General features: G+C 36.1%; 5 protein-coding genes across 5 annotated transcripts; 2 read left to right on the top strand and 3 right to left on the bottom strand.

Annotated features, from left to right (window-relative positions):
- Positions 1-6,191: 6,191 nt before the first annotated feature.
- On the bottom strand, positions 6,192-7,904 carry ascl1b (achaete-scute family bHLH transcription factor 1b). Its single transcript, XM_065289576.1, has 2 exons — positions 6,825-7,904; positions 6,192-6,722 (listed from the first exon to the last, which is right to left on the bottom strand). The coding sequence occupies exon 1, from the start codon at positions 7,408-7,410 to the stop codon at positions 6,829-6,831; it is 582 nt and encodes a 193-aa protein (XP_065145648.1). The 5' UTR covers positions 7,411-7,904; the 3' UTR covers positions 6,192-6,722; positions 6,825-6,828.
- Positions 7,905-8,519: 615 nt separating this feature from the next.
- On the bottom strand, positions 8,520-18,012 carry LOC135778705 (malignant fibrous histiocytoma-amplified sequence 1). Its single transcript, XM_065289213.1, has 10 exons — positions 17,855-18,012; positions 16,709-17,576; positions 14,097-14,394; positions 13,823-14,009; positions 13,552-13,736; positions 10,680-11,173; positions 10,352-10,503; positions 9,301-9,487; positions 9,068-9,135; positions 8,520-8,982 (listed from the first exon to the last, which is right to left on the bottom strand). Exons 1-10 carry the CDS (start codon positions 17,868-17,870, stop codon positions 8,933-8,935), a joined length of 2,505 nt encoding a protein of 834 aa, XP_065145285.1. The 5' UTR covers positions 17,871-18,012; the 3' UTR covers positions 8,520-8,932.
- A 2,444-nt stretch (positions 18,013-20,456) lies between these two features.
- Positions 20,457-34,012, bottom strand: rassf7b (Ras association domain family member 7b). The gene is made up of 6 exons (XM_065289214.2): positions 33,788-34,012; positions 26,230-26,383; positions 25,280-26,151; positions 22,558-22,714; positions 22,326-22,433; positions 20,457-20,742 (listed from the first exon to the last, which is right to left on the bottom strand). The coding sequence occupies exons 2-6, from the start codon at positions 26,330-26,332 to the stop codon at positions 20,711-20,713; spliced, it is 1,272 nt and encodes a 423-aa protein (XP_065145286.1). The 5' UTR covers positions 26,333-26,383; positions 33,788-34,012; the 3' UTR covers positions 20,457-20,710.
- A 3,242-nt stretch (positions 34,013-37,254) lies between these two features.
- Positions 37,255-42,250, top strand: hrasb (HRas proto-oncogene, GTPase b). Its single transcript, XM_065289215.2, has 6 exons — positions 37,255-37,530; positions 39,059-39,192; positions 40,689-40,867; positions 40,955-41,114; positions 41,368-41,491; positions 41,811-42,250. The coding sequence occupies exons 2-5, from the start codon at positions 39,082-39,084 to the stop codon at positions 41,485-41,487; spliced, it is 570 nt and encodes a 189-aa protein (XP_065145287.1). The 5' UTR covers positions 37,255-37,530; positions 39,059-39,081; the 3' UTR covers positions 41,488-41,491; positions 41,811-42,250.
- A 2,327-nt stretch (positions 42,251-44,577) lies between these two features.
- tsg101b (tumor susceptibility 101b) lies at positions 44,578-49,661 on the top strand. The gene is made up of 10 exons (XM_065289216.2): positions 44,578-44,779; positions 44,861-44,948; positions 45,228-45,293; positions 45,714-45,877; positions 46,007-46,130; positions 46,218-46,278; positions 46,876-46,973; positions 47,089-47,291; positions 48,202-48,441; positions 48,562-49,661. The coding sequence occupies exons 1-10, from the start codon at positions 44,735-44,737 to the stop codon at positions 48,649-48,651; spliced, it is 1,179 nt and encodes a 392-aa protein (XP_065145288.1). The 5' UTR covers positions 44,578-44,734; the 3' UTR covers positions 48,652-49,661.
- Positions 49,662-60,948: the final 11,287 nt, after the last annotated feature.

The following is a 60,948-nucleotide window of genomic DNA, read 5'->3' as shown; positions in this document are numbered from 1 at the left end:
AAGAGAGAGAAAGAATGGTCACTAAAAGAAAAGCTAACCCCGAAACAGTGCTCTGTTGACCTTGAAAACAGGATGGAGAAAAATATATGTGATGCATTTAAGCGAGCATTAACATCAACCAGCTTAACTAATGAATAGTGACTCTGTTGAAAAATGGCATATTTGTTTTAGAACTGGTACCTTTTGGGGGGACAGAGGGAACGTCCCAAACCAGCAATCTTATTCAATGTCTAGAGCAGAAGAGAGCTGTGAATAGAATTAGGGAAAATCTGCATAGTACAAGAGCTATCCGACAAAGACTTAATGGTACGTTTGGCTCTTTTGAAGAGGCAGCGACAACCCAAAACCTTTGGTCCTCGGACCCCTTCGACAAACCCCAGCCCCCCTCGTGAACCCATTCAGAGTCCCCTCCACCATAACCCCCCCATTCCTTTCCTCCACTCACAGAGGGCGGTTAGGGAAGGCTAGAAGATGAGTATTGATATAATGAGTGAAAGAGAAAGCGTACAAAAACACCGCATAAAGCGTAGATGTGATTAGAGCCTGAATTCCATTATGGCTTTCTGCGATGATGGACAAATACACCAAATAAGAAAAGCATGGGGTGAGGCATCGGGCGTACAAAAGCTCCTCACAGAGATGTATTTGAATGTTCAAAAGAGAATAGATCTGCATGGTTAAATATTTAAAAATACACTGAACCGTACACAGACATTGCAAAGCAAATAAAGAGGTAAACTTTGGTTTTGGTATGCATCCGAGTTCCTGTTGTCTTGAGGAATGAGAAGAAATGCAAAACGAGTGGCAAAAATACTTGGATTGGCAGATTTGTGTGTGTCGTGCTTCATTCACATGTAAACAGCACGTACTTCACGTAATTGCATTAGGAGGTTTGACAATGAGTTTGTTTAGGGGGTGTCATCAAATGTAAATAATTTTCTTTGGGAAGAAAGACTTGAATTTACACTAGTTGGTGAGGTGCACTGCTGGTTTTTAAATGGACCAATGTAAACACATTGTATTTGCAATGGTTATAGTGCACTGCCTGAGTCCAGACCAGATCAGCTAAGCAGATTGGTTTGGTCAAGCATGACCAGTTTCTTGAGAAAGACACAATAAGATGGATCATGGAACTCATCTGGAATTCAGATATAATATTTTGGTTGAACTAGATGCAATTTTTGACTGAATCTGTTTTGTAATATCCCGGGAAGAGCCCAAGATGACTCTTCCACTACTGGAAAACTTTTATAGTTTACACACTGTAATAATTTGTTGGATTTCCTGCGACGAAAATATGCCTCAAAGGGTCAAAGCTTACACAAGAACATTTTACAACAAATCCTTTCATAGTCGTGACTTCCAGCACCTGCTCAGTTATTGACATAAAACTGTTTGGCGCATGTATCTTATCATCAGGTCTTGATAAATGAGTTTAGATCTCACATCCATGCCTTTTCTCTGGCCCTAGTGTCACACTAAGCATACAGATTGTTAAACAGAGAGTGATAAGGAGAGACGAGCACACCAGGCAAATTATTAAACTTGGATATTATAGAGTTCATGTACCCATCCAAAACTGATGTGACACTAAGAGATGTATACTAATATATGGACTAATGTTGAAAAAGATGCCCTAACCTTATTTTGACGCATTAGGGTACCACAGCCATCCATCTTTTAAAGCTTATCAGGAGAAGAACCTTATCATTATGTGTCAGCTGGTGAAGCATGGTGGCCTGGAGGGAAAACTGCAGAATGGCATATAATGGGCAGGCCTATGGCAGGGATGGAATCTGGTGTGACACTTTAGCTTTTGCATGACCTTTTGCAGAGGGTCATCAGTGTGTGCTGTCACTCTGTGTTGCCTTCAAACTAACTGTACCTGTGGTCAAAAGAACTAGAGTAGATTTAAGGTAACTAAACATAAGAGACAAACACAGAAAATGTGTCATTAAATTTTATCAAATTACATGTGATGGTAAAAATAATGTTTCTGTACTTGGTGGAGCAAAGGTTTGCATCCTGGAGCAGGGGTTCATACAAATTGTTGGGGGCCAGGGACCCCTTACATGGGAGGGAAAGTCCCAATGACCCATTTATAATTATAAGAGTTAATACAACATGATCTCATGGTAAGTTGTGTTATATTCTGGAAAAATTTGATTCATTTATTCATTTATTTTCTAATTTTTTCCCTATTTTTAAATAAGTGTCGCTTAGGGTTGTGGTTGGATTTGGGTTAGGATGTAATTTTATCTATTGGTTTCTACATCTTTTTCTTCCGCTTTTTAAACTATTCTCGCCTGGAGTTGGGGTTTGGGTTAGGATGTTTAAAAAATAGGGCTGTCAAAAGATTAATCGTGATTAATCACATCTAAAATAAAAGTTTGTGTTTACATAACATATGTGTGTGTAGTGTGTATAATTAATATTTATATATAAAAACACACACAGTCATGTATATATTTAAGAAAAATTGGTTATATTTCTATATAAAATGTTTATATTTCTATATAATATAAATTATATAAATGTTTATACAGTATATAAATGCAAATATTTCTTAAATATACACATGAATGTGTGTGTATTTATATATACATAATAATTATACACATTACACACACATATGTTATGTAAACACAAACTTTTATTTTAGATGTGATTAATCACGATTAATCTTTTGACAGCCCTACTAAAAATGTAACAGAAAGTTATTCTAACCCCAACCCCAAGGGACAATGATAAGAAAATAGGAAAAAACAATGAGAAAACAATACATAAAATGCCACAAAAAAGAAAATCGTGCCAACGACACGAAAAACTATTTATAGAAATTTGTGCTAAAGGCATGAAAAAAAGCTGAATTTCGTGCCATGGACACGAATAAATCAATCACATTTTTTGTGACTATAACACGACTTTCCATGAAATCAGTCTGGTTAATAAGCACTCTTAAAATAAAGGTGCTTCACAATGTCATAGATTTGACTTTTCGACTGCATGATTCCATAAAGGACATTTAACATCCAACACCCTTTAAAAGGGTACAATTTTGTACTTAAAGAGTGCATATTAGTACCTCACATCTACCAAATGTATACATAAATGGTATTAGGCCCATTTTTGGAAGGTATCCAGTAACAGCTTAGTGGTATTATATTGTATAGAAATATACAATTTAATATACTTAATATACTTTATTGTCCATTGTATAGACTTTATGTCCAAATGTGTTATTTAACAATACAGCACAATTTTATATTTTATAGCAAATCATTTCTGACTCCCTGGCTATGGATTGCAGATCACCAGGGGTCCCCGGACCCCACATTGAGCACCCCTGTCCTACAGAAAATGTAAGCACTGTACTGTGAGTTGCTTTGGAGTGTCTGGCAAATGCATTAATGTAAATATAAACAAACTCTCATAAATTAATAAAGCATATCCAGCAAATTGTAATACATTTTTCAGAGAAAGTATTTATTAGCAATATATTGAACCATGTGTTTATTTCCTAAACCCCTGATGACAGAGTCCAGCCATCATAAAAATATCTATGCTCTTTTTTTTATTAGATAAGGGCAATATTCTTGTCACAAAAAAGGAGACAACATACTTTGTAATTTTGTGAATTTAAATGCAAAATGGACCTTAAAACTAATAAAGAAGGGATTTCTCTTCAAAACACAAATAATATTTATTTTATGTGCACATTTATAAGGAAAAAAAATTCGTTTTTGCATGCATTTGGCAGAATAGAGTACACTTTACTTTTGCATCATCAGTATGTGTGTTTCCTGGGAATCGAACACATGACCTATTACGCTGCTATCACAATGCTGTATTATTTCTAGTTTAGAAATATCTCTCGGTCATTCATATCTTTCACATTTTGGGCCTTTCAAAATAATGCTTTTGCCCTAATGCCATTTTTTTAAGTTTTATTAAAACCAGCCATACATCACTAAAGGCAGTGGACAGTTCAAAATGAAGCCAAGTGATGGGGTCACAACCACACATTTCAATTACAATCATCGTAAGACAACACAGCTGATCAGTAGGAAACAAACACGGGAACACAAACATCTAATCTGCTATTGCACCCAGCCTACGTCCCAGTTGATCATTTAGATTACATTGGGAGGCCTGAATAAATCCAGAAAGCCACCCACAAAGCAGGCCTCTATCAGACCAGCTTCTCAAACAAGCAGAAGCCATGGAGATATGAGACACCTTACAACAATGGAAGTGTGGCTGAGAGATAGGAACTTGAGGAACATATTTGCTTACAAGGCCCCTGGCCAGCACCACCACACAGACGGTCCTCACTGGCCACACACACGTTTGCAAATTCACTGCTTGTTTAATAATCAGGAGTACAGAAATAATCTTATCTGTCTTATCTTCCGTTTTTAAACATCAATAATACAATTGTTTCCAACGTAATGAAAACGTCAACTTAAAACACCACACATACTTTTTTAAATGTCAGAGACTGGGTAGTACAGTGCTGAAAACACGGCTTGTTTTGGGTTTGTGTGATGAAGTTTGGGGGGGTGTAGGCTTGGTCCTCAGCCGAGACGGATGACTATTGTGTGTGCATGAAGGAGTGTGTGCGGAGGGTGCAGGGCAATTTAAGACAGTGTTTAGCATGCAGAGCCAGACAGAGTAAATCAACCTGACTGCACACAATTATGAGCCGAGCGAGAAAGAGGGGGAAAGAAAAGAGAAAAGACAATTTTTATAAGATTAAAGAAAACGCAGAAAATAATTCAATTTGAGGCGTTTAATCAAATCAACCTACCTCAGTGTTAGACGGTGCTGTAGTAAAAAATCGAGGCTGTTGTATAACAAACAGCTTTTACAAATAACATCGCCCTTTACTGATTCCTTGTTTATTAAAAGCAATTTATCAGCAACTATCTGACATTTCACAACTATCAGGTGCGTGTCTGTTGAAAAAAGGCAGGGAGGAAAGTAGAATAGAACAAAAAAAGAAAGAGATGGAGTTTGGATAGAAAAAACCAGAGCGGAGATTAAAATTTTGTCTGAATGAGGCCCACACGCTGCCCCCTTTATTTGTCACTGGACCTAAATCAGCCTTTTGTGTGAGGAGGCTCTGTAAAGTAGGCACTCATTCTGCTGGATTTTTATTGATGGGTAAATTTATGAATTTACTCTTTCACATATTAAAAGGACCTCCTGCTATAAATGCTGTAAATAGGCTGTACAGACTGAAGTTAGACATCACAATGCCACTTGTACACTGAAGCAACATCAAAGTAACCAAGACATCCAATCAGATTTATGTTGAAGGCACTATGTGATGAATATGGTGTAGCCCTCACACAAAAGTGCTTTTGTGTCACTTAAATCAGAGGCCATTCAAAATCAGCACGGGTCTGTCTGATTGGATGATGGCGAAAGGCCTTACAGCGCATCCAAACTTCAGACGCACAATAGCAAATGCAAATTTTCATGCACTTAGAACCCTAGTGGTTGGTTGGCTCACAGTTGAAGCACTTTGAAGGATGTAATTTGTAGCAATAGCTTTTAGCATGCTTTCCTGTTTAGTATTGAATGTTATTTTCAAAAGCCTAAAAAAAGTCTGTTGATAACACAATGGCATATAAGACTCTGCTGTATATATAAGAAAAAAAGCAGACAAGTGGGTTACCGGTATGAAATTTTACCTGTAAAGCCCATTTGGATGTCTTCCAAATCATTTTGTTTATAACCATTAATCTTCTACTGACTTGTAATTCACCGCTTCTATAGGTTGGGACGGACACATTGGTTACACCACACGGGTTTTATAAATTGCTTTGCACCTAAACTTTTTTTTTTTTTGCTTAAATATTAACTGTTCACATACTGTATCCCAAGGTTGTTCATCCCCTCTACAGCTGGCTGTCACTCTCCGGTGGGGTTATAAATGGCTCCCATTAATTAAACCACCACATTGACACAACTCAAAAGCTCCAAGCTCCTTCTTTTATGATGTCAAACAATTGACACCAAGATAAATTATATTTAGTGATGGCCATTGAGGGGGTTAAATCAGTGTACAGTCAAAATAATTGCTTGTGATGTAGTTCTGTGCAGTACATTTGTGTAACCGAAAGACTTTATGGACCTGCACTGTACCACGATAAAACATAAAGACATACACAAATCAATTATATGAATAAATAAAATCTTTATTTTACATAAAATAGGGTTTCTCTTAATAAAAAATTGCATATACACAAGTTTGTACAACAACACACAAGTGCACACTTTGATACAAAAGTTATTCAACCAGTACAAAATCACTTCCGCACATCTAGCACAAAAATATTAAGACATACAGTTTGCCTGTGAGCTGCCTAGTGTAACGTTAGTTTATTCCCTAACAGACTCCATATATGGGACTATTTTCCTCACTACAACTGCCCATTTAATCACGCTTACAAATTATTGCATTAACAGATCGAATTTGTTGAATGCATATTTGATGACTGGGTGAACAAACACAAGCCCGTGGATATCCCAGATATCCAGGCAGTTATCACATGTTGCAAGTGTTGCATATGTGTTGACGAGCACACGACTGGAAAATGTCATTTTTGTGGCCAGTGCTTCATCCATAACCTCGGTTTCTTCGAGCGCACCAGTGCGCATCACTGTCCATGTGCTGTCCTTTCAGCACCAATGTATACCAGTCAATGAAACACCTGCAAAAGTAACAATGACAGTCGTGAGTGATGCGTCAAAATGTAAGTAATCTCAATAAAGTCGTGTTGAATGAAAACTGATGATTTTCTAACAGTTCATACCTGGTTAATATCTGTCGAACCATGTGGTGAAGTCGAGCAGCTCTTGCTCTTCTGAGCTGAGATGCTCGTAACTGCCCTCATCAGAGGAGTAAGTTGAATGAGGAGACTCCGGGCCCGCCGAGTACGCATTGGATGCGGATGGAGACGGGACGCCGCACTGAAACACAGCCGACACAGCGTCGTGCTCGTCCAGGAGCTGCTGGAGCGCGCGGATGTACTCCACCGCTGAGCGCAGCGTCTCCACTTTGCTCATCTTTTTGTTGGCCGCTCCGTTGGGCACGTGCTGGCGAAGCGTCTGGAAGCCCATGTTGACTTGCTTGACTCGGTTTCTTTCGCGTTCATTTCGCCTGGCCACAGCCACGGGCTGCTGCTGAGGAATTGAATAGCTGAGTCCGTTAAAGGTCAGTCTCCTCTTGCATCTCAGCAGCTCTGGACTGCTTGAGCGCTGTCTCTTCAGCACTTTGGGTTCTGCGCGTGGAGAGCAACGCTCCCTGTCCTGTTTCTGATGGGATGTAAAGTTCTCCGAAAACTGATGATAAAATGACTCCTGGGTCAGTTGGGTTGTCGCGATGACAGCTGTCTCCATCTCTTAAACGCGTAAATGTGTAATAAAAAGATGAGGTGGTGCGCAATGCTACAGCAGTAGGTAATTTGAGAGTAAAGCTCCGCTCTCGTGCCTTTCGCGTGGCTCCAACAAGCGTATCGTAGTATGTTGATATCACCTGTTCGGATACTGATTTGGGGGTGAAGGAACTTGCTCGGCCTTTTCTACACGTGCACCGCACCTCCACCCCCATTCGGGCCGCACGCTCCCGGAGGAAAACCCCGCCCCCTGCATGAATCCCCTGCTCGGGCTTCGCGCGCCGGGCGCGTGGCTTTGACGAACTCTAAAAAGAAACTATTCTGTGCGCGCACTGCGCCACGCGTGCCTGTGTATGTGAAATAATGGTCAGTGCACATTTATGTTCCCTGTTAAGGAACGTAAATCTTCGTTAATATTAATAATCTATTAACTGTAAATCTCGCAGTGTAAAACTCGTCTGCCAAATACTGTAGTAGGGTAATAGTTAACTGTACAAGTCACCCTCAACTAACACAGTTTTGTTAAAGTTAAAATTTTGACTAACAATTATTGTGGAGGCATGTGCTTGCTATTTACTTTCTAAATATTAACCGGATGGCATTAAACACTGCATATTTTATCAGAGAACATTGTATAAAAGCTCTCACTGGGATGATACCATTTATAAAAGTCCCAATGCAGTATGCAAGATTTGGGTACAGAGATGTATACATTTGGTACCAATGTAATTCTGAGGTACTATTATGTACTCTTTAGGTAGGCTAAAAAGTTTTTTTAATGGGATCATCTTAGTGACAGCTTTTGTAACTTTATTTCTGAGGGTATTTCTGTATAGATGTACATTTTTAGACAACAAAGATCTATTTTGGAAACCATTTTAACCAAAATATTAAAACGGTCATTACAAGCATCGTTAAAGTATTGATGATAAACATGATCAAACATGAACCTATTCAAGTTTTATATTAAATCATTGATCTGCTGTGATTTATTGTAAAAGATAAATAGTATAGTATATATATATATATATATATATATATATATATATATATATATATATATATATTTTATAAATTAAAAGGATTGGAAAAATGACAAAGCGCCATGCACACTGGTATCTGGATAACTTTACTGGGACAATTTTTATATAACCAAAGAGATCAACAGCATGTAGCTTCCTAAAAGCCTTTGAAACGGTATGTGAAGTGTAATAAATAAAGATCACCACCTAGCGGCTAAAATATGTAGCTACCAGACATCGTAACCACTGAGCAATTTTCCAATAGTAAACCTGTGAATTATCCCACAAACACTCCCACATTTTTATATTGTACTTCCATTGTAAACTACATTACAGTGCAAATAAATGACATAAATTAACTACAATTTAAGATACTTATCTAACAGTATTTCAACATGTTTAACTTATAGCATGGAAAACATTACAATTTTATAGTGTCTATACAGTTTAAGTGAATCAAATCACAGAAATGAAGTGAATCAAAATCTTTTTTTGTTTCGGTGTTCATTCAAAGTCGGAGTCGCCATTTGTTCTCTTTTCAGTGACTTCAGGGGCTGCAGAAAAAATTTATTTGTAAATTATAAAAGGCAGAAACATAAGTGTGCATTGTTGTATTGCATTGTAAATAAATGCATTTACTTCTAGGGAACAGCAACTCCGTATTTCGACAGTGTCCATTACGGCAAGTCTGTTTCTTCTCTAGTCCCCTATAAGGCAAACACAGTATTCAGTCACATTAGTTTGTTTGATGATTTTATTTTAATATGGAAACAAATAATATAAGATACCATGTATATTAAAAAGCATAGTCTCTGCTATGGACTCTGTTACAGTATGAACACCTGAAAAGCAGAATTCAAATGACAACTTACTCATTATATTTGTTTGTACCAGATTCATCTAACCATTCATTCCAGTCATTCCATTCAAAGAAGTCATCACAGCTAGGATCCCTACAGGGACTGTGGACTTTCAAGCACAGCCCTTGCCACTGTTCAGTGAGCTTGTCCAGTCGTTGCATGATCCTTCTAATCACTTCCCATACTTTCTGAATTTCTTCTGAAATTGGAACAACAATAGGAAATGAATAAAGAGAATTAATTTCACAATGAGATGCAAATAAAACAACAAAATACAAGTGCTGTTTTCGAATGATAACAACAGAAGCACAACATCTTATTATATTTACCTTATTGTACTATATAACCAACTATGCTTGTGCATCCTTGATGTAAAAGTCCAGCTAAAGGCTTTTTTGTAATTCACTGTTTCTACATAAAATCATCCTACAAAAATCATTCTGTAAAAATATAACATTAACTGAATGGAAAGTTTGAACAGTTTTGGCTCATGACAGCTCTTCCGAGGAACACAAATTCAAAATATGTGTTCGGAGTGTCATGTGTGTTGCTCGTGTTTTCAAAATATGTGTTTGTTGCGTCATGTGAACCATGTGCATCACGTGTTTTGTCAAAATAAGTGCCTGCTGGACATGCATCAAAACCGTTTATGATAAAAGAGACGCTCAGGTTCACAAAAGACGAGATTATACGAGTATCTGGCAAACGCGAGCGTGAATCTTTTATCATAAACCCCTTTACATGCGTCTGTAGCAGGCACTTATTTTGACAAGACACGTGATGCACGTAGGTTCACTCGACGCGGCAAACACATATTTTGAAATGACAAACCACACACATGACGGGCTACATGCATGTTGTGGCGAACCTCGCATCATGCGCCCTCGAAAAAAGAAGTCACGGGCCGCCACTGAAGTGGAATCAAACTTTGATGCTCATAATCTCATTATTTGGTTACAAGATTTTAAGCAGGGTCACATTTTTTAGGAATTGCTGTTTGTTTTAATATTTTCTTAAAACATACGATTCTAAGATGTACTACGATAAGAAAAGCAAGACTTACTATAAATATCTTTGCCACGTATCTCAATGAACTGATCACTTGATTCATCGCGATGTTCTCTGAGCAGAACACGTTTATTGCAAGAGGAAAGCAAACACTGGTCTTTTCCCATCCAGTATGGAGAAAACCAGGAACATAACCTGATGACAAGTCTGTAAAGCAAGCTTAAGTGTTACATGTCATAGACTTCAAAGCCATTGCCCTAAATATTACTTTTCAATCAGTCTGCATTAGCTTTTTCATGCAAATCAATCAGTTACAGTATGTGAGTTTTAGGCGTGTTTCCATAAAATATAATGCATCTTTTGTCTTCAAGGCTTATATTTACCTGTGGAAGAAACCATCTGGTATTTCAGGTAGGAAGTAAACATGGATGTTTAGGTCCTCTGTACTGTCTGTTCCCCACATTTTTTCTACCTGCCTATTGTCTGTCAGGTAACTTGGAAACAGACAAGCTTCTGGTTCATATATAATTGGGCTTGAGGCCACCCATTGTTTCTTTGGTTCAAATTCATTTGCATTTGGATTGAGTGTACTGCTATTTCTGGATAACAAACAAACATCGAAATGTTCCAATAGTAAAAGGACATGTCCTGTTGACTTTTGGCATCCAACCACATCCTTAATTATTTCTTTATTGCTAATGTCTAACTTCTGAATCTCAGTGCGCACCAGGATCCTAATGGCCACTTTGCTTAATGTTGCTCTGTCTTTATAGTCCTTGATCCATCTTTCCTTGTATTTCTGAAGTGCATTTTCTGACTTCAGCATTGCTGGGGAAATACCATCTAGTACCTTGTCCAGATCATGTCTCACAATTGCCTATTAAGAGATAAGAAAATGTTACATGTGTAATACTTTAACCCTTATGTGTTGTTGGGGATGTTTTCATCCACTAGAGGGGTTTTTTACTCTTAATTTGGCCACAACTTTTTCTCGTTTTTTTTTTTTCAAATTGAATGATTTTTGGTGACAAATCTTATTTACATATATTTTAAGAAAATGCTTTGAAATTTTTTAAAAACTCAACGATATACCGTGGGCAAATTTACTACCCTTTCGTGTTGTTAGTGGATGAAAACATCCACTAAATTCAACGGCTGTAAAAATTCATCAGATGAATATTTTTTCCAATTTTTTTTCATAAATCTGTTAATCAACCTCAGTACTGATCAAAACTACCAAATCTTCACAAAAAAATCCACGATTTTAACCCTTTAATTGTCAAGTTTATAAGGTGTGTCACTGATTTGGAGAAAAAACAAACACAAAATGACCGATTTTCAATATAAAAAGTGATTGTAAACTGGATTTTTGTTTACCTTTTTTACAGTCTTGGACATGAATAAGATCGGTAAAAACATTGGCTTTGAAACATTTTTAGTTTTTGTGTAGCATCAGTTTTTATTTTTTTCTCCCTCATTTATTGTTAGTGGCTGTTTTTGCCCCATTGACTTCCATTATAACCACATTTTTTGATTTCAGAGCTATGACACCTTTTTATCATGCATTTTTGAATGTTGGTGTTTTTTCCTTTTGCTAAGAGGTCAAATTTGTAATTTTTACAGTTTATCACCATGTGGTACTATTAACCCTTTAGTAGCCCTGTGCAAAAACAAAGCTTAATTTCTGACTTGTACATTGTGTTTTATGGAGTATAACTCCATAATAAAAGCATATTTGTGTGTGTGTGTGTGCGTGTGTGCGTGCGTGCGTGCGTGCGTGCGTGCGTGCGTGTGTGTGTGTGTGTGTGTGTAAAAAAAAAATTCTGTAAAAATCTTCTCTGCATCGGATTTATGAACATCATTTATTATGAACACAAAAACAACTTCAAATAAATTGAACAATGAAGCAAGAGTAGAGGATGGATGGAGAACTAAACAATCAAACTAACTTTTAGTGTGTATGTGTGCAGGTGTGTGTGTTCAGTATTTCCAGCAGGACTTGCAGCGTATCACTTGGTGCTCTCTGCAAGTGTGTCCACCACAACAGATGCAAGTGCTGACATGTTTGTTCTTTGCACCAATTGCATGTTCCCCTCTTCACTCCTGAGCTGCTGGTTCCTGCTGGTGTCTGTGGATTTGTGTCTAGAGAGACAGCTGCAGGAGACTGAATCTCTCTCACCAGTGCAGTAGCAAGTGGTGTGCGAGGGTGATGCTCTCTCCTCAATATTGCTGCAGAGATTTTCCCAGGTCTTCTAGGAAAGCCTTCTCCTAAACAGCTTTTTAGCTCCCTCGTGCATGAGTTGCTGTCCCTCCAGACAAACTTGCAGAGAGCACCACCAAGTGATATGCTGCAAGTCCTGTTGGAATGACTAAACACTTATGTGTTCATAATAATGATGTTCATAAATCTAATGTCTAATGCAGAGAAGATTTTTACAGAATATCTTTTATTCATGCACATACACACACACACATACGCACGCACACACACGCACGCACGCACGCACGCACGCACGCACGCACACACACACACACACACGCAAATATGCTTTTATTATGTAGTTATACTCCATAAAACACAATGTACAAGTCAGAAATTAAGCTTTGTTTTTGCACAGGGCTACTAAAGGGTTAATTGTGCCAGATGGTGATCAACAGTAAAAATGACTAATTTGACCTCTTAGCAAAAGGAAAAAACACCAACATTCAAAAATGCATGATAAAAAGGTTTCATAGCTCTGCAATCAAAAAATGTGGTTATAATGGAAGTCAATGGGGCAAAAACAGCCACTAACAATAAATGAGGGAGAAAAAAATAAAAACTGATGCTACACAAAAACTAAAAATGCTTCAAAGCCAATGTTTTTACCAATCTTTGGCATGCCCAAGACTTTGAAAAAGGTTTAAAAAAGTCCAGTTTACAATCACTTTTAATATTGAAAATCTGTGATTTTTGTGTGTTTTTTCCCCAAATCAGTGACACCACTTATAAACTTGGCAACTAAAGAGTTAAAATCATAGAATTTTTGTGAAGATTTGGTAGTTTTGATCAGTACTGAGGTTGATTAACAGATTTATGTAAAAAAAATTGGAAAAAATATTCATCTGATAAATTTTTATAGCCGTTGAATTTAGTGGATGTTTTCGTCCACTAACAACACGAAAGGTAGTAAATTTGAACAATGCACAAGGGTTAATTATAAATGCACTGAAGGTTTTAGAGGTCATTCTGTAATTGCATTGTACTGTACGAACCTTGAACAACGTGATGAGGAAGGATGGTTTTACAAACAAACAATCTTTCAGTTCTGTGATTTCCCTGTACCACATAATGACCCCGATCCGGTGAAGATACTGAAGGATTAACTTTAATTTGTCATGGTCCAATGTGTCATGTCTGTTCTTTAGTTCATCCAAAAGGTCATCTTGATTAACAATACCTATTAATAGGTGCAAATACCAAATGTAATAAACAACTTATGGTACACACTGTATAACTTAAAAGGAAATACATAAATATACAGACCATGCTCGGGAATGTCACCATTTTTGAGAAATTCTTGAATGTCATTTTCCACCTCATGGTAGCATCTAGGTAATGTCTGTTCCATATTAGGGAATGTATCTTTGTTCAAGACTTTTTCTCTGATGTGAGCATGCAACTTTTCAATGTCCTCAGGTTTTGTGCAATCTATCGGTACAAGGTCAAGAACCTGATAACAAATGGAGATAAGTGGGTCATATTTGCATGTAGTCTTGGATGTATGTTTTATGTAACAGTTAATGCAAAACCAGATTACCTTTAGTTTGTACTCGGTCAGTCTTTGGATCTGGTTAATCTGGTCAGAGTACAGTGATGGGTTTTCCATATTCTGGAGGTTCTCTCTCTGTTGATCTAAATTAGACTTGTGCATTTCAAGCATTTTAGTCACCTTCTCCTCGATCTCTTTTTTCTTTTCTTTTACTTCAGTTTCATCGGTGCACTGGTCAACATGTGTTCCTACAAGCAGGACCACTGACTCTGGTATCTTAAGCTGAATGTTTTTGATCCAAAAGCCTACTTTTTCATTGAAAGACTTGGAATTCTCAATTTGGTAACTGTAACACAAATATCAGCATTAAATATAACAAAATGAAAATGTGTGATCTTGTACAGGATTTATTGCCTGTTTATTTGTTTTTCAAGCAGATAATCGAAAAGATAAAGTTTAACGGTTAATCCATATGAGGCGGTATACCGGATAGGTTTTATCCTAGACTTAGTTATATTAGGACATTTAAGCAGTTTTTACAAACATGGCTTACAAAAAAACAACATTACTGGTGTGCATCTTGAGACAAATCAATGGCACTGATATATATTCCGATATGTCAGTGCAAGATGTTTTTAAAGCAACACTATGTAGTTTCCATGTAAAAATGACTTACAGCTCCCCCGTGTGGTTGAAAAGCGCAACAGTGCCTGGTATCAGACACTCTTCTGCAGGCAGGGGGAGGGGCGGGGCTGTGTGCTCTACCCTCCACCGCCACTTTCAGAGTGTGCTTGTAGCAGCTAGGAGGTTGCTCAGGTTGCAGCAACAGTACAATTTGTCCAGTTAAAAGTTGTTCTATCACTGAAATAATTTTAGAGACATTATTTAAAGGTTAAAAAACTACATAGTGTTGCTTTAAATAAAGACAGCTCAAATGTGCATTTTGGATCTGGGACTAGGAGAACCCTAGTTATCTTACATTAGTTCCAAACTAAATTGCATGTTTTAGGTACCTTAATTTGAAAATGTCTTGCACTTACATATTGCATTAACATACACTCACCTAAAGGATTATTAGGAACACCATACTAATAATGTGTTTGACCCCCTTTCGCCTTCAGAACTGCCATAATTCTATGTGGCATTGATTCAGCAAGGTACTGAAAGCATTCTTTAGAAATGCTGGCCCATATTGATAGGATAGCATCTTGCAGTTGTTGGAGATTTGTGGGATGCACATCCAGTGCACGAAGCTCCCGTTCCACCACATCCCAAAGATGCTCTATTGGGTTGAGATTTGGTTACTGTGGGGGCCACTTTAGTACAGTGAACTCATTGTCATGTTCCAGAAACCAATTTAAAATGATTCAAGCTTTGTGACATTGTGCATTATCCTGCTGGAAGTAGCCACCAGAGGATGGGTACATGGTGGTCATAAAGGGATGGCCATGGTCAGAAACAATGCTCAGGTAGGCCGTGGCATTTAAACGATGCCCAATTGGCACTAAGGGACCTAAAGTGTGCCAAGAAAAATTCCCCCACACAATTACACCACCACTACCAGCCTGCACAGTGGTAACAAGGCCTGATGGATCCATGTTCTCATTCTGTTTATGCCAAATTCTGACTCTACCATCTGAATGTCTCAACAGAAATCGAGACTCATCAGACCAGGCAACATTTTTCCAGTCTTCAACGGTCCAGTTTTGGTAAGCTCGTGCAAATTGTGGCCTCTTTTTCCTATTTGTAGTGGAGATGAGTGGTACCCGGGGGGTTCTTCTGCTGTTGTAGCCCATCCGCCTCAAAATTGTGCGTGCTGTGGCTTCACAAATGCTTTGTTGCATACCTCTGTTGTAAAGAGTGCCCATCTGGCACCAACAACCATGCCACGCTCAAAAATTGCTTAAATCACCTTTCTTTCCCATTCTGACATTCAGTTTGAAGTTCAGCAGATTGTCTTGACCAGGACTACAACACTAAATGCATTGAAGCAACTGCAATGTGATTGGTTGATTAGATAAATGCATTAATGAGAAATTGGTGTTCCTCATAATCCTTTAGGTGAGTGTATATCTGTGCCATTTTTATCTCAAGTTGCACACCGGTATTGTTTTTATAAGGTATGTTTGTAAAAACTACTTAAATATTTTAATATAACTAAGGCCTAGTTCTAAATTAATCGGGAAGCCTGGGAAGTCTGGGAAGCCCCTATATGTTTTAAGGAATCACTTGTGTCTGTGTGCATATATTTTTTAACCTCTAATCCTAAGTATGACCAATACTAATAGTGATTGCCTTTGCAAATACACCACAAACAGGAATATATTCCACTTTACCAAATGCCCAAAAGATTTTTTAATAGTCAAGTGGAGGGGTCTCCAAAGTTTTGTGAGCAAGGGCTACCACAATACATAAAACAGTACTACTTTTTAGTGTATTCAGAACTTGATTTTATTTTATTTAACTTGTTTTTTTATTATTGTTGAAAATGTTAACATAAATAAAAGAAGCCAAGCTAATGTAAACATATGTTGGAAACCACTGGTCTAGTGAATTTAGTGGGTATTGCACATGCAATGTCTACTATACGGTGATCAGGCAACACAAAACATCCCTGATGTTGAACTGCCTTTAAAAAAATGCAAGTATTCACTACATACCTGGCAAGATCGATGGTGAGTATGACAAACGCTTGAGCTGTTATGAATACATGATGAGTGATGTAGTACTCTTCTTGTCCGGCAAAGTCCCAAAAAAAGAACCGAACACCATCACTGTCAACTTCACTTATTTCAATCCCTACAGTACGATCAGCCTCAGCCACATTTACTGGATGTCCTTGCTTTAGGCTGCGGCACAGAGTGGATTTTCCTGCCATGGTGGTCCCCAGAAACATGGTCTTTACAGTGTAAACACTCGGGGAGTTGGCATCTAGCATTGAAAAGTAACTCTGGATATCTTTCAATCCCCCAGCACAGACCTCCTCAGGGGGTTTTCTGAGAGGGTTTCTATTAGCTTTGAACTGAGTCAAGCTGTTTTTTTCAAAGAGCGAACACGGTAGCTCGGTCAACCGGTTCCCCTCAACATAGAGCTCTCTTAAGAAATGAAGTCCCACGAGGGGTTCCAGATCTGTCAGGTTATTGTGAGACAGGTTAAGGTAGTAGAGATTTCGGCACTTGTTGATGTCTTTAGGGAGTTTTACAAGCCGATTAGTGCTCAATTTCAGAAACTGAAGTTTCTCCAGAAATGGGAGAACATTTTCTGGAATGGTTTTTATATTGTTTTGATTCAAGTAAAGTCTCTCCAAATGGCATAACTTAGTTATGTCCATGGGAAATTCAGTAATCTCATTCCTAGACAGGTTAAGTTCGGTCAGGTTTGACAGGTGAGAGATACCAATGACATGTTTGAGCCTGTTTCGTTGTAGATCCACCTTGAGTACATCTTGACCCCTTTGGAGCAGCTCATTGGGAAGTGTCTTGAGTTTCTTTCCAGCATAATCTTTTTCCCTTTTGATATTTCTATTGCCTGTGGGAACAATATTTTATTGTAAAGTTGTTGTTTTTTAAGATGAACAGGATACATTTAATTGAAATCTCTATTAAATACACACATTGTCTTGACACAGTTTTAACCATTTAACAGATTGATAAGAAATGCAAAAGATAACTATAACCACAACCGGGTGTTTTCCTATCAACAACGAGTCAAAGCTCGTTGAGAGTCTCACTTATATAGCATTCAATATATTGATATACAACAAATCCTGAAAAACCTGGCATTGAACATAAAGAGTAAAAACATACCATTTAAATGTGACATGTTGAAAAGTAGCTGCTACGTAGACTTTGTTCCCACTTTTTGTGACAAGTAGGTAACCTACTTCCTTATGTGTCATCAAGACAGACGGAAACATTTGTTTAAGAGCACCAAGCTAGCTTTACTTTCATTTTCTGGAAACTGAAGCCAGCATCCCGTTCGGTTTCTGTCACGTGACTCATTCTAAAAATAATGTGCCACTGCCATCGTGTGGCCAAAATGCAACATTTGCGAAACCACTCTAAGGTACATTTTGTGGCAAAAATTCATCAAACAGACTCTTCTTTTTAAAAAAAATAGTTTGTGTTTTTTCCCTCTTTAATGCAAAAAAATATTTTATATATCTTTTACATTATATTCATAACAAATAAAAACAAAGAGAAAATTTAAGAAAGTGTTAAAATATCCTGTAGCTGAAGGTCTTTTGCCAGATGAAAACTGAGGCAGCCTGTGGAATATTTGAAATAAAAATACATTCAAACTGGGCTTTTTGTTGTAAAGTTTAAAATGTAGTAAATAGAGCAAGCCAAAAAGCATGGGGTACATGTGTTGTATTAAGCTTATTATAGCAAACAGGATTATAAACAGAGCAAACATCGCCCATGTCACGTGACAGCAAAAACTGAAAAGAAAATAACATTTGTGTAACTTCAACAAATGCTTTGATTGGCATACAGTATTTATATGGACAATATGTATTGCATTAAAATGTCCACTTACTAGTGTTATATGTTTTATTTCACTTGTGTAGGCCTATTTCCCTGATGTTGAAAAAATGTTTGAATCCAGATAATATATTTTTAATGTAAAATATTGATTTGTTGCGTACAAGACCCACCCTACGTTCTGTTATCATATGCTCATCCCTATCCCCTAATCCAGTGGTCCCCAACCTTTTCCCTTCAAGGCCCCCTAGTGTCCCACAACAATATTTGAAGGCCCCCACTCACTCATTTTTCCCCCAAATAAAATTAACTAGAGCTTGGAATGACTAGACAGATGTATTAAAATTGCCAATTTTTAATAATTTTCATCTTGAGGCCTCCTTAAAAATCTGCCCCCTGGTTGAGAAACACTGCCTAATCCCTTCTAAGGGTTTATCCTCCAAAGTGAAAGTGAAACATTTATGCCCATTAGGAGGCGCCATCACCACAAAAAATAATCTGTGCAAAGAATTATGGGTTCAAATGTCTATTAGCTTAACCCTTGTCATTTATTCATCCCAAAGGGCCCTTAAGCAACTATGTAAAGTAGAGGGCTGGAGTCCAAACCGTTTGCTGTAGGCTTTGAAAGGCGAATTCTGTTAAAGAAAATATATCGCCTGGCAGTGAACTTTGAGTTTGATCATTTTGCAGGTATTATTTATGCTCTAACAGCAACATTACACACTAACTAAAGTTTGATAAATGGGATCAGGGAGAATGTGACCTTTTACTAAACCTATTCTGGGTTTTTCTAGCAATACTGGATTGTTACAATCATAGTTAACTTAACAACAACCTAATAACAAGCATAGGCTTATTCACTTTATAACCCAACATGTGTTCTGTCCAATATTTGCCCAGCATTGGGTTAAAAAATAACACAGCAGAATTTCGAGTGTTAATAATACCTGCTAAAACGACTCAATACATAGTCTAAAAAATGCAGGGTTATTTTTAACCCAGCGTTTGGTCAAAAAGCAACGAGCCCAGCAGCTAATTAACCCAAAAAAATGTTTATATTTGAACCAGCATTTTGGGTTGAAACAACCCAGTATGGGTTCAATTACAACAGGCTGAGCTCGTCCCTTTTCGACCCAACGCTGGGTTGAAATAACCCAGAATTTTTTAGGATGTAGGCTACATGCTGCCTGCTAACCCCAGTTTTTCCAGTAACCTGATACCAGTAATTATTAATATCATTTCATGAAATAATACTTTCTAAGTCATGCAAGTTCTTCAGTTACCATGCATGAGTGCAGCACAAGTTTAAATAGGGTAAAAAGCATAATCCGCGTAATGATGCAGTTTGCCCAGCAAAGGTGCCTGCTGAGATGTTGGATTAGGCCAAATTACAGGTATGATAAAATGTTCATACTGTTTAAATGATCAGTCATGGGGGTCCCCTCAAAATCTGGGGCCCCAGGCCATTGCCTGCCACATTGCTTTGGGTAGGCCTATTTAAATCATATTCAGATTATGTTATTGTATATTTTAACACTAGTTGTGGTCTTGATCTTCATGGTGCCTTAGGCATGCAATTTTTCGTTCTTGTAAGAGAAGACTTTTGTAAAGAGGCTATTTGGAGATTGGTACTGCTATGCATAAGTGACAGAGTTGAAGTGAGTGAGCCACACTTGGTGACATCACCTGGTCAATGCGTACAGTAAGAGAACAAAACGCTTGATTTGGATTCACAAGTTAATTATTATAAATGAAAATTAATATTTAAAAAATTATTAAAAATAAATGTTTTATTATACTTAAAATAAAAAGAATAAATATATAATATTAAAAAATGTTACTGTAATATAACAGTATCTCTGTATCTTGATTCTTGACCCAGACTTTTTGACCAGTTTTTACTGTGGTAAATCATTAAACCAACTTGCAATAAATTCTGTTTATTTTTGTAGGTTTTTAGTAAAAGAAATATATTGTTAAAATACATGTACAAATCTTCATCTGCTTAATAATTACAAAGACAACAATCTATTTACATAAACATATTCTTAAGTTTTCACACAATAATTTCATAGAATATCATACAAAAGAAAATACATGTAACATATTCAGACAGAATTATGCAAATATATTAATAAAGTGAACAGTTAATAATTCCTTGAGGTTGTACTCCAGACTTTAGTGCCATGATGTTTCTCTTGATGACAGGACTGCAAGAGACACACAAAATGGAATGAGGTTCTGTCTTTCCTTAAAGATGAAAAGTTTCTTTATTTTTAGTGGTTCTCAAACTGAGGGGCGTGAGTTGACAGGGGGTCCCCAGTTAAAAAAATAATAATAAAATACATTAATTTATCATCAATTCTATGCAGTTAAACTTCAGAAAAATAAGACTGCTAACTAACAGCACTACATTTTTAAATTGTAAGTTTAAGATTATTGTATGTCATGAATGTTTTTTGGAGGGGCTGCTTTCAAAAAGTTTGAGAACCACTGCTTTATACTCCATAACTATGAGGACAATATTTTATATGACTTATAATAAATACAGCAGGAGTGAGAATGGTGTAAAAGGGTGTGGGAAGAAAAGTCTTGTTGCCTAAATAAACAGATTCCACACCAACATGCATTTACACAGGACTCAACAATAAGAATGGCCCAAGGTGAAGTTGCTAAAGTTAATGAAATTTTTGCGTCATTATTACGCGATTACAGTACACTGTACAACCTAACAGTTTACTTTACTCAAACCATTTAAGTAAAGCGGTTGCATTAGACCATTTAGGTTTTAAAACACATAAATTTAAGTACTGTGAACTTGAGTCATGTGCAATTATGCACTTATATTTAAGTAGTATGAACTTAAATATAAGTGCATAACTGCATATGACTCAATTTGTTTAAGTTCACAGTACTGAAATGTATGTGTTTTAAAACTAATGCAACCGCTTTACTTAAATGGTTTGAGTTGAGTTAACTTTTAGGTTTTACAGTGTACATCATTTTGTTATTGGTTTTTAAGTTTTGGATTCGTAAACATTGGTGCAATGGTGAAATTAACTGAAATTAACTGACTAATAGCTTTCACACCTTGCATTAGTTTTTCTGTAAACAAAAACACAGCATTTTTTGGATAAATGTTACATTTTTAAAATATGTTCCTAAAATCAGTCTTTACTAGCAAGTAGAAAGACATTTTTATTGTTGAGCCCGGTTACAGCTTGACATTTCAGCAGTATTTCTGTTCATACATGTACTCAACTTAATCATCATTCAGTAAAGGCAATACTACAGATCATAACATGGAGAAACGTGATATTAATAACTATTTAATTTTCTCAGACTCATGCCAGACAAAAACTATTGAACCAAACACATTTATGATTTGCTAGAGCCTGCATGAAATAAAAGAACCCCAAGGCAGTGCAGGTTTCAGCGTAAAGCGAAGGTAATCGTTTTTTTTTTTTTTTTGTGGCAACTTGACAGTCACTGTTAGCAAGCAGCAAAACTGAGCATTGCTATCTGATTATAAGAAACGAGAGAAGACAAAGTATGTGTTTAATAAATAGAAATTCTCTCTCAAAAGTCTGTTTGAATTGCAGTGTAGTTGATGCCTACACAAAATCGCCTTAGCAATACATTTAACAAAACAGAGAGCCACCATAGGTGAGAAGAGTTGTGAGGCAAAGTGAGCGTGCATTCTGGGAAGCAGGAAGAGGTAGAGGTGGACATGCAGAAGACGTAAGGCCAACAGAGGGCAGCAGTGCGCAAGCTGCGTGTCACACATACACACCCTCAGGATGAAGGCTGGAGACGAGAGGGTTTTGAAGGCTGCGTGGGTTCCCCAGAATTTGCTTGGCAGTGGTTCGAGGGTTGAACTCCAAGATGGAGGAACTGGAATCTGTAGTAAAGACAAGGTGCGTCTTAGCGTCTCACCAATGTTATATACTGTGGTTAGCTATCTCTCAGGCTTTAAGATCGTGTCATTTAAAAAGATTAATATTTTGGCTTGCAATGTTACACACCTTCATCACTCTGTCCATCAGGCTTGAGGAGAGCATAATCCATGTCCTCTGTTTGTAGATTGGACTGTGCCGGCGTGACACCTGTTTGCATGATAAACTGCTGCAGGTTACACTGTCGTAGCTCTTTGTTCAGATCATCCAGTTCTATGCTCTTGGCCTATAGGGGATGAAATAATTTAGATTATGAGATTTATTGTGAAGTTGGAGGACTTCCTTTATGCCCTAGTTCTCCTTTTGAAACACCCACACAGACCTAACGACCTTCACAATGTGTGATGTCAAAGTGTGAGGTGCCTTAAAGTCATTTATCTTTTGTTAATGCCACGATCAAACACGAGCACTGTAGTTCACATGAGACACTTTTTGTGAAATCCAGGCAGAAGTCTTTCATAATCTAACACATAATCTAATGAGATTAGGAGCATCAACGTTGGATTTGGACATGACCTTACTCAATCAAAATATATATCAAGGTTATATTTTACATTATGTGGGATTATGTAGTATATCAAGTAAAGGCCTTAAACTGGATTTTAACAGGCAGGGTTTCAGTTCATAATAAAAATCATCAAAATTAATGTAAAGATGCACTTTGTGCCGCAAGAGCTTTGCCTTGAGTATACATTTATGCATTACATTCATTCAGTTTCCTGGGACTGAAACCCATGACCTTTTGCACTGTTATGAGCACCAGGTGGTAAACCATTATGGTGTAAACAACATATTCTGTCCTTTTTCCATAAACTTTCGAATTTTAGGCATCGAGTGTGTGACTATAGTGTTATTGGTAATGACAAAAACCTGAAAGATTAATAAATATAGTTTTTTCCATTGAGGTCAACAATGAGGCAACACATGAATCAACAGTAAAGTAGTGTGTATAGTGCCCAACGGTTCAGTTAGTCATGATGAGTGTACTCTACTTTAATGAGTTTACTGGTATGATAAAGCAACTAGTACAATGGGGTTTAACAAGTCAGAATTTTAAACTGGTTGATAGATATTTCGGGCATGTGGAGAGCATTTAATAGAGAATGTATTATATTTGCTTACTCAGTACGCCCATAATTAATTGCAATATTAAGAGATAAAAATATAAAATGGTTGGCTTATGCATTTTTAGTGAGTACTATTTAAATAAAAATCCCATGGTACACTTTAAAAACAAACGGTGCTAAATAGCAATAAAATTAGTTCTTGGCTCGTAATCATAGAGGAACCTTTTTAATGATATATAGCACCTATAAAGCACCTATGAAGAACCATATGGGGGTCATATAGCACCACTATACCACCACATATGGTTATACATAGCACAATATGGTTCTAGACAGGTGCTACACAGGTACTCGGTGCTATATGCCATTAAAATGGTTCCTCTACACTCTAAAAATAAACAGTGCTAAATAGCACCAAAAGTGGTTCTTGGCTCATAATCATAGAGGAACCATTTTTAGTGCTATATAGCACCTATGAAGCACCTATGAAGAACCATTTGGGGGTCATATAGCACCACAATAGCACCACATATGGTTCTACATAGCACAATATGGTTTTAGACAGTTAGTACACAGGTACTCTGTGCTATATGGCACTTAAAATGGTTCATCTACACTCTAAAAATAAACGGTGCTAAATAGCACCAAAAGTGGTTCTTGGCTCGTAATGATAGAAGAACCATTTTTTGTGCTATATAGCACCTATGAAGAACCAACGGGCCTAATAGCACCACATATGGTTCTACATAGCACAATATGGTTCTAGACAGGTACTACACAGGTACTCGGTGCTATATGGCACTTAAAATGGTTCCTCTACACTCTAAAAACAAACGGTGCTAAATAGCACTAAAAGTGGTTCTTGGCTCATTATCATAGAGGAACCATTATTAGTGCTATATAGCACCTATGAAGCACCATACGGGGGCCTAATAGCACCACTATAGCACCACATATGAATCTACATAGCACAATATGGTTCTAGTCAGGTGCTACACAGGTACTCGATGCTATATGGCACTTAAAATGGTTCCTCTCTCTAAAATAAATGTACTAAAGCTGTCAGTGAGGCGGTACCCTTTCAAAAAGTACACATTTGTACTTATAGGATGAATATTACTACCTCAAAAGTACATATTGGTACCTCAAAGATACATATTAGTACCTAAATGGTAAATATTGGGACCTTTTTAAAGGGTACCGCACGAGTGACAACTTTTGTACCTTTAATTCTGACAGTGTCTGTCCTTCTAGTCGAGCTTATAACTTATGGCGCTTTTCCATTGCATAGTTCCCCACTGTTTGGTTTTGGTCAGGTTATGTCAGCTCACCTCACTTTGGCTTGGTTAGTTTGGGAAACTTATACTGTAGCAGGGCACAGATGACAACATGTTTGCTCAAGAAAGCGCAAGCTAGCACTAAGGTAAAGCTAATCTTTAACATTATAGCGATAGAAGTGACAATTCTCTTAGACCAATCAGTGATCTACAGTGTTTTCACGTCACGTTTTGGTATCAGCTCGGGTCGCTTGGAACCCTGACCAAGGTGGTACTAAAAAAAGTGTTGGGTACTACGTACTGCACCCAGTGGAAAAGCTCACAAAAGTAAGCTGACCCAAACCAAACCGTACTATGCAATGGAAAAGCACCATAAGCTACAGTAGTTGCCTAACATACATACATACATTATGTATGTTCATTATGACAAATAAAGACGAAACTGACCAGTAGTTCTTCATCTGCCATCATTAATTCCTTCTCTGCCTTTTCAATTGATGCCTGCAGTTCAGTCCCTTGGCGCTGATGGTTTTCCAATTTTCTCTTGGCTATAGTTACAGATTCTTCAACACTGTGGCTGGCTTCATGTATACCATTTCTCTTGCTGAGCAGCTGAATATCTCGCTCCAGCTGCTCTGATAGAGTCTCTGTATCATGCTGCCTTCGGCTTTCCTTATCTATTGCTACATTAAGTTCATTTTTACGTCTTAGCATTTCATTTTCTCTCTGAACTTCAGAGTGAAATTCACTTTCCCAGTACGGTAAGTGGGCTAGCTCTTCCTCGTTCCTCCTCAAATTCTGCTGCAGGTGGTCCATTTCCTTAAGGAGGTCCGGGGGAAGGGTCGGAGGAGGAGCTCGCTCCCAAACCCCAAGCTCCCTCTCCAGACCCATCAGCTGTGACTGCAGGCCCTGTAACTCGGCTTGTTGTCGAAGAATTTGCTGATAGAGCGCTTCTTTGGATGAATCATCCTGGCCGAGGGAGGAAGTGGGAGATGGGGACACCCTTGGAGAGTCTCTAGTTGGTTTTTCAAAGTGTCTCACACGTGTTTGCGGTGAGGCGGAGGGCCCCGGATTCAAAGTAAGGGCCTTTTTGGGATCTTTGTGTTTGGGGGGCTCTGGATGTAGGGACGTGGGCAAAGGAGGGGCTCGACCTTTATCTGAAGCTTCGCTGGTTGTTGGGCCAGTGCGACGGAGGATGAATTGCACTTCGTTGCCCAGCTGGCCCAGTTCAGCGAGGGACTCCAGTGGGCGTTCATTAGCCACGAGCTGCCGTTCCTTTCCCCGTAGTTTCTGGACGAGCACATAGCGACCGGTTTGCCCTGGAACGCACAGTAAGGGAAAACGTTAAAATATGAATGCACTCAATCTCAAAACTGAAAAAGAATTAATTAACTTACCAATGGCTTGGGCTAGAGCTATGACAACATCCTGACAAGATGTCTCTTCAGATAAGCCACAGACAACACGTGGAATGCCATCCACCCACACCTTGAGCTCCATGACTATGTGTAAAAGTCACCTCAGCAGGGAGCGCGTCTGCATGGCAGTGCTCTGTTGAAAAGATGAGTGAAGAGATGAGTGATTACTTGTGACAATCAAGAGAATAAATGCACTTAGTTCACCATATTAGCGAAAAGAATTAGTTAGCATAAACTCCTGCTAAATTAAGTTATCTTTGTGTATATAACTTTACAACTCCTCAGCGTCAACATTTACATTACATTTACCCTTTACATACAGTGCAGTGCATTAAAGGTATACATTATTAGCATGTGTGATCAAACCCACAACATGTTGTGCTCAACCCATTAAACTACATATTGGAAAACACACGTATTGTTAATAAAGTATGAAAATATGGAAATATATATAATTATATGAAATAGGACACATTGTACAAAAGGTGTCACTGGGGCGGTACCCTTTAAAAAAGTACACATTTGTACCTAAACGGTGCATATTGGTGCTTCAAAGGAACACATCTGCAACTAAATGGTAGGTAGACTCTAAAAAACACTGGATTATTTACAACCCAGCATTTGGTCAAAAAGGGGCAAGCCCAGAGGATGACTTAAATGAACCCAGAAAATGTTTATATTTGACCCAACAAAGGTTTTAAGCAACCCAGTATTTTTTTAATTGTACATATCAGTACCATTTTGAAGTGTACTTTCCCAGTGACAGCTTTTGTACTTTTTTCCGCCAGTGTAGGGATGATGTTTCTGATGGCTTTAATTTGAATGGCAACTTTTAAAAATAAAGTATACATAAATGTAACCTGAACTTTAATGTGTTGCAGATTTCACAGTGAGAAGTTTATATATATATATATATTTATATATATATAAGTTTATATATATATAAGCATTAGAATTTTGAAATCCCAACAAGCATTTTTTGCTAAAACAAGGCAAAATTGGGTCTGTCAGACTAACAGACGTCTAACAATAGCCCAAGAATAGACGATGCATATACAACATGTAAAAGAAATGAAAGCAAACACCTTGAACACCTGATGACTTTGCTTACATGATGGAATATAGTACTTCTCCAAGTTATTTTGGCAAAAACAGCATGTAAACAAATTCAAGGTTATTTAGGGTAGAAGTAGGTTACTCATAGCTGGACTATATTAGATACTAGTTAGCCATCACTGTCTTGGTTTTTGCTTGCTGAGATGTAATGACCAATAAATTACTTTTAATGGTGACATAACAAGAACAATCCATCAAATCTAAATTTAAATCTAAAATCACGGTAACACTTTACAATAAGGTTCATTAAGTTAACTACATTAGTTAACATAAACTAATAATGAACTGCACTTATACAGCATTTATTAATCTTTGTTAATGTTAAAGTTGTAGCAGAGGATTTTCTCGAATTTAATAAAAGAACCGCCTTCTTCACTTTTTTAAAAAGTGCAATTGCGCAACACTCCTGTCCTGATTGACAACTAGGACGACCAATAGTCTTGATGATCCACCCGGAAAAAGAAAATCCTCAGCAATACCTTTAATTTCAACAATTATAAAACTTTATTAAAATCTTGTTTGTTAATGCACTTTGAAGTAACATGAACAAACAATTACAAGCTTTATTTCTATTAACTAACATTAACAAAGATCTATAAATACTGTAACAGATGTATTGCTCATGGTTTTTTCATGTTAGTTAATACATTAACTAATGTTAACTAATGAACCTTATTGTAAAGTGTTACCAAAATCACTAAGCAGCCCTGGTGACACATTTTCCAGAATGTGTTTATTTTTTTATGCAATATTAGTTTATTAATTGACATAATGACTGAACTCACCAAATACTAATAACAGACAAAACTCTGGTATTTGAATGTAAGAAGTCCTGCTGTACATGTCAAAAAACTGAGAACATTGTAACTGTAAATGACAATGTATAAAAACATGACTGCTTTTATTGTGTGAAAACAATATTTTCTCTCTTGCATTAAAGAGGTTTTAATGTAACAGTAGCACAATAAGTGATGGCTTTCAACCTAACGCCACATTTCTCTAAAATAATGCACACTTGTTAAAATGGGGAAATTGCTAGACTTTACATGAAATATGACCAGGTTCGTGTTTCAGCTGGCACAGTAAGCGGCTCTCAAGACCATCTCTGTTGAACTGCAATTCAAAGAAATTTTTTCGGCCCACACATTAATGAGAAGTGAGAATCTTTTGAATGAGTTAATAGGAACACATGAAAGGGCTTTTCGTATATCAACCCTATTTCGCAAGTCATCATAGATTTTCGTAGAAACTTTTTATGGGAGTGCTGATGTTCAGCAACAGGCTGGAAAACTGGATCTTAAAAACTGGCTGCAATTATGGCTATAATGATCAGTTTCAAATACGCATATAGAGTGCCATGCCCTGTGAGGAGGGTTAGAGAGTGTTTCATGTCCTCAACCTGCATATAATGCTTGACTCCTGAGGCAATCATTAACCAGTCTTCACATTCCAGTAAACCTTGAAACTGTGCTCACATGCTCTGAGAACGAATGTACTGCACTAACAACCACAACACTACTGTCTGTCAGGATAGATCATTCATTTGACTGCTTGAGACTAAAAGCTCTAGTCTGAACCCAATCTGCTTTCTGAAAATAACCCAGCAGGGTCAAAAAGAGACAAACACGGCCGTTGGGTTAAATTAACGAGAAATTGTCTTTTTAACCAAACAATGGGGTACAACAACCCAGCATTTTGCGTTAAAACAACACAGCATGAGTTAATATACAACCCAGCGGACTGGGTTCATCCCTAACCCAGCATTTTAGATCTATTGAGCGAAGTTTATGATAACTGATCAAAGTTTAGGGTAATTACTCATTCTCTTTTTATGTTTTTAAACATTATAGAATAAAAAAATATGTGGTTACTAAAATAAAATATAAAAATTTTATAATTCAAATTATTTAATTTTAATGTATTTTACACTGTTTTAAATGTTTTTAAATGTTTTAAAATGTTGGGTTGTTTCAACAAAAAGGGTTGATTTTGTCCAATGACCTAACCAGAGGTTAAAACATTTAGTGTAGCATCTCTAATAACCTTTTGCCTAGAATTTGTAAAAATGTACTATCTCACCCAGATGCTTCTATCTTTTCTTAGATCATATTGATTGCTTCTCATCCATTTCAAAAACCATTTTTAAAATAGAATTTCATTGTAATGACAAAAATAATATATTAATTGTACACAATAATATATTATAAAATAATTAAATTTGGGTTTATAAACGAATTTAAACAATTTTAACATACACCTTCAGATTTTTAGGATCACGAGAAACATTTTAGTTAAGAGACCCTAAACATTTGACTGATAGTTTATATTCCTGCGTGATGCATGATGATTGATGGTTATAATAATAAAGATCTTTTAGTGCCTCATAGCTGTTAATTCATTATATGGTAGCCTTGCAGGGATGGTGCGTGTTTGTTTGTCTCAATTAAGATACACCTATTTGTCAAATATTATTATATTAACAATTGGCCTATTCCAGCACAATGACCTTGACCAATTTAACCTCAATTAAATCCTGAGCCGTGATGTTGTGACATTTCCTACTATGTTAGAAACAGAATCTGCTGCCAAAATATTGTCAATTACATACACGGTTAGAATAATATATACCATTAGAAACAAATATGTACATTTAGTACCAGTATCTTTGAGATACTAATTAGCTCTTTTTGGTACCAGTGTGTACCTCTGAGGTACTAATACAGTACTCTCTTTAGGTGCAAAACTACTTTTTCTATGGGTACAGCCCTACACTGTAAAAAATACTTTGCTGCCTTAAAAATTTTTGTTAAATCAACTAAGATTAACAAGTCATGTCAAAAGAGATGAGTTGTCACAACTTATAAAATATAGTTGAGAGAAGTCAACTTAATTTTATAAGTTATAACAACTCACCTGTAGTTATAACAACTCATCTCTAGTCAAGATAAATAATAGTAAGTTGAAATGACTTATAAATCCGAGTTGATTCAACAAAAAATTTTAAGGCAGCAAAGTATTTTTTACAGTGTAGTGACATATTTTGACTCATTTTTCTGGCAGTACTGTACAAAAACACCTAAAAATACAATAGGGGTCTTCGCCCCTAATAATGAGCAAGGCGGTGTACATGCAGCCATATAGTTTCAATACAAAAAAACGTGATGTACACAAAGATGTAAAAATAAAGCATTAAGCTGCAAAATCAATTTAGTAAACTCAATCTTTACAGATTAAGTAAACTCTTAAACTTTAATGGGACCAGACATAAACAGAAACTCCAATAAATCTAAAAGAAATGTAATCTTCAAACATATTTATCAAAGGGTTGCTCAGCAAACTTTGGGAAAGCTTGCCTTCTATGTCAAATCTGATGATGAAAGTGTAATCACACACCATATACATCCATCAGCAAATGTGCAATAGATCAGAAGCACTGTCTGCACATCACTACAGAGACATTTTTTCTTCCAATGTCTTTTCTAACTGTGTATGTCTGCTGCCAGCAGTCTGACCCATGAAATCAGGACAATTTAAAGACAATCCGTTCCAGAAATGTAAAATCCTGAACTATAGACCAGTATTATGAACACAAACATCAAAGATTCAACCGACCAACTTAAGGTATAATGTGAGCTTACACTTAAAATTGCATTAATAACAAATTATGCCATGTAGTTGTGCATATATGAAAGTGTTCATTTCTTGTAGATGTCATTTATTTGAACTATTAGTTGTTTGAATATGATGTTTCTGAAAGTTTGAAGCTATAGATCCCGTGAACAAATATGCTTGCAGCAGAAGCAGAAAAACTTTTTCTCATGTTTCTCTGTCAACATGGGACTTCGAAGAGTACCCAGGAAGGCACATGCTACTAGAAACATATGGTCAACTAGAAATACAGGTTTACAGACTTTCTTACTACTGATGAAGGGACACCTACACGTTTGACAGCTGCATGACCGGCAGCTATCTTATTTCACCCGAAACGTCAGCTGAGTGATCATTTTAAGTAAACAAAGGCCTCCTCACACAGCTACTGAAAAGTGATACCATAAAGATGGCATTCTTGCTCAGTGAACCATGAGAGCCAGATACCATGAAAAAAAGTTTAAACAACCTGAATTTCGTTTGTTATGTGAACCGGTTAGGGTCAGGTTCAGGGAAGTGTCTCACAGGCATTAGGTTTCTTTTAAAAGGGGGCGAAACTGGCCTGCTTACGTCGAACAGAATATCCAAAATATTCTCATTGTGTACTGAAGAAGGAGTGTTCTCCCTATGAGGTCATTGCAGACAGGAGCTACATAATATCTTCAAACAAACTACGATACCTCTGGCATGCAGTAGTACAGGTGGACTGATCTTGCTTTTCCTGTTAAAAAATTCCAATCGAATTTGTGAACGAAAGCTAAAATTGAAGTACAAATACACCCTTGTGTTGATTTTAACAATGGTAGAGGTTAAAATGAAAGTCATTCTTGCATTTTTTTTGTCTTTTGTATCAGTTTTATTTAAGGTTCTGGGATTTATAATGCAATGTATTTCAGACTAAAAGCAGAGGCTTTAGCACACCAGTCGGACGTAAAGCAGAGGCTTTGGCAAATCAGATGTACTTTCAGCTAGCAATAACCACAAATTCCAAAGGAGTGTTTCTTTTTTTAAACCATCTTCAGAGTAACACAATCTTTCCTCTATTAGATTTAAGTTGCTATAACATAAAATAAATCTGACAATCAGTTTTTAATTTATTGTGTATATATATATATATATATATATATATATATATATACAATTATATTTTTGTTTATAAAACTAAGAATACACCTTCAGATTTTTTAGGATCACAAGACACATTTCAGTTAAGAAACCATAAACTTTTGACAAATAGTTTACATTCCTGCATGATGATTAACAGATAGAAACTTAAATAACCATAAAGGATCAAGACAAATATGTTGTCTATTTTTCAGTGCCTTGTAGCTGTTAATTCATTATATGGTAGCCATAACAGAGATGACGCGTGTTTGTCTCAGTCAAGATCCACCTCTTTGTCAAATATCATTATATTAATACTTAACCTATTTCAGCACAATGACCTTGACAAACTCAATTTAAATCCTAAGCTGAAACGTTGTGACATTTCCTGTCTTTATGTATATCTCACAATCAGATTCTCTTTCCAAAATATTGTCATTTACATACACTGTTAGAAAAAATTGACAAAATAATGTTACCCTGTGCTGTCACTGGGGTAATACCCTTCAAAAAAGTCCTAATATGTAACACAAGGTACAAATTTAAAAAGCTCACTTTGAGGATATGACTCTTCAGAGTGATACCATCTTTCCTCTACATTAGATTTAAGCTGCTGTACTTTTTAACTTCATTTCATTCTGAATTTATCACTAATGCTTTTTAAAAACTTGTTTCAATAGCCATATTTTGAACTGCATAACAGTTCACCATTCTCATACGATGGCGTTTGATAACAATAAAAGTCCACTGGCACTCACATGGTTTGTGAACAGCGGTGGATGTGACTTCATAGTTTGTTTTGCATATCCAAATAAGTGACATCATTTTGTCACTGCGTAGTTTATATTTACATAATCAGATATTTCCATAAGTTATGGATAAAGAATGCGGACAAGAATCTTATACTGTAGTACTTTATCTCTTTATCAGTTATTTTGTTTATAATGTTTTATGTTATGACCAGAATCTGTCAAAGTATGGAGTATGTGTACAATTTGGCAAACCTCTCTTTGACATCCAAAAGAAAAAAAGTTAATCGGAAATGGATTGGTGGTTGCAAGTATAAACATGATTTTATTTATAATATTTAATAAAATCCCTAAAAACATAACTTTGCACATGGACTGGATTTGTAAGACACCTGTCCCACACACTATCTTAAATCTGCAAGGAAGTCACTCAGAGGAAGTCAATCCCCAACAAACCACTCAACCAACAGAAATAAAATCAAAATGCACAGCCATTTTCAGGTGTACATTCAAAGACGTGACAAAATGGATCAAAGGAACACAAGCACTCAGTATTCACTTGCACTCTAGTATCAGGTAATGCAAACAGTCCAGCCGTCATGAATAAAACAGTAAAATAAAGACTAGACTATTATAATGATTCACTTCAAGTGTTTTCAGGCTTTAACAAAACCTGATCTAATTCCAAACAGAACAAGTTTAAACACTTCTGTACAAGTTAAAACATTTAGCTTTAATTTTCCTTCCTTTCCAGTGATTTATTAATCTATTTCTCTCTATAAGACAAAATGCTTTCATTTTTTCGATCTACTCAGTATCCAGACAGGGTGCAAGCACCTGTGTGAAATTTGGCAGATTTTACTGTCAAGTCTGCAGATTAACTAGACAAACCTGCTGGTCATACGTAAAGCTATATTTACCTTAGAGTTGAAAACTTGCTTTTAGCCGTCCTCCTTGGTTACCATGTTGAATGAAGATTAAAAATCACTGTCCTTAAACCTTTCGATTGTGAAGGATCGAAGTGTGAACCTATAACACATAGACGTTGGTGTCACACAGGTGTTGTTTTAGTGTAGTTATAGAAGCAGGAGTAATGGCGCACTGTTCTCTTGAATATCACTCTCTCTCTCTCTTTCCGCTTTTCACAATGCTGCCACATACCAGCCTTCATACGCTCCTCCCCCTACACAGGTAATGTAACAAAAAATGTTCTCTCTCTCTCTCTCTCTCTCTCTCTTTCTCTTTCTCTCTTCCTGTCTTACTCCTCTTCTCTGTCAGTATTTTTCACAGTATTTTGTCAAAGATCTTGAAGGGGTTTGTGAAAATAACAGAATTAAGGAAAGGTGAAAGATTGTTAAAAAGACAGAACAAGTGGTTTGGCTTCCTCTCTAAACTCAATGACTTCCTTCTAATAAAATTCCCCATGATACCATTCTATTAGTATGTAGATACCAATCATAGTTTTACAACCACACTTTTACATTTTGTCCTAATGTGGCAACATGATTCTAAGATATTTATCTGTGTTTACAGCATTTTAACCGTTTATTACATTAACACTTAAAAGTAATTGTGCTACCCTCACCCTTTCTATCAAAACATTTTAAACATTAGATATATATCTTATCATGTACAATTTTTTTTCATATGTCTCTAAAAGTTACATTAATATCAAGAAAGCCTCCAAAGGTGAATTTGCCCTTTATTTATTTATTTTGCAGTCACTATCAACATGGCCACCTTGATGACTTCATGTTTACTCCTGATTTCCATAACAAAGTGGAAGCCTGGCTTATTACATCACACCAGGTTACAGCCTCCTGTATCTACAATAGAACATCTTGCACTTGTTACACACGGCATAGAGTCGAAAGTGATACATGCCAGGATGAAACAAATGAGGTGACTAATCGCTCAAATCACAATGCCTTTAAAACAATAAACCTGATATACAACATGTAAGGTAAAAGAAAAATGTCAGACATTATTTTTCAGCAGCTCTCAATGTGTATTGTTCTCCACACAAAATAATACAAGAACATATATTTCTATGTTAAAAACAACACAAAAATAAAACATTACACCTGTTGACTTACCTTCTGCAAACTCATGAGAAGCACAGGAGAGATAACAATAGAAAAACAAGCAGAAGGTAAAAGGTATCTATGACTTTGTCAAGGCCTCAACAGAGAAGTGAAGTGGGACTGCGGCTCTTGGTTGCCTGGTGACGGATGCTTTCAAGGAAATCAGCCAATGAAAGGCGCACTTGGTCGTCACACAAAAGGCCATGTGACACTGGCTGCCTTTCAGCAGTAAGGAAATACGAGAATTATTAATGACGATGGAAAAAACAGCGATGTTGTTGTTGTTGTTTTCTTTATACTTTTTCAAGTCTGCTACAAGACTGCGTCCATCTAACTAAAGCACGTGTTTGAAATGCATTTGAAGTTAAATGAGGACTGGAATTGGGTACCTTAAGGTTACAGAGGTGAAAGGCTGCCACCTAGTGGAAAATTCTGAGTAATACCTCCATGGTCATTGGGAAATCAAATTCTGAGGGATTTTTTCCAGATTATAAAGCATTAAATAACCTTGAAACATATTTATTGATACATTTTATGATATAAGCAGAGATAACTATACACTCTAAAAATGGCTGGGTTATTTTTGACCCATGTTGGGTAAATATTGGACAAAACGCATGCTGGGTGAAAAATTACCCAATGTTGGGTATTTGTTATGCAACCATGGGTTTTATAATAACCCAGCAGTTGGGTTAAAACAACCTGGCATTGGGTCAATTTTAACCCAGCGGTGTGTTCTGTCCAATATTTACACAACATGTTTTTAAAAATAACCCCCAGCCATTATTAAAGTGTATTACACCCTTTTCGAAGGTGTAATAAACACTTAATTTGATTTCTGCTTACTGCTTTCTAACTTGTTTCCACAGAGAAACTGAACTTCAGGAAGATACTTGAATAGTAAATATTATAACCTTACCATTGCAAACCATGGTGTAACGGCACTTTGCTTTGTGTCATGCCCCTGCTGAAAAAAACAATACAACCATTACAGAAAATTGTAATGGTTTCCATTAAAATACCAATAGGAACCATTAGCTTTTACCATTAAAACCACTACACTGTGGTGTGTTTTTTGGCCATATTTCATTAGAACCAATAAAATTCCCAATAAACCCAATAGAATTTCTGTGATGGTGTCTATTGTTTTCTTTAGCAGGGGCCGCATTACCACCTTAGTTTGCATTATTTTCTAATAATTCAACAGCCTGTCGCCAATTATTCCGCTTACATCACGGAGACATTGCCAATACATTGATTTGGTGGTTATTTTAAAATTTACATTTGATATGTTAGATGTGCATTTATCGAAAATAATGCATACCTAGCTTGGTTTGGTTAGAAACATTCCTAAAAATATCTTCCTTTGTGTTCAACAGAACTAAGAAATGTATACAGGTTTGTAACAACATGAGGTTGAGTAAATGATGAATTTTCATTTTTGGGTGAACTACCTCTTTAAGACTCCATAAAGATCATTATTGTATATGCACATATATTATTAATTATTTATATCATTCTGTTTAAATGGCATTTGACCATACTTGCACTTTGCAGTGACAATACATTTCAAACTATCTATATCTTTGAAAAAAGAAAGAAAGGGTAACACTTTAAAATAATAAGGTTAATTAGTTAACATTAGTTAATGCATTAACTAACATGAACAAACCATGAGCAATACATTTGTTCCAGTACTTATTAATCTTTGTTAATGTTAGTTAATAGAAACAAAGCTTTTAATAGTTTGTTCATGTTAGTTCGGAGTGCATTAACTAACGTTAACAAGATTTTAATAAAGTATTAGTAATTGTTGAAATTTACATTAACAAAGATTAATAAATGTTGTATGAGTGCAGTTCATTATTAGTTCATGTTAACAAATGAAGTTTAGCTAATGAACCAAAGAAAGAAACCTACTATAGTATACTACATTATTTACAGTAAACTACCAATATTTCCAACACACTAGTGGTAAGGTAAATACTATAGTATACTACAGTATTTACTACCGCTTATTCATTACAAAATAGTCCGGTATAGTATAATATAGTAATTCTGCTATACTATAGTATAATTACTACAGGCTAACGTTACTGCAATTTTCTAGTAAAACCAGCAGCCTATTTCAGTGTGTGTGTGTGTGTGTGTGTGTGTGTGTGTGTGTGTGTGTGTGTGTGTGTGTGTGTGTGTGTGTGTGTGTGTGTGTGTGTGTGTGTGTGTGTGTGTGTGTGTGTGTGTGTGTGTGTGTGTGCGTGCGTGTGTGCGTGCGTGCGTGTGTGCGTGTGTGTGTGTGTTGTGCATTGAAACACACAGGGTCTGGGCGTGTGCTGTGCTCTAAGCGCCCTCTTCTTCTTCCTCCTCTACACACACGCGCACACGCGCTTTTTGCCCATCGACGCACACCGGCAGCTCGTTGTTCGTTGTTTGTGTTACGCATCTGTTTCAGTGAAAGTGTAGAGCACTGGAAAAAGACGAACCGTGTACAGCAGTGCTATGAGTGAATCAGCGGGAAGGATGTCGACATATTATTGACGTGTGTGCTGCGTCCTGTCGTCGAGACGAGCGCCGTGGGTTTTGTAAGTACTAGTCCGGTCGCCGTGTAATATGTGCAAGCAGTAAATGTTTTTCTGTTTTTTTAGACACTGAACAGGAATAACAGTCCCTGCACGACACATTCTTTAACCGGCATCTCGAAACTAGAAAATACTTCTATAGTAAGACATAAAAAGCGAAACAAATGCGTCAAATCACTGCGCGCCCCTGAACTCTATTCATCTCATCTCGTTTGTTTATTGTAGCAGCCTGAGAGAAGTATCACACACCCATAGGCGTATATGTATACGTATACATGCAGCGGTTTGCCGCACAGTTGCAATGTTCAGCAAGGATTGGTTTATTTAAACCATCATTTGACTAGACTAGTTTTTGTACTAAGATTGATTTTTTTACTCATTTCTTATCGTTTATTGGTAGGTTTTGTTTTGTAATGGCTAGCAGAGAGCACGTTGTTTACATCCAGCTGTCTGAGAAATCAATAATGTAGTGTGGTGATGTCATTGTATTCCTGCAATAATGGGAAAAATGAAATTTGATCTGTGTGTGTCGATATATATATATGTATGTATGTATGTACAGTATGTATAAAGAGAGAGAGGGGGGAATTAGGAAATTAAATAGTATTCTGCATAATCACTTAAACATTTTAACAAACCCAAGTATACATTTTTTATAAGAATTAGACTGATAGGAGTCTTGTTGTTAAAGGTGACACCCTACTAAATACACTGTGACATGATGTTATTTAGAGTTGAGCATTATTACTTAAATTTCACCAAGGCAACAAATATTAGGATATTTGGTTTCCTCAGGTAAGGCTGCATAACAGAGATGCTAAAAATAGATCTTCAGAGGGAATACTTGATGCTGTGTCCAGTGAGCACAGCTAAATCTAATGATTTGACTGATATGCTGTAAGAAACTGTAGTTCATTTTGGTCTTATGGTGTCAAACAATGCATTGTTGTTTAATTAGTTAGGTTTTAAATAGGCTATTGTTATACTGCATTCAGTTATAAAGACTATTATAGAGAATATCTGCTCAGTTTCTAAAGACATACATGTCATATATATATATATATATATATATATATATATATATATATATATATATATATATATATATATATATAATAAGAGATACTAATATAATTGGGTCTACAATGGATGAAAATCTGAAATTGAAATTTTTTCCCACTTAATCCATGTTTTATTAAATGGTATATACTTCAAGCACCAATTTCAGGTTATGTCAAGAAGTGTAATACAAGTATATGATTTAGCAGCATCACTACACAAAGGTATTTTGTTCTGTATTGAATACTGCAGGCATATAAACGCTTCAATCCAGGAAGCATTGGCTGCAATAACAACTGCAATAACACAATAAGGTGTTTAAGTTGACATTGACTGTGGGATACAGGGAAACAATTTTTTTACATTCAGTTTCCTTGTTGTCTAATCGTAATTTACTGAGCAAGGTATTTTAAGTAAATAAGATCTACATTTTCTAGTTACTATTTCCTTGTTCCCTCTTGCTTTCCCGCAGCCTTTAACTCCACAGCAGTGACAATGACGGAGTATAAGTTAGTGGTGGTTGGTGCAGGTGGTGTGGGCAAGAGTGCTCTGACCATCCAGCTCATTCAGAATCACTTCGTTGATGAATACGACCCAACCATTGAGGTAAGCCAAAACTCAAGGAAGTTCAAGATCAGAATCAGAATGAGCCGTATTCGTCAAGTGTGTGCAAACACAAGGAATTTGTTGTGGTTTTTAAGGGAGCTCTTGATACATGTATGCCACGAAAACAGAAGAACAATGATAGCCTAAAGGGAAAACAATAAAAGACTAATAAATAATAACAATAATAATAATAATAAATAATGTGCTATACATCTGAAACAGAAGACTTATGTTCAAATTTGTGCATTATACTGTATCTTAAGAAGTTTAATAGACCTAAATTCAGTGTATACTTATCTTGAACCTTTGACTTATCCCTCATTCAGATCGCCAGCGACATTCTCGCTGTGTGTTGCCCGTCTCTTAGGAGTTTCTAAATCTGGTTGTCATAAACAAATGAGTACCGTCCAGTACAGTAACTGACGAGAGAAGGTTGACGTGAACTCCACTGCTTCGCGTAAACCAGTCTCACGAAATAGTATACCTATAGTCACGTAAAAGTTTGATTTTTTTTATGATACTGTCACAAATATCTGTGTTTTTTTCGTGACCGTTTCACGAATTTCTGTTTACGTGTTATTGTCACGTATTGGTTACTCAACTGCTTTTTCCTATTTTCAAACCATTGTCGCTTCGGTTTAGGGTTAGATTTGGTGTTTGCGTTAGGATGTCATTTTATGTAAATCTAACCCTAAACCGTAGCGACAATGTTAAGAAAATAGGACAAAACAGTTGAGTAACCAATATGTGACAATGACACGTAAACAGAAATTCGTGATACAGTCACAAAAAGCGAAAATTTGTGACAGTATCTTGAAAGATAATAAAAAATGTACATGACTATAGGTACGTAATTTCGTGAGACTGGGCTGCTTCACTCCCATTGGTAGTCGCTTAAACTTTTCTTACCTTTCTCTCATCGCTGGACAGTGGACACACCCATACGGTCGCCAATAGACACTTTCGCTTAGTTTGCCGGAAGTTGGCAAGCTTCCATTGAAGTGAATGATATCGCGTCGCTCTGCTAATGCTAGTCACTGGCGGTCTGAATGGGGCGTTATACTTAAACGGGCAGTTTCCCAGACCGGGTATAGATTAATCCAGGACTAGGCTTTAGTTATGTTACATTTAAGTATTTTTTTTACAAACATGCCTTACAAACAAAATTACTGGTGTACATCTTGAGACAAAACAATGGCATTTGATATATTTTAAGATATGTCAGTGCAAGATGTTTTTAAATTAAAGCAGCTCAAACATACATTTTAGTCTGGGACTAGGATAAGCCCTGTCCGGGAAACCGCCCCTATTAGTACTGCTGCGCTAGCAAAACTAGTATTTAAACTCCATCTAACTGTAAAATATTTTGGTTGAATAATCCAGTTTTATTAACAACATGAAACACTTCTCTGTATATGTGTATAAGTGTCCACTGGACAACATTCAATAAAACATCTTACATTAGACAGTACATTGCACACCGTTGTTTCTCGCAGGACTCATACAGGAAGCAGGTGGTGATTGATGGAGAAACGTGTCTGTTGGATATCCTGGATACTGCAGGTCAGGAAGAGTATAGTGCAATGAGAGACCAATATATGAGGACTGGAGAGGGTTTTCTTTGTGTCTTTGCCATCAACAATACCAAGTCTTTTGAGGACATTCATCAATACAGGTTAAATTATAAGATTTGAATATTTATTATATAGTATGTATATATATGTCCGCTAAGTTTTTAATTTGTTTGCATTGTTTTCAAAAGGGAACAGATTAAGAGGGTCAAAGACTCTGATGATGTGCCTATGGTGCTTGTGGGTAATAAATGTGATCTACCAGCCCGTACTGTGGACACGAGGCAAGCCCAGGAACTAGCTCGTAGCTATGGTATACCATACATCGAAACCTCAGCAAAAACAAGACAGGTTAGAAACATCCTCAAGAACATTCTGTTGTCCAACCCAGTGGTGTCAAACCCTCTTGGGCCATCGACCAGAGTTCCAGCAAAATCAGGAAGATGGCCCTGTGTTTGAGCACTGGTTAACCCATTTCTTTTAAAGCTATAAAGTTTCAAATGCATACAATGAATGAAAGTGAATCTAAGAAGAAGCTACATCAAATGGCATAATATGAAGAAATGCTTTAATAATTGGTGTATATTTGTGTGTTTCCGATTAGGGAGTGGAAGATGCCTTTTACACACTTGTCCGTGAAATTAGGCAGCACAAGCTGAGAAAACTAAATCCTCCAGATGACAATGGCCAAGACTGCATGAATTGCCGCTGTGTGGTGTCATGATCTGGTAAATACCTTTATTCTGTATGCTGGTGAACACTTTATGTTAGTAAAATGTGAGTCAACAACATGCACACATTCATTCACTCATAACAGATGAGTAACGTCTTCTGTACAGCTCAGTGGTGGTGCACTGCGTCAGCAATGCTAAAGGTCAAGGGTTTGAACCAATTCTGATAAAAAATGTGTACTTTGTATTTATGCACTGTAAGTCGCTTTAGATTAAAGCGCCTGCCGAAAGCATAAATGTAAATAAATGAAGTAATTGTGTGCTGCCATTCATGTGTTCGATCGTGGCGTAAGTCTTTTTTCTATTTCCTTTGCAGTGAATGTGCATCACATGGCTTTTAGGGCAGTGCAGCTTTACAGACAGCAAATACTGCAACAACTTCACAGACGCTGGATGTTAGATCAGACTGTTTATAAGGAAAACCCTTATTCTGGCACTCCTGCAGTCTCCTAAGGAACAATCCTGTCTCCCTTTTTCATAAAGGAGGAAAGAAGTTGTACCTTATTTAATGGTCTCAACACTGGAGTTTCTACGACTGGATGAAAGCTGCCACGCTTATATTTAGATTAAATCATTCTATCTACTCTTAACTGGAAGTAATAAATCAGAAAATAACCTCATGTATTGCTTTGTCAGCTGTGGATGTTAGTAAAACACTTAAAAAATGCACCAGTTAGTATATGTCTGAATGTTGGAAATATAATATTTGTATTGCCATTTGTTTAGAGGAGGACATCTAATAAATTGTACATAATTGTTGGTGTTCTCTAGTAAAGAGGACATTTATCAATATGCAGTATGTGTATTGCAGGTTATGGTGCAATAGATTGTGATATTGATTATAAGGTACACTTATGATACAGAAAGTCGATTTGCACACGTTATAAGACGCTATATGAAATGACAGACATTCTTGGCCTTTGTTTTTAACGGTCTTCAGTGTGTGCCTTGATGAAGTATCCAGATGTGATGCTTTTAAATGACTGTATTGGACATGTGTAAAGTTAAAAAGAAAGAACAGATTTATGGTCTTATTGAAAAATAATCACAAATGTTGGTAAACATACTGTAGCTACCTTTAAAAAGTGAAACTAAAACATTTCTTGATATTTTACTCAGCACTGTGCTGTTAGGATGTTCAAGGGCATGAGCTTGAAAACTTTGGACATAAAGATTGCAACACTATATTGTATTTTATGCAGTTATTTGCCTTATTTTGGTCAATGGTAGATCTCATGTTGTGAGAGGGAAAATATTTGGCTTTAATTGTGGAATTTAAAATCAATTTATTTTAATGGTTCATATGCTGATACCTCTGTCTGGTTTCACATTGTATAATAAGTTTACTGTGAATAATTATATAAGGGAACTTGGTCAAATGCGTCACCATGTTTTATAGCAACATGTGGCCTTGTAATTGGGCAGAGGAGCAACAGTCTGAGCTTCTTTCTTTTCAGCTCACCCATGTCTTTTCTTTGCAGGGTTATAGATTTCTCAACTAAGATCTTCAGAATAATTTACACTCATAAGATGAACTTGTAATGTGTTTAAATAGCTATGCGCGTCTTCGCTTTCTGGTTACATTTTTTTTTTTTTTTTGATAGAGAGTGTGGATTGTGTTGTGTCAGACAGTCTATTGATTGGTCTCAAGGACATACATGATTCTCCCTTTAAATCTCAGTAGTCATGGATATGACCTCCAAGGTTTTCAGACAGAATGTTGTGGGTGTCCAGATTTTTTCATACATTCTCTCTGAAATTTCTCTGTGTTGCCACAGGTATCATGAAGTGTGATTGCTGCCACATGATGAATATTGCTAACACATATTAGATAGGATAAACAACAAACATGAGACCTAGGATGTGTTTCTGTTCCCAACACGTCCTACTTCAACTGCTGCTATAAAATAATTTTTATGAGTTTTTTTTTCTTGTGTAAGAAAAAAGACCAATGGATTTCTTTATTGTATTTAGTTAAAAAAAAGAAGAAGTTGAATTTAATATGAAACAAGCATAATGCTCATTGCAGCAATTAATACTTAAAAAATGCATTTTGGAGTACTTGCTTTTATTTTATGTTTTTGGTGTGTAACAAAAACAAATACTTTCGTTAGAATTAACTATATGTCATTATAGAGCTGTGCCTAACGATATGTATGTAGATAACGTGTTGAATGAATGATGTGTCAAATAAAGAGGTTTGCTTTTTATATAAAGCATCAGGACATTTTCTGGACATACTTTGTTTTAAATAATTTGCATATATTAACTTAAGACACTGGTTACTATAAAAATAAATGTATAAAGATTGCAGCAGACTATTTTACCATCATTATTTCACCACAACAGAAAAGTACTGTACGCAATGAAAAGGCGTGTTCAACATCACATGGCTTCTTTTATTGAAAGATGAACAAACACAATTATAAACCTCTTTTTAAACAATTTGCATAAAAAGTATCATTTTAGGCTAGTTGACTTTCAATCAGCGCTAGTTATCCAAAACCATATGATCGTAATCAAATATTTTGTATTAACTCTAAATTCCAATACTTTCAACCTATAACATTTGCTTATTTACAAACAATTGTGCTGTCGATTAATCAATGTGCAAGAAAATTTTAAAAACTTACAGAATAGCGACACCTGCTGAATTATAAGAAGAATGACAACAAAAAATCTATAAAGGAAAACAAGCCAATTTGATGTTCATATGTTGGTCTTTCATAGTTCACGGAATTGAATTTCATTCAGATTATGTTTCGGATATAAAAGTAAATGAAAGTGTGTCTCAGATGTTTTACATAAAATTGCTTAAAAGATATAAAAACTGTACAAATACAGGAATGAAGCTGTAAAATGTATCTAGAATCCACAGGTAAAATAAACCGGATTTCGGTAGAATTTTTGCGAAATGTTTGAGTTCATATCAAATCAGAGCTCCGTTTGTGGCACTGAGACCTTATTTCTGTCGAAAAATCTAAGATACGGAAACTTAGCCATAACATCCTTGTCTGTGTTGTCTAACTTGCAGCAAACGTCATTCGCTGATTCTTCTGCGCAGAGCTGTCTGACTAAACGTCATCGGTCACAAGACCCGGAAATTACCTAAAGCTTTCTAGCTGTGATTGTTGTTTTCTAGCGAGCGATGATTTACACTGAAAAAACATTTGTAAACTAAAACTGAAAGAAAGTAAGTCGTGTGTTCCTTACTTAATTGGTTAATAATTGTTTTCAAACATGGCGGCTACGAATGAAATATCTCTACGGAAACTGCTGTCAAAGGTTTGTTGAACACTTGAATCTTCTAAAAACCCGAGTTTGTACAATGACTGTGTTGGTAATCGAGGTTTTCTTCATGTATAGATGTATAAATACAGGGATATGACCGTACGCGACATAACAAACGCGACGTCTCAATATAAAGATCTTAAACCTATGATGGACAACTACGGTAAGAGTTATAATTCCTCAAAAATATTGTGACACTTGCGTTATTATTGTCATCACTTTGCTTTAACTTATACGATATCAAATCAGGTGCGATTATTTGAAAGATAACGTTACAACTTTCAAGGCAGTAAAGTTTACAGTACATAATGCTGTTCAATACTTGTAAACTTTCTGGGTTTCAAACTAAGTTCACCTGTGTGATCTTAGAAGCTTTGGAAATGTCAAGTATTTTGTATTTTGTTAGTGATCATTATTACTAATTTTGCTTTCTTTATTGCAGTGTTCAATGATGGATCCAACAAAGAGCTCTTGTGTCTTACAGGAACAGTGCCAGTAAACTTCCGAGGTATAGAGATCAATGCTTTCAGAAAAGTGTTTATTATCTTGCATAACTGTTTGCCACAGAGTTTCTCTGTGTATGACTGCCAGTTCTGTTGCATATGTCAACACTGCTAAGGGCCGTTCGCATTATAACAATAACTATATAGTTTTAAAAATCGTTTTATATTAAAGAAAATAGCTGAGTTTACACCACAAGAATAACAATAAAGATACAATGAACGATATAATTGGGATCACTTTCTGTTAATTTCTTTTCCAACTGATGAACAATAAGCCATTAACAGCCAATCAAATCTCTTTGAGCTTAAGTGCACACGAGTTTGAAATGACAGATGACACTGTGAAGAAGCTCATGCTGAGGTCCATAACACAAAATTACTGTATTTTATTATGAATAATACATTTTATTCTATGTTTACTGTAGGAAATGTGTATAACATACCCATATGCCTGTGGCTTCTTGACACCTATCCCTACAACCCTCCAATCTGTTTTGTCAAACCCACAAGCGCCATGATGATAAGAACAGGGAAACACGTTGATGCTAATGGAAAGATTTACCTCCCATACCTGCATGAATGGAAAGCTGTGAGTATCTTTTATGTTTACTGGTGCACTCCCATTCAGCAAATGGCCTGAAACCTTCCATGACTATTTGTAAAGCACACTGCATTAAAATGCATGTGTGTCTTTTAAACTTTTCTTCCCCTTCTTTAGCCCCAGTCAGATTTGCTTGGGTTGATCCAGGTGATGATTGTGGTCTTTGGAGAGGAACCACCAGTATTCTCACGGCCGGCTACTCAGTCACCTTACCCATTCCCAGCTGCAGGCCCACCAAACAGTGAGTGTAAAATAGAAATGCAGAAGTTTTAAACAACATTTGAGACTCAAAATCAACAAGAATTATATAATACAATGTTTTTTTCAGCTTCTTATATGCCAAACACCTCAGGCTTACAATTTAGTCAAAGTCACCCTACCAATGCAGGGTAAGTACTTACAAGTGTCACTTACTCTATAATATTTCTGACCCTGCCTGTGAAAACCCAGCTAAAGTCTATTTTTTGTTATTTACTGTTTTCTACATAAAATCATCCATTTTGTGAAAATATAACCGTGATAGTTTTAGTATTGAGTAAGCTCATGTCAAATATTGAAATGAAAATTTAACCAATGATTGAAATTAAACTTTGATACTCGGTATCTCAAAATTAGATTATGACCCTTTAGGCAGGGTTACATTTTTTCAAGTCTAATGCAAAGGAAAAAATAGAGCAAAAGATCAAAGTATCATCGTTTTTAATAACTACACACGTAGCAAAAAATTACAGTATGATGGTATCATGACCTAGTTTTTATCATATATAGTGAATCTTTTAGTCCCAGCTGATTCCTGCCTCATTATAAGCATGCTAATCTATTCTGGGAAAGATTTCTGATACAGTAAAATTTTGGTTTAAGAAAGTCTTTATATAAATCTGGCTACCAGTCTTACCACTCGGCTACCAATAACCGGTTTAGTGTATTTTATTTAATTTTATAAATTTTGCAATAACCATTACTGTGTATTTCCCTCTCTCTGCCAGAGGATTTCAAGGCTACCCTTATTCTCCAGCAGGCTCTGGTTATCCGACTACAGCAGTCATTTCTTCTTATACTCCAGTGCCTGCTGTCACTACAGTTGGTAAGCAAGCCACAGGCATATTTTTCATCTTGTTACATAAAATAATTACAAAAATGTAAACCGTCAGGAAGCAGTTTTACTTTGCAAGTGACTTGCTTTCATCCCTGTGTTTCAGGTCCCGCTCGTGATGCTACCATTGGAGAAGATACAATCCGTGCGTCCTTAGTCTCCGCAGTCACTGATAAGCTGCGCAGGAGGATGAAGGAAGAAATGGATCGAGCTCAGGCGGAGCTTGACGCTTTGAAAAGAACAGAAGAGGACCTAAAGAAGGGACATCAAAAGCTGGAGGACATGGTGAACAACCTAGACCTTGAAATGGTACAAGAGTAAACATTTAATTGACACTAATAGTTTTTTAAATTTACAGTAAAATATTGTTATCTTGTCTGCCACAGCTGACAATAAGATTTCCCTATTGCAAATGTATAATACCAAGTTAACAATTTTGTTATATCCCGTTAATATTAACTTGCACTTGAACTTGCAGATTCCACTTGTTTGCGTAAAACCAGATGTAAAAAAGTTTCTTTTACGATTTAAAGAAAGAAAGACATCATTTGCACAAACAAGTTAACATACATTTCCATTTTGAAACACTCACTCGTTCTTTATTTATATATTTTTCCACATTACAGAAAAATAATAAACTCATTCAAACTATAGCATAACACAAAATTTAACTGTCTGTGGCAATTGTTGGTGACTAAGTTTAATAATAGCATCCAAAATAAATCAAAACTGTTATATTTAATCACCCTTTGCCTAGAAAATGTGAAACACTCCTCGTGTAATTTTAAGTTTCACCATGAATTTGAAGGAAGTTGTTCACATTTAATCTGGGCTCTTACTGACTGCTTTTCCTTCAATATTAAGTCATCTATTTCAAAAATACTATTAATTTTTTTTAAATTTTCTAATAACAGAAATTAATTTGTTTGGCACAGGTATATTTTGTCTACAAAAGTAATTTCAAGCATTTAACAATACACCTTCAGATTAAATTATTTTTAAGTGTTTAAAAAGTTTTGACTGGTAGTGTACATATAATATATATATTACATACAATTTACATTTAATTATTGGCCGAATTTCACATTCTCAGCATACATGTTACAAGTTTAACATTTTCTGTGTGATATTTACTTTATTTTTTTATGCTTCAAATACATTATCGTTGATATGAATCTGCCTTAAACGTAAAGCAAATATTTTTTTCTCCATTTTGCAGACTAATGTGGACAAGAACATTGAGCTCCTTAAGCATAAAGATGAGGAACTGACTGCAGCTCTTGAAAAAATGGAGAACCAGTCGGAGGACAGTGACATTGATGATGTGATTTCACCCACTGCTCCTCTTTATAAGCAGATTCTGAGTCTTTATGCTGAGGAAAATGCAATAGAAGACACTATCTTCTATCTGGGAGAAGCATTACACAGAGATGTCATTGACTTGGACGTCTTTCTTAAGGTAAGTCCTCAGCCCTCCTCTGATTCATTTTTCAGTCCCAACTTGTCCAAACTGTAAAACACAAGATGGAATATGAATAGTAAAAATACTTTATGTGCATGTGTGTGTGGTTGTTTGCAGCACGTGAGGCTTCTCTCCAGGAAACAGTTCCAGTTACGAGCCTTAATGCAGAAGGCCCGGAAAATAGCAGGTCTTAGTGACCTGTACTGACCGGCATTCGACATTTGATTTGTACTACAGGCCTTGGGCTTATCTATTTAAATTGCAACTTTAACCATGGGGTTCATATATAACTCTTAACCGTACCAGGACCAAAACCTATAATCTCAATGAAACGTTTACATTAAGTATAACTTACAACCAGTGTACTGAATATTTTTATGCTTAGAAATAAGTATATAAATATAAAATGAAGTGACCTTTATGAATTTCCCTTCATAGAGGGGGAAATGAAGGACGGAAATCAAACAGTTACATATATGCTTAGCTAAGGGGTTCAGCTAAGGGGCCTTATAAAAACAGCAATCGTTGCACTTTTTGTAACTTGTGCCTCATATATCTTAGTGTCTTTTTGGATATACTGTAGGGTAAAAGGAGAGTAGCTTGGGAATTGCATTTAATATGCTCAACCTGAATGTCTTGTTTTTATATTGCATTTGAATAAAATATTTAACGACCTGTAATAAATCTCTTACAATCAGCACTTTTTGAGATATTTTAATAAATCAGTCTTCTGTAACCTATCATAATGTAGTAGTATACAAAATATTGTTGTTTTTTTTGGCCTATTATGCTTCTCCACACTATAACTTGAACACTTTTATAGACCAACTTGTGATTTTAAAATGCTTTGTCATGCATAACTTTTCATTATTTACAGTTATGTTATTTAGTCAGTTAATGTATTGGTGCAGAGGACCATTAAACAAATAATTATGGAGTTAAGTACAATGCACAGAATATGCAGATATCTCTTGATTTAACTATTAAATATCTTTTTGATGAATGTATTAAACCACCAATTTGAAGATAACTTTTTACTGCCTTTATTTACAAAGATCGAGTATTGTAGCTATACTGGTTTTAAATGTAACTATTCTTATCGATAATGAAGTGTTTACTTATGATCAAGGGGAAACAATGTTGTAATCAAAGTATTGTTCAGTTTGTCTCGAAGGTATGAGGTTATTTATCCTATCCAAAATAAACAATTAAAATAACTTGAGACTCCTTTTTTATATCTAAATTAATACATTAGCCTACATTGGTAGTTTTATGTCTTATATAATGTTCCTTAATGTAAAATCTGAATTTTTTGTAAGTGTATTTTCAAGCTCTTTTAATTCATCATAGTTGTTTGTTCACATACAAGATCTGTCAAAAATCCAATGTTTTAAAAAAAATGTTTCGTCCATCTGCCGCTTGTCTTAATTCTCTTTGACTTTTACATTTGGGTTCTTACATTTATGCTATAAAAAAGATTTGTTGGTTCAACATAGAAAGGCAAGTTGCTTGTTGCTTTAAAGTTTTGAGTTCACCTAACTTAAAAATATTAGGTGACTCAATAAGTGGTGTTAAAATTGTTGGGTCAAAAATAAGTTGAATTAACTCAAAGTTTTATGGCAACCTGGTAACTTACTTTAAGTCGAACCATACTTTTACAGTTTTACAGTTGCAAAATCTGCAAAATGTTAGTATTTAGCAAAAATAAACACTTTTTTCGTATGTTGTACTGTCATGCAGCTCTTTCACATAACAGATGCTTACATATAAGTCACAACCCAGAATTATAACTACATTTATAAATTAACAAAAGTTTACCCTTGATTCCTAATACTGTATGATATTACCTGGTTGATCAACGACTGAGTCTCTTGTTTGAGCCATTTAACTGCCCACTGGTTTTCAGAAAAAAGGCCTTCAGGTCTTACACATTCTGTGCTTTTCCAGCATCTATTGACCACTTTTCCAACATTGGCTGCATGATGCACATTCGGTGCTTTTCCAGCATCTTTTGACCCTCTTTCCAACATTGGCTGTATGATGTTTAGAGTCGTTTTGTCATAATGATGACAATAAATAGACTCATACACAACCACAATAAACGATACAAGTATTCACTTAAGCTCAAGAAGGGAACACAATGCATTAAAAGGTAAATCTTTGAAAAGGATGATGGATGTAAATTGAAAATATTTTGTTTTCGCGGAAACACACTTTGGGGTTTCCCGGACAGGAATTAGACTAGTCCTAGACTAAAATAAATATAAGAGCTGTCCAAACTGAAAACAACTTGCACTGACATCTCAAAATACATCAGTGCCCTTTGTTTTGCCTCAAAATGCATGCAGTAATGTTTTTAGTAAGGCATATAAGCAAGCTAATCCCTGTCCGCGAAACCATCCCTTTATGTTTTATAATATTTTACGTAGCTTCTTAAAGCATTACTAAATTAAAAAAGATATTGTTGAGCTTTGCAGTATGTGCATATATATATATTTTTTTATTAAAAGTAACATTTCACAGGAGCTCTTAGTTTGTGTTCCACAAAAGAGAGAAAGGTTATAACAAAATATATAAAACATACCAGAATTTTTATTTTGGGGGAAAATATTGGAATCTCCAATTTAAGTACTAGGACCTTGAGGTTTTAAGGTCTTTCAATCTTATACCTTATCTGAACCTTTTACCTGTGATGATCTTCCATATTTTGTCTTGTGCTCCCCCTTCTTCTAAGACTCACAGTCTTCAGTTCAGACCGTCCCTGTTCGACCATCTGAAATTTCATTTCACAGATGATGGGCTTCAGCCTCTAATCCAGCAGCTGTGAAGGAGGGTAGGACCGGCCAACTGTTTCAACTGTAATCAGCTTTTATTGCACATGGGAGAAAGAAACAGTCCACCACCACTGGAACCTGTGCTATTCTTGATTTGAGTTTGGGTTGGGGGGACAAGAGATGTGTACAGGCTGGATGTGATGTTAAATCTAATTCACTCATTGCTGCTAGGCAGTGATGTGTCAGCAGGTGGAGATGTTAGAGCTAATGGGCCTGTCATAGTTGCTAACCTCAATCATTCACCTTTAGAGTAACCTCATAACAGCCTTTACACCCAACCTTGTCTGCCTTTACTTTACACATCAATGTACATTTTTAAAATATATATTGGTTTTGTTCATCATATTTTTTTTTTCAATCGCTTGCTGTGCACTACTGATCTGATAACCTTCTGATGTCCTCTTTTGAACTGGACAGATTACAACTGTTTTTTAATCTCAGGAGTGGTAAAAAGTCATGTTTGATTTACTGAAGCATGTATTTGATGTAGTACCTCATACCAGGCCTGTAAACACTCAACACAAACCTCATAAAAACACACAGACCCCACAAATATCTTTATAGGGCTTAATGTGTCACCTTGGCATAGTTGATCTTTACAGGTCTCTGTGTGTGAGACGGAGGAGCCTGGTGCAGGTGTTTATTGGCTGTCAGGTCACCGCCGTTGCTCTCAGCTGGAGTGATGGTTGTTTCCTGCGGCGACAAGGCAAATCTGAAACATTGATGGTCTGTCTTCTGAAAGCCTATCTTAGGAAAATGTTATACGTAGGGTTTCTTCTTTCTGACAGCCTGTTGACCTCTGTTTAAGAAAACTCTCTGGGCAAAACCCAGGGCACTGTTTTTCAGTCAAGGGTTTGACTGATTTTAGCAATGTGGATCCCCAAAGGGCATCATATCTGCGCTGTACTGTATCTTTGAACACAAAGCAAATCATTATTCGCAGAAAGAGGGTCTCAGAGTTTTGTGGTTGAGATGACAGTGGAGTGAAAGATAATGGCAGAAGTGTGTTTTCTCACTGTGTAACCTACAGTTTTCTACATAAAATAATCCTATGTAAAGAACATTTTGTGAAAATATAACCTTGATATCTTCAATACTGACTGAGTGGGGGTCGTGCCAAATACTGCCAAAGAGAATGAAAAACCATTTTAACTTCTTACACCCTGAAGCTATTTTGGGGATTTTCGCCTGGATTTGGCCTACCCAATTTCAAAAGCATCCCATACCCACATGCAGAGGTTTACATACAAAAGTTTGGTATCATTTTACAGGTAACCCTTTGAAATTACATAAAACACTGTTAAAAGTGCTCAACATGGTTGTATGTGATATCCATGGGCGGAAATCCCGGGGGGGTCGGGGGGGACAGGACCCCCCCTATCTGAGGGTTGTCCCCCCTAAAATATCATTAGAATATGTGTATTGAAAATAATTTAATGATTTATAATACTTAAAATAGTTGTGTAAGAAGTGAAACAATACAAATGCAAACGGAGCAACAACAAAAAAACGTTTTAAACATTTTGATTCCCCCTCCCTTGCCTCACAGTGGTTTGGTCCACTGCCCGCGCCCCTTTTACCTCACCACCACACATTCCGGTGGTAGAGAAGTGTACGGAGCCGACGCGTTAATCAGCTATACAACGTTTCCCATCACTTATCAGTTTATCCTCATATGTTTTAAAACTGGACTATTTTGACATCTAAACATGAACATATTTTGTTTTCTGAGAACAGAAGCAGATAAACGATCAAGAAAACATTTTTATGCATTCATGCAGAGGTGAGGCAGAGCTGAAAGTAACAAATTACATTTACTCACCTGGCTGTAACTGAGTTTTTTGTGTACTTTTACTTTGAGTAGTTTTTAAAATCTGTACTTTACTTTTACTTAAGTATGTTTAAAGTATTGTAGGTTACTTCGCTACAGGTTAAATCATATCCGTTACTGAGTAAAAATAAATAAAAAAGTAAGGTGATAAAGACGCGCCACGGTCGGATGATTGATTGATGGGCGGGGGAACGCGCAAAAAGAACCATGGAGAGGGACGAGACAGGCGCGGGCTAATGCAGACCCTCAATTCAATTCTTATGAAAGAAACCCCTGGCCTTTGACGCAAAGCGATTGTTTCATTCAGGTAGGGTTCGTGCTCTTGAGTACGGAGTTTGTGAATTGCCGACCGGGTTTTAACCGCTAATTTGCACGATGCGTTTTTAATACATGCGCATTATCTTCCGAGGTCTAGCAGCTTTGCGTCAAGTCAAACAACTTAAGAAGTCCTCGAGAATGCGCAGATCATTAGACATTGCAGAGAGAGAGAGAGAGCGAGCGCGCGAGAGAGATAGATTGAAAGACATCAGGTACACAGGTCTGGGAGCTAATAAACGTGTAAAGGATGTATAGTGTATAGCCATGGCACTCATCTCATTATATGCTCATTTATGTATATAGTTTAATAACAATGTATGTTACCAGCAATACATCAATTACAACCTTCATATAATGATTGTATTTAGCTGCTGACCTCATATTATTTTTGCTTCAAAAGTGCATAACTCACCTGTAAAAATCATTAAATAATTCCATAAATGTTTCTTAGTTATAAAAAAGCTTTTTATTTTATTAACATTTGTTATTGCACTTTAATTGTAGAGATGTTTACAATTAAAAACATAGTTTGAGATGTATATATCCTTCCTTTGTGAACTATACTAGAAACCTCTCCCCGCTGTAAAAAAGTAACTCTTAAAATTAAAATGACTTTTTACTTGAGTAGATTTTTAGACCAGTAACTTTACTTTTACTTAAGTAAAATATTATTAAAGTAACTTTACTTTTACTTAAGTAGCATATTATTAAAGTAACTTTACTATTACTTAAGTAGAAAATTTTATTAGCCTACTCTTTTCACCTCTGCATTCATATGTATTAAAATTAAATTTGCGTCTGTTCATAGAGAGAGAGAAACGTTTTCTATCTGTACCCATTTCCTTGCAAGTACAATTTTGCCTGTATTATTGGTGTCCCCTTCAAAAATTGTTCTTGAAAAATTTTATGTTTATTGTCCCCCCCAACATTTAGATGAGATTTTCGCCCCTGGTGATATCAGTCCTCTAATAAACACAAAAATAAATAGGCGCTTTTTGATCTTTTTTTCTAAAGTTTTTATTTGAAAGTATATAACTCTGGTCCTGGGTATCTCAGGTCCCTGCAGACAGTTTTGTTTGATTCCAGCAATTGTCAGCTTACAGAGGAAAAAGGAATTTTTTCTCTATCATAATCTTTGCAAAAGTTATTTTACTCCAACTGAAGGGAGGAATAATACCCTTTTTGTATACAATTTCTGCCTAAGAACATTTGAAGTGTCCCCATAACCACATACAGTGGAATAAATGCAATTTCTTTATATCATTTTAAAGAAAACCCTTTGAAGTTACATAAAAAGCTGCTGTTTTTGACAAATATTGTTATTTATGTTGTTTTTCATATGATGAAACACCAAATTTTCTTTTTTATGTTGTAAACACTGTCTTTGATATTGTATAACTCTGGTTCTGGGTGCTCTAGCAGACTGCAGACAGTTCTGGTTGTTAGCAGCAGCAGACAGTAAACACCCAAAAAAAGAATGAACTCTTTAGCATGTCGCATTCAAAAGTTATTCTCATTTTACTAAAGGGTGTGAAAATACATTTTTCATATAAATATTAATTTTTTGTTTTGCACATATAATAAATAGCAAGGGATTATATATGCAAACAACCAAAGAAAATGCTGTGAATGGACTCATTGTTTAGAGTAGGACCTAAGATAAAAGATGGTGTATCATTTGTGGCTATCTGTGCTATCTGAGGCAGTCCACACTCAAGTTTCCTATATGTTTACAAAAGACCATTTTTTACCTTATTATTCATTCAGCGATTGTTGGATATGTGCTGATATTAGAACAAAAATAATGCTGTAGCCTTATTCCTGAGAGTGAGAGCTTTCATTTGATATAAGACTTGCCCATGTTTGTCATTTTTGAAAAATATGAAATATGTAAATATTAAATGATATAATAAAATATTGGGGGGGTGATAGTGTAAATTAAGTGTAAATAACTTTCTTACAGTAAAAGATATGTCAAAGTGATGCATATCTGCAGAAAGTAGAGACTCTAAGCTTTCAAACAGTATCTCATATGTGTTACTGGGGTCCATGACGGAGCATCAAAGATTAAAAGAATATTTTATATTAAGTCAAAATACGAAATTCTGGACCCGGGACAGGGTCCTCAGGGTTGAAGAGGTTCCTTGTCTTTGTTGAATAATGGTAGTCTACCCGCATTCACAAACATACAAAAAGTGCTAGACATGCTAAACATCTCAGTCTCATAGAAATTCCTCTTTTAGAAATGTCAGCCAGAAAACGGCCCAATCTGAAAAACTGATGCGTATGACATCACAGGCATCTAACTGCCCCTCCACTTTAAAATAATTGGCTACATTTTTGAATGGCAGCAAAGTCAGCCAATCAGTAATGAGATTGCAAGTTAAGCCAGTAGGGGGAGCCAGATAGGTGCAAAACCACTTGTTTAAAATCCCCCACCCTAATGGAGCTATCTGAGAGAGGTTTTTAGGAAGCTTCTAAGGCATTACAGACCAAAACAAAAATATTTTGTCTACATGTCACATCACAGAACAAGGATAAACACCCGTTCAATCATTCTATGTCACCTTTAACATTAACGTAAAAAAATTATTGAAATGAAACGATTTAGCCAGAAATGTACAGGTCACATATTTTTAGTAGGGCTGTCAAAAGATTAATCGTGATTAATCACATCTAAAATAAAAGTTTGTGTTTACATAACATATGTGTGTGTAATGTGTATAATTATTATGTATATATAAATACACACACATTCATGTGTATATTTAAGAAATATTTGCATTTATATACTGTATAAACATTTATATAATTTATATTATATAGAAATATAAATATTTTATATATAAATATAACAAATTTTTCTTAAATATATACATGACTGTGTGTGTTTTTATATATAAATATTAATTATACACACTACACACACATATGTTATGTAAACACAAACTTTTATTTTAGATGTGATTAATCACGATTAATCTTTTGACAGCCCTAATTTTTAGCATTTAAAATGACAGACTATAACCAAAAGAACAAAGACGTATCCTTCAAAAGTAAAACATCATTAGATCAGCAAATAGTTAAAGGTAACAAGAGAGCTGTACAGTCCTAGAGAAATTCTGTTCTGCATTTAGTTAAGGGTCAACTATGGAACCTAGGCTAATGTAATTGCATTGATCTGAAGGGTCTACAATAGCGACGCAGCATTCTGTGTTAGCCACTGTGCAATTATTTAGGCAGTGCAGACTTAATTATCTCTGCTTGCACCAGAGTCTCCCTCTAATTGCTAACAATTTGTGCTTTATGTAGTAATTATTTACCCCAGAAGCATCTCTCTTTCTAATTATAATTAAAGATGAGCAGTAGCCTATATGTTTATTTTCTTGAAGGCATACTTTATGCAGTGGTAACTTAATGAAGAGTTGAGAAAAACATCTCTCATGTTCTCTGTTTCTGAATTGGAGCAATGTCTTTGCATATGTTCATGTGTTGCTGCCTGGCAACCATCTGATACCTGTAGGTATATGGCAGCTTCAAATGAACACAAGTGTACAGCATTTTCACCTTAAAACTTAAGTAGTGCTACAGTAGAAAAGGTCAGCGGGTAAAATCCAGATCATGACTATTAAGATGATGTGAAATTAGGTCTGTTATCATATAAGTGCAATAGTGCAATATCCTATAGGGTTTGGGATTTACTTACTAGGATTCATGCATAATCATAAAAAACTGAATATTTTACAGTTGCATACTATTGTTATCAGTGGCGTAGCGTCTGGGCATGCAGGGTATGCACGTGCAAATGGGCCCGGGCCAATAGGGGGGCCCCCCAGCTTTTAATTAACTTTTTTTTCAATTAAATTTTTATTTGTGGCAGCAATAAATATATTTTTGTATGTAGTGATTTCTTATTTCTCCGTAATGTCTAATTTCTCCGTCATTTCTTGTTTGCGTTTATAATTTTTTTTGCACTCCGCGGCTGCCGTAGACTACTACGCCATCATTTTTTTACATGACGCATTGCCGCGCCAAAAAAAAGAGAAAACAGTGTGAGAGGTTACTATAGCGGCTATCTACATGAACATTAAGGATGGACAAATATAAACATAAAAATGGGGCCTCAAAGAGAAGGCGGAGAAGTTAGTCACGAGTCAAAAACTACCCAAAACATTTAGTTTTTCTTTATTTAAATCTACCCTTTAAAGTCAAAAAGTAAAGTAAAAATATTTAACTACCTTATTAAAAGTATATGTTGTTAACAGACATGCGCGCCACAGTTAACAGTGCCAACGGGCAAGGTTGGGGGGGTGCTTTGGCTTAAGGGGGCCCGTAAATTTTTTTGCATATGGGCCCAGGACTCACTTGCTACACCACTGATTGTTATATACTACACACATCTCTTTAAACTATTCCACTTACAACATATGTATGTATATTACTTATTTTAATTCTATGCATTTAATTTTTTTATTTCTTTTGCTAATGTATATGTACTCTAAGCTCCTGAAACCACAACTATTCCTTGTGTGTGCATAGATGCAAAACTCATTCTCGTTCTGTAGGATATGCTGATGATTTGTTTGATAGAGAAACATAGTGTGTGTGTTTGTGTGTTTAGCAAGATACTGCCTGGAGATTTTCAAATAGTTGTGACAAACAAAAAATATGAATACATAAAACCTGCACATACATTTCAAAATCTTGTGTTTACCACCTTGTCAGCACTGGAGAGGAGTCATATCCTCTAGCATAAACAACAATGCATACATACAGGTAGGAAACAAATGCTTTCAAATGTTGTTGTTTTTTGCAACAGCATATTTTTGTCATTGTGCGGATAGATGAGCAAGAATCCTTGCACAAAAGAGGAAAGTAATAAAATTGTGATTGCAGTTTCGAGCACCCAGTTTAAAGGACGTCCTGCAGAGGGCATTACAGCAATGCACTGTAACTTACAGCTCAGCCTGGCTTTGCCTTGTGTATGCTTGTTCACACTGTCACAGCCGTGTTTATTGAACTGGTGTGAATCTCGAAGCGTTTTCATACTGCTTCTAGTAATTGCAAGATTAATGTAAGTATGAACTGATAACCGAAATCAATTATATTTATATGCAACTATAGTGACAGAGCCTAGTAAATATCAAATACAGTGACGTTCATTGCATTGCTAAGTTTTATCATTAGCCTAAGTACCCAGGTGCATTTTAGATATATGGTAAATAAATGTTGAGACGTCCGTAAGGCAATATAATTCAATATACAAGATTTGTATGTGAATGAAAGTTTGTTTATTTTTGTAATGTCACCATTTTGGCTTTTTGTGCTTCAGGTCAGAACTCCTGTTGTTAAATCTTGTTGTTTGTATACATTTATTTTCTATATTCCTATTTATATAACATTCTAACATCTTAAACTCTGTTTTTTATGTTAAAGGCGGGGTGCACGATCTCTGAAAACCAATGTTGACATTTGAAATCACCTTAACAAACACTACCCCAATATAATCTGGACCTTCTTTTGATAGACACATACGCAACCCAAACAATGACGTCGGTTAGTACAGTAGACATGCCCCTTGATTGGCTACAAGTGTGTTTTGGTACTCGGCCCCACTCCCTTTTCCAAAGCATTTTTCAAAAATCATGCACCCCTGCTTTAAGCTCCATAGCTGAGCTAAAAGTTAAACATCACCCATGGTTTTGCAATTCTTACCATTGCGAAGATTAATAAAATAATTAAATATGTAGTGATAGAGATAAAGAATAGAATGCACTCTATCTCTTTGTTTTATATTCAAGTTACCATTCATCTATAATGCACATGCTTTCTCAAATAAATTTGTTTATTTTTTGGAAGACAGGGCTAATTTATCATTAGTTGTCAATGTTGACCTGAGCAGAATGAACCCGATTACATGGAAATACGAAGGCTGCTTTAGCAAACACTGAATATATAAATAAGAAAATGGTCTAATAACCTTCATAGCATTCCTCACATTTGGTTGAATGTGTTAATGTGAAAAAGTGCAAAGGTAAAATAGTGAAATAGTGCAAAGGACTGCAGTCATGCATCACTAAATGGACTTAAGTGAACATAAAGCTGGATCCTAGTAATGGTGATTTCTACATCAATTGTTCACTGTAAATTGTTTTGCTTGTTGGTAAATGTTTACTACTTTTAGGAAGAAACGGGAAAGCATTAGATGTCAATTATAGGCATCAGATTTGACACAGAATGTTGTGTAAATAATGGAGATATTTATATTCTCTAAATTTCATATTCATCCATAATACTAAATGAAGTTTATTGAACAAAGTTCGGGAGGAGCATGGTCATGTAATCCAACCAATCAGCTCGAAGAGGTCTCTATAAAGCCGTCCCTCACCTCTGTCCTGATGTGACTTTTGCAGCATCCCTCCTCCACCCCCTCGCTTGTATATTTATCTCAGTTAAGGAGGGGGAGTACTCATTTGATTATGCAAACTCATGAAACAGTTGTTGGAAACATAAAAGATATGTATTTCCTATTCTGACTGCTTTTGGAAAAGGTATACCAAACTAATCAAACTTCCGGCAAGCTTTGATTATTTATGGACCACTATTAACATATGGAGTCAACAGGAGTTCCCTATGCAATATTTTAACCATGAACAGTTTCCTATTGTGTGGCCCACTGATGAATGCAAAACCATTGATTGATTTTACTGTCATGTTATGGCTTTAACAGCTTAGACAATGGCTTAAATTAAATGGGGGACGTAAATGTAATTCATTAATGGGACTAAACCCCTGTTGTTAAGCTCTAGAGGTCAGTCTGCATAGACCAAATAACACGTCACTCTCTCTTGTCAGTCATTGTTGTAACTGTCTGCTTATACAGTATGTGAGAGAGATATTCAAAGGTCATTCTCATCTGCCTTTCACTACAGCTCCAGCTTCTGTGATTTACAAAATAAAGACAGATGCTCACAACACTTCATTTGACCTCTGGTTTAATCATATCAGAGTGTTTTCATATTGGCAACGACTCCTAGGAGCGTCTGGCTGCTGAGATTTATTGCAGTAACTGGGTAATCACTAAAAACAATAATAAAGTCAACTTCATGTGACGTGTATTGAAATACCTAAAATTATTCCACAGTCCTGCGTAGCTCCTTTTATATTCATATACCTGGCATTAGTCTACACAGCATGCAGACCTAGTCTCACCTATGCTGAACGGGAGAGTGGATAGGATGAGATGATATGATACAACCTGCCCAGATGTTCAGAGTGACTTCAAAGTGTTCAAGAAGCTCTGAAGTAAGTTACCTGGGAATATATTGAAACATGGCCAAAGCTGCAATAAGATTCTCAAAAAGTTGATACCACCAGGTGCCACAAAAAGTGTATCTTATGGTTGTTATAAAATACAGTATTAGATTTTTAGTATGTTTTGTAATAATGGGATTTAAAAATCACCTATTGCAAAATGACTATTTGCATTAATGGTGCCCTGTAGCTTAGTTGGTAGGGAAG

This window comes from Paramisgurnus dabryanus, chromosome 2 (assembly GCF_030506205.2).
Source record: "Paramisgurnus dabryanus chromosome 2, PD_genome_1.1, whole genome shotgun sequence".
In the NCBI taxonomy this organism is placed as follows: domain Eukaryota; kingdom Metazoa; phylum Chordata; class Actinopteri; order Cypriniformes; family Cobitidae; genus Paramisgurnus; species Paramisgurnus dabryanus.
This window is presented reverse-complemented; position numbering and strand designations above follow the sequence as displayed.

Bases quoted from the DNA above. Each gene is read 5' to 3' on its own strand.
- ascl1b (XM_065289576.1), bottom strand. From the start codon at position 7,410: ATGGAGACAGCTGTCATCGCGACAACCCAACTGACCCAGGAGTCATTT.
- LOC135778705 (XM_065289213.1), bottom strand. The intron at 10,504-10,679 runs GTAAATATAAGC...CTTGCTTTACAG, and splicing joins CCAGATGGTTTCTTCCACAG to ACTTGTCATCAGGTTATGTT. The intron at 9,136-9,300 runs GTAAGTTGTCAT...TTTGCCTTATAG, and splicing joins GGTACAAACAAATATAATGA to GGGACTAGAGAAGAAACAGA.
- rassf7b (XM_065289214.2), bottom strand. From the start codon at position 26,332: ATGGAGCTCAAGGTGTGGGTGGATGGCATTCCACGTGTTGTCTGTGGC. The intron at 26,152-26,229 runs GTAAGTTAATTA...TGTGCGTTCCAG, and splicing joins AGCTCTAGCCCAAGCCATTG to GGCAAACCGGTCGCTATGTG. The intron at 22,715-25,279 runs GTCAGTTTCGTC...CATCCCCTATAG, and splicing joins TGGCAGATGAAGAACTACTG to GCCAAGAGCATAGAACTGGA.
- hrasb (XM_065289215.2), top strand. From the start codon at position 39,082: ATGACGGAGTATAAGTTAGTGGTGGTTGGTGCAGGTGGTGTGGGCAAG. The intron at 39,193-40,688 runs GTAAGCCAAAAC...TGTTTCTCGCAG, and splicing joins AATACGACCCAACCATTGAG to GACTCATACAGGAAGCAGGT. The intron at 40,868-40,954 runs GTTAAATTATAA...TGTTTTCAAAAG, and splicing joins GAGGACATTCATCAATACAG to GGAACAGATTAAGAGGGTCA.
- tsg101b (XM_065289216.2), top strand. From the start codon at position 44,735: ATGGCGGCTACGAATGAAATATCTCTACGGAAACTGCTGTCAAAG. The intron at 44,949-45,227 runs GTAAGAGTTATA...TCTTTATTGCAG, and splicing joins ACCTATGATGGACAACTACG to TGTTCAATGATGGATCCAAC. The intron at 47,292-48,201 runs GTACAAGAGTAA...TCCATTTTGCAG, and splicing joins ACAACCTAGACCTTGAAATG to ACTAATGTGGACAAGAACAT.